This window comes from Bufo gargarizans, chromosome 11, assembly GCF_014858855.1.
Source record: "Bufo gargarizans isolate SCDJY-AF-19 chromosome 11, ASM1485885v1, whole genome shotgun sequence".
Lineage (NCBI taxonomy): Eukaryota > Metazoa > Chordata > Amphibia > Anura > Bufonidae > Bufo > Bufo gargarizans.
In genome coordinates this window covers 87,555,821-87,627,909 of record NC_058090.1, presented here as the reverse complement: position 1 = coordinate 87,627,909, position 72,089 = coordinate 87,555,821, and the positions used below count along the sequence as shown (strand labels likewise).

Here is a 72,089-nt window from a genome sequence, read left to right as displayed (position 1 = left end):
GATGGCTGAATGTGACTCCTGATTGAAGGAAGGCTTGAGCATGTGAATTGCAATGCGTTCCATACTTGGTTGTCACAGGAGATTGGCATAAACATGCCAAATAAACATATATGGTCTCTTAAATCAAGGATGCATGTTTATGTGTTTTTTTTTAAAGACTTTTGTCCATGAAATTACAAGTATTAGCATAGCCACAGATCTATCCAATAAAATGTGTCTGGATAGCACCACCTGCTCTTTGATTTTTTCCTTATTTCTCTGTCCATCTCACTGTTGTGGGACACAAATACTTAGTTTCATTCTTTAACGGCCTCCATCTGTATCTACTATTAGAAACTGACTGTTCGAGGGAGAGAACTGCAGAAGAAGGGATTCGCCTCCTGAGCTGTAATAGGGAGAAAGCTGCAACAGAAAGAACACGCCCCTGAGGTGCCAGCCTTAAGAGAATCTAGCAGAGCAATTTTTGGGAAGATCTCTGGATCCATGTGAGGTACTGGGCTGGTTCTAGATTTGTTAGAAAGTGATGCACTATAGGATGTCTGACATTTGCAGCGAGCCCAGGAGGAACTGAAGCAATGGATGGGAGTGGCAGTGGCTCTGGCTGTTGCAGTGGCTTCCGTCACACTGTTTTTGCTCCCTAGGGCCATGCAGTGAAAGGTGGGGGAACCCTTTCTTCCCTTGGGGCACACCCTGATTCTGGGGCTCCTGCCTGATGGTAGTTTGGGTGCCCATGATGTTAGGTGCATGTATGGGTGGAAGGCAGGACGTGTAGAGTACAATGGCCAGAGTTTTGTGCAGGAGTCAGTAACCAGGCCAGATGTAGCAGAATATATGTCTCGCTTTATTCAACTGCAAAATGGAAGTTGTAGTACATCCAATTAAAGCAGACATAGTTCCAAATGTACACCGTGCAATTCTTTCCCAGACAGCAATCTATGGATTTAGGCAAGGATGGGAGTTATGGCCCTCCGCCCTCTCTATCTTGCTAAAGTGTCTCTCAGTAGAATCTATGGCTCGCAACAGTACCTTGGCAATAATGGATGTAATGTCCACTTCAGGATATGGGTTTTGTGACCAGGTGTGAAAGGTGCCTTAACAGTGTACCTCACAGAAGTGAAGTCTTTGTAGCAGGTTACCTCACTGAATCCAGTGCTCAGCCATGCAAATTCTAGTTCTCTAATTGTCTCCTTTGTCTTTCTAGTTCTCTCTTTCTGTAGATCAGGCAGAGATCGGTGAGTCTCTGTAGTTTTTTGGGCCTATGGAGAGGGAGCATGAGACAATGGCTTCCTTTCTCTCCGAACTCTCCCTAAGACGACCTCAAGTTAGGGGTGGACCCAAACACCACCTAGCCTCCTACAAAGGCTGATCCAAAATGGTTAATCATGGTTGTGCCATCCATACATGGTTATACTGGGTGCAATACATAACAAACCATTTGCAGATACCACCTGTCCTGGGATACTGTACATTAATAATGGGAAAACCCTTTAATTGTATGATTAAAATCGGTTATGCAGATGTTTCCAGAGACAGGCGCTCCTTGGTCCCCATTCAAAATCTGTTGAAGATGTGTCCCCACCTATCATGTACTATTCACAATACTGATATGTTCTTATGTATTGGAGGATGCTTTGGGACCCCTTAGGCACCAGGGCCCTGCGCATTTGCCACATCTGCACCCCTATAGCTTTGTGCTTGGATGTTACTCATGAGAGGAGCAAGAATCCTCTCAGCTGGTTGTGTAAGAAGAATACAGGAAAAAAATCATAGGCATTATGAATTTTTGAATTTGTTAATTTTTGAAGTCCTTTTTGTTGGAACTTGTGCTAAATTTATCAGAGCTTACACACTGATAAATTTGGTAAATCTTTTAAAAATGTTTTTTCACCTCTACCTTCTTCTAAAAAGTCACTTACCTGCCTAGCTAACCCGTGGCGAGAAATCAGATTCACAAATTGTTGCTTGGAAATTGAGTGCACCAAAATTTAAAAAAAAAAAAAATTTACAGCAGAAAACTGGCATAAAAGGCTTTATAAATACCCTCTTATCTATCACTCAGCCAGGTAATAGTCACAAAATACCAATGACCAGGTTTGATACTGGTCCATTGACACCCTAGGCATTTATACTGCGAAACATTCTCTGTAATTGAGATGAAAGGTTCCGAAAGAAGATATCACAGCAGCTGAATTGTAGGACTGTTGGATAAGCCGGCTGTTGTCTATAGGCACACATTACATCCATCTCTAGGGTGTACGTAATCGGTCTATTATTATGTGAGAACAATAGCAAGCGAGACACTGCTGGAAGCCTAGATTAAGATCCTTCATATGTGATTGGAACAAGCTATTACATTACCGGGTGGCATTCTTCTCCATTTCTGGCTCCTGTTAACTCATGCAACCCATATTGAATTGCCAGACACGCGATGGGAATAGTGCGACTTGCAGAAATGTTGCTTTTTATGGTGTTGCTGTAGGTGTATTACGCTTATCCTATGTACATAATTGCTGGTTATTACTATTATGACTGACTAACCTTACATTCACACAACTAGTAAGGGCTCGTAATCAGCCCTGCAAACAGTCCATGTGTCAATCACATCTCTAGGCCGACCACAGCTTCCCCGACCAGAACTGAGAGCAGCATACTAATTTATGATACAGCCTGTCTCTATTTGATTACGCGGCTATTGCACTGTACATGATGATGTCAGTAGCCCCACGATCAGATATTAACTGACTGTATCATCAATTACTATGATGCAATCAGTTCGAGTCAGGGAAGCCGCAGTTAGCTTGGGAGATGCCACCGACACGTGGACTGTGTTTCCTAGGATGATCACAGTTGTGTGCGCTAGCCCTTAGTGCTATTAAAAGGATTTGACAAGTGATGGGCTATCCTCAAAATATCTGATCGGTGGGGATCAGACACTCCGCTCCCCCACCAATCGACTGATTCAGAGTAACTCTGGCGCCAGAACCACACAGCTCCATCCACTGTAGTACGGCTGCGATCCCAGTCACTGCAATGGGAGCAGCGCTGCAGTAACCAGTTCAGTCTACTATATGGTGGACAAAGCTCAGTCAATACCATGATTGATATTGAGTATAGATATTGATACTTGAATGAAGCGTCAGACTGAAGTCCTGAGGGCCCACCCTCTCTCTATACAGGACATGTACAAGTCTACTTTAAAATTATTTTTATCATTGCACATGCAGTATCTGGAGCCCGCCAAAGTATCCACTGGTGGGCCAGTACAACACTGCTTGCATGTCTATCTCTGACACATTATAGAAATATTGTGTACTGTAACCAGAGGTGTACAAAGACACTGACCCCATAGCAAACATATGAGAGGATTCCACTACTATGGGTTTTTCTACTCAGGACATAAGTCCTGGTGGTTGTTTCTATCTCAGCACCCTTGGACCAAGTCACAACAGTCTTGCTTTCTAAGAATGGAGTTTGTGGGGAACAATCTAGTAATAAATGCAATCTGATCAGCTGGTTCCCATCTCTCCAATGGTCACCACCTAGACTGCCTCCATGTAATGTAGACTCTTGAATGTGACAGAACTTAATTTCAAGAGAATAACCTCAAAGTAATTGCTTGGTGGCAAGACGCCCTCCTCTTTACAGTTACTGTGTTGTGTCGTCCACCATGCAGTGCTGTATCCAGTAGAGCGGGGATCCATTTAAAAGAGGTTGCCATAATGTGGCAAGTGGGCTTATATGCAGTTTGATCAAATCGTATGCTAAGAACCTAATGTTCATTTATATAAATGTGGCTTAGCGGTAATAGACTAATATATAACATGTGGAAATACCATCCATGTCTTTATCTACACTTGTGGTGGAGTCTCCATCATGGTACCTCCATCACCACAGAAATCCTATCTACAGTAAGTCTTGTTAGAATCCAAATTGCCTAAAAAGCCATTAAAATCATTTATTTGTACATGTTCACGTGGAATTTCACTCATCTAAGGGCTATTTCACATGATGGATCTAACCTTTTGTCAAAATTTCCCAGCAGAATCCAATTAAATGGGGCTTTTTTTGCGAGTGGACATTCGCCACAGTTCCACTAAATGCACAAAGAAAGAATATGTCCTTTCTTGGCCGGGTTGCAACCTTGTGAAGAGCAGCAGGTCCTCCCATTCAAAACAATGCAAGGTGTTTCCAACGCAGGCTCCCCACAGTTTTTGGCACATAATTCCTACCAAATTCTGTGGATGAGGTCTTAAACATTATTGTGCCAGGGTGCTTTGCTCCGTGAACAGGGAGGTTGTGAGGAGGTACGGAAAGGTCAAGCAGGATAGTTTTTAATCTGATCTGTAAAAATCATATAAAAGTCACATAAAAGTAATTTCATAGATATAAAGTAGTGACTGGTGCCAGATTGTGAATGTGCTGCACACACTGGATTTTTAGAAGGGCTCTACGCTCCATCCTCTGACATGCTGTATATTCTGGATGTTATATATATATATTGGCTGGTGGCCAAGTTCCTCAACATTGGTGGAATTGTGTATATATAAGGAAATTTTCTGCTTGATGCTTTAGTAAATTATGTTTCTATAATTACAGATTAGGCCAGGTCAAGACATTCTTCTGTCTGGAGCTATTCCACAAAGCTGGTGCTCAGTTACACTCAAGCTAGACCGTAGCGGCTGAGGTGGTGGTAAAATAGTATCCTCTCAGGACCTCCAGTTCCTTAGTCTTCTAGTCATGGGCTTAGCTGTAGGGCCTTGGGTTCAGCTTTAGGAGCTGCAAAGGTAGCAGCACATCTGTGTCATTGTGTCTGAGAGAGACCAAAGGGCAGGGGCTCTTTGAGAACTTAAAGTGGCCCCATGCTGTAGATAGATCCAAATTGGAAGAAGGTAGAGTGAGACAACTGGTAAGCATGGTCACATTGGTGTTAGGTGGAGCCAATGAAAGCATGAAATGGAAGGCAGAGCCTTTTCAGGAGGCGATTGTAATGCTTTAGGTTTCACCATGCCACCACTGAGCCGACGTTATGAATAAAGCGGGCTCACAATCTAAGCCCACTCCATATGTGGAGGGAGCTGCATGTGTAATACAACTGACACCATTTGTCAATGACTGGCAAAGACCAGAGAGAATGCTGATCCCCGTCATCAGATGCCACAGTTAATTGTGACCGCAACATCTGAGGGGTTTGCCAGAGGTGAAATCGCAGGGCTCCAGTTGGTTATTATGGTAGCTTGGGTCTCTCAGGCCTGGCATTGTAAGATGCCTGTTAACCTGTGCTTGTGGCGCAGCTTAACAGGAAGCCTGTCAAAACCCCAGTAGCATTGCGGTATGTTTTTCCCCCCCAGTGTCACTCCACAAAGCATTTTTTCCTGTTTTTTCAATACAAGCCATGGTAAATTACCATGTTATTTGGACTATAAGACACGCTTTTTAGCAAAAAATAAATACATTTGCTAAAAAGTGCCTGCATCTTATAGATGATCAACTATAGTTGATTGAGAGCGGCTTTTTTCTATTCAATCCATAGTTTCCAGGACATGTGTCTTACCAGAAATTCCTTTCAACAAAGTCCTAGCTCTTCTGCTAATGTCATTTGCTAGGTAAAAAATGCATCTCCAATCTTTTAATGTCCCATGGGCAGCTGAATATCTAGGACACCCAGGAGACTGCAGTTGCTGGACATATAATTAGGTATCAGGTCGTTCTCCTTTGTCCCAGAGCTGCTTCTGTAATTTGCCTGTTGACTCCTCTCAGGTTCTCGCATATGTAATACAAGATTGGTTTAGGCGATGAGGTTTTAGCATCTCGTGCATTTCTGCAGGCTCTAATTTACTCAACTTGTGGATCTTCTCATCCCTCCTGAAGACATACATCAAGTCTATTGGCTTTAATATGCATGGAACTTGTGAATATTTCTCAAATCTTAAAGGGTAACTGTCATGTTTTCATAATATTTTTTTTTTTTTTTAGCATATGTTACTGCTGTAGCAGCATTATGCATAAAGCAATCTTTAGTTTTTTTTTACATACCACAGTTTTCCTTGAGTTTTTCTCTTAAACATTTACTATATGAGGACCTTCTCAAGATGGCTCCTCTACCAGTTCTCTGAGGCCAACACTGCTTACCCTCACTTCCCATACACACTTGCTGTAGCCAGCAGCTCCCTGCCAGCCAATCAGATTGGATTACTGAGAGACACGCCTCCTCACTCTGAAGCCTAATGCAGCCATGCAGTGTGAAGGACCGCCCCTCCGTCTTCCTGTCTTCTTAGCCAGAGACAGACAAGCCATAGCAACTGTCTTTTAAGGGAGCAGTGGAAAGAGACAGGGGACATTAATGAAAGCCGTTATTATAAGGTCATTACAGATCTTTTGACAATCATTGACAGACTAACTCAGGTATACATGCCTAGCTCTAATAAACTAGCAAATAAAATAAAAAATGACAGTTACCCTTTAAAGCCAGAGAATTAATCTGTATGAACACAAGAAGAAGGATGCTTCTCCGAGGTGCACGCTGGATCAAATAAATCAAATGCAGGACATTTGCAGTTATATCATCCTTGTATGTTTCAATTACCAGTTTCAAAATCAAAAGTCAGGGAATGGTAAAAATGTTGTCTATATTCAGAGGCTACAAAATCAGTCTTCACACAGTCCTGCTAGCATTGGAGAAAGGTAGGAGCTATCAGTCCGAGGTCAATGATGAGAAAGATATTTGTGCTGCTAATGAACAAAGTGTTGCCATCCATTGTAAAAAACTGCAATTGTGTAAGCAGGACCAGTCTACTGTATATAGACAGACTAAATGTAGTAAGAATGTCTCCATTCCTTAAAGGTGTTGGCTCATCTCCGACACTGATGGCATATGATGGCAACCACCTCTGGGACGAGCTCCTATCTCCAAAACAGTACCCCTAAAGCGAAGGACAGACGCGGCATGCTCTCCATTCATCATGGAGATGAGTCAACCCCTTCACTGCAAGGAGTGAAGAACTGAAATTATCTAGGCTGGTGTTTCTAATGCCAGTCTTGATCTGGTTAGTGGTGGTGAGAGCTGCATCAAGTTTGAGAGATGTACACCTCTGAATAATTTTGGCACATTTTTGCAGGTCCGTAGTCCAGAACTAGCACCCTCTGCCAACTGGGAGCTAATGTAAGTTTCACATGTGACTTTCAGCAGAAAACTGCCAGAACTTTCAATCTGTCGAGACTCACAAATCTCATCCTTTTCCTGCTCACGCCCAGGGGTGGACTGGCCATAGAACCTACACAGAAAGTTTCTGGTGGGATAATGCCGAGGGGGCAACCCTACAACATGAGGCCACTTGTTTTTCATTGGATAATCACTAAAATTATTTTTATAAATTTAACACTGATCGCAAAAGGTATATGTCAGCAGTTTTCACCATGCGAAACTGCTGACAGCACTAGGTAGGGGCAGGGAAGAACGGAACAATCGGGGAGCTTTTATTAACAAGGGTAATATGAATTTTAACTAGCGCCTACAGTGATTCAGAATAATCAATACTTCCTATTAATGCTTAACTTCGGCCATTGACGCTTATGGTCATGTTCCAAGGAAAAGTCCAGGGTGGGGCAGTGCTGGTGGCGTCATCCCTTGTCATCACCAACATTCCTACAGACTGAGGTGTGACAATCATGAAGTGACTGTATCCTGCTACATCTGTTACTAGGTGATGGCAGCATCTTGTGTCATCATGTATCATATTGACAGAAGTAATTTTTCCTCTTGGTGCCATCAAACTGTTTCCAAACTGTGAATATCCCTTTTTTTACATAGATCTTTAAAAAGGTTTATTCATCGCTACTCATTACCATTTACCTCCAATCCTTGAATATAGGGGGCAGTTGGGCTTGGACCCTAGAAGCCCCACTGCTGTCGAAGATACACCTGTGTTAGAATGGGCACATGATGGGTAAGAGGCTTAAAACCGATTTTGAAGGAGCTTCAAGTTGTGCTTCTGATTATCATAGTCAAATAATGGTCTAAGAAAGCAGCACATTATATAAATGAGCTTCTACTTGCCTAATGAAATGTGTAGACATAGCGCATCTGTTTTGTATCCTGAAAGACATACTCATTAAGTATTTGCTTACACAGCTATTCAAGAGCTGCCAACAGGAATTCCTTCCACATTGCAGATCAGAAGATATTGGTATACAACTGTTTTGATTTAACCAAATGATTTATATAATGCATTCATGAGAAGCCATTCCATAAAGTTGTGGTCTCCTCCAACTAAAGGCTCTCCAGTTATTACCTTACTACAACTTCTAGCATGCCCTGCCACAAGTTGGAAACCACTGTCATGAAGGTTTTAGAGTTGAAACAGAAGGGTAAAACTTCATAGACAAGATGTACCTTAAACTGTCCATATGTGTTGGCTGAACCGGCCAATTGGGCAGGTTTGTGGTCCTCCCAACATTGATGTCTAGGGAGATAAGAATCCCTTTGCTCTTGTAGAGATCAGGCTTTCTTCCATTCATAGCACATGCACACTCAAACTGAGCCTAAAATGTGGCTCAATCTTTTGGAACTCTAAGCATGAGTGCCTCATATTGTCCATCAGTCTCCACTGTGACTACATATGGCCAGCTCCCAGCATCCGCCCCCACACAACTTTTAGTCTGATGCAGTCTCCATCACATTCTTGTCTTAATGTAGTAGAAGAGCCGCTGTTCGATATCCATCTCGCACAGTATTGTCAGGCTAAAAACCTTACCAGGACATGACAAGCAGATTAAATAATAAGAATCTCTAGACATATATTGATGGAGGCTAGACAGATAATTTCTACATGTTTCCTTCCATAGCTGAACATGTAGACTGAATTATATCTATGTATGGTAGGAATGTTTTTAATGGACTCCTTGGTTAATGCTTATAGGATCAGCCTGTTGCCGCCTATGTTGTTGTTGTCTCGTGTTGCCTCCACTGAAGGATTTATATGTTATATAAGGCCTTATATATACTAAGGCCTCAGGCTTCTTTCACTTGATGTTCATCAAGGCTACGGGTCAAATTGTCATTACTGTCTTTCATGACTCCCTCCTGACTTCTTCATACACATACATGTTTGGATTGATCAAAGGTGTATGTATAGTCAAGAGAGACAAGAGAAAGCCACTACCAGATACTTATGGCCATGGCTTATCTCCTCGGAGAACTAAAGAATTGGGCAAAAGTATTAAATTAGTCCGATCCTTCTCTCCTCCGACAGATTTAGTCAAATTAGATTGTTGGTCAAACCAGTAATTGGGAACGTTTGCCCCTGATAGTGTTATGTGGTGTCTAGAAACATCTAGTGTGTGCCCGGATTTCTAAATTGTTTGTTTCCAAGAATAATCTGTGATGATTTACATACACATGGTATGCTTAAACCATTCACTGAATAACTGTGGTAAAGTGCAGTGCCAAAAACAGAGCTCCCAGAAGTTTGGCCAGGAACATGAGCTACATTTCCATCTGTAGGTGGTTGCCTCAGACTCCTTTCCTCTGTTTGCATTGTTGCTATAGAACATCCTCATCACTTTGGATAATTTTGGCTGACCAGTTACACTTTCTTGATGTAACACTCTTTTTTTCAGAGAAGAACCCAACCTAATGGTGCAATTCCTAATCAGGGCCAGTGCTAAGATAAGGCAGACCAAGCGGCTGCCTTAGGGAGCATCCTGGGGGAGGGCGGAAAAATGTGACATGGAGGGGGAGAAATGTGACACGGAGGGCTGATGTGACATAGGGGGAGAAATGTGACATGGGGGCATGATGGCTTACATGGGGGCATGATGGATAGGGGATAATGGCTGACATGGGGGGGCTAGAGGCTGACATGGCTTCATGATGGCTGACATGGGGGGCTGATGGCTGACATGGGGGGCTAGAGGCTTACATGGCAGCATGATGGCTGACATGGCGGGCTGATGGCTGACATGGGGGGCTAGAGGCTGACATGGCGGCATGATGGCTGACATGGGGGGCTGATGGATGGGGGCTGATGTCTGACATGGGGGTCTGATCTGAGGTCTGATTAACACTGGGGGCACTCATTTTGAGCAAAAAATAATCTGTTTTAAATTGGTCTTTATTAAAATTATGCAGCCTTTTTTTGTTCAGCCTTGTATTCCTCCAGTAGCAGGATCTGATTTTTCTCTCTGCTCTGTCAGCAGGGAGCTGACTGTCTCCTTATCTCTGCTCTTTGACCTTATAAACACTCATTAGAGCTCAGTTCTTATCTTACTGATTAGAATGTGGCTTAAATAAGTGTTTATGACCTCTTAGTAAATTAGAGATGAGGTTTATTAGATGACCGGCACAAAGTACCAGTCACACAGCTAGAAAAACAGGTAACCATTTCTGACAGAACGGCTCAATATTTGTAATAAAGATGAATTGAAAAAAAAAGTTTTTTGGTCCAAAACGAGTAACATGCAATCATAAAAAATTGCCTCCGAAACATAGCCTTTAATGACTTGGACTCACCCTGGGTTTCTATCTGGTGCTGGTATTGATATCACACTGCTCCCCTCTTACAATCCAATCCTCTGTTATGGGGCTGGTATGGAAGTTGTGGTCTGGCCCTGTAATGTGACTAGAGATGAGTGAAGTTCTCAAAACTTTGATTCCGTTGCTTCCCTAAATTATACAAAGCGCGTCACTAAGCGCGTTTCTTTGTGAGTAGGTGGTGCAATGACAGGGGACAGTGATTGTGCCATCCCCCATCATTGAACCCCTTAGATGCCGCTTTCATCTCTGAACGTGGCATCTGAGACCATTGAGAGCTGTCAGGGGTTAATCTGTAAAAAAAAAAAAAAATACTCACCTTATCCATTTGATTGCGAAGAGCCCGCTGCGGCCATCTTGCTTGAACATCAAGCGCGAAATCTTGTGCAGCGCGTGATGATGAAATCATATGTCACCGCGCAGGAAATTTTATGGGATCTTTAATCAAGATGGCCACGGAGGGCTTATTGCTAGGGATGAGCGAATCGACTTCGGATGAAACATCCAAAGTCGATTCGCATAATACTTTGTTTCAATACTGTACGGAGCGAGCGCTCCGTACAGTATTAGAATGTATTGGCTCTTATGAGCCGAAGTTATTACTTTGCGAAGTCTCGCGAGACTTTGCATCATAACTTTATAAATCCATTTTTAATGTAAAAAACACAATTTCCCGAACTCGCTCCGTACAGTATTCAAATGAAGTATTATGCAAATCAACTTCAGATGTTTCATCCGAAGTCGATTCGCTCATCCCTACTTATTGCGTATAAATAGATGAGGCGAGTATGAATTTTTTGTTTTATCGCCATTTTAGGAAAAATTTATTAGTGACAGCGAAGCACAAGGACATTCGGGTGAACTTCGACTCGCTAACCAGTAAAGCATACCTCCCAACCATCCCGAATCCAGCGAGACAGTCCTGATTTTCAGTGGCTGTCCCGCGGTCCCGGTACGAGGGAGGAATTTCCCGCTTTCTGGCCTGTAATGATGAAGCAAGAGCTGTCCGTCTGCTCTCTGCTTTATCATTCCTCCGTCCTCCACACTGCAGGTCTGGATAGAGGGTGGTGCTGGGGGCATGGCAGGGGCAGAGCCGGCCCAAGCTCCGAGTGTCCTGCTTTGGGACCCACACCTATCAGACATTGGTGGTGTATCCTAGCAATATGCCCCCAACGTATGAGATAGCCAACCCCATTAATGTTCAGTATAGCAAATTGATGTGAGAATTTAGGGAATAACAGAGTAGATTAGTTGGTAAAACAAGGAACAATTAGGCAGTGCCAGACAGATTAGCAACTATAAGGTGAATGCTACACTAGAGGGCGAGGCAGGAGAATGGTCAACAAAAATCCTTGTCAGATGCCAATTGGTCAAAGCCTATTGAGGAGGTTTAGACATTGACTACTATAAGGCTGGAATCAAACATACAATTTTTGTTGTAATTTTTTATACCACTTTTTGGGCCAATTACAAAGTCTTTCCTTTATACATTTCAGTGTTTTTCATTCCAATTTTGAGTTTGGCTAAAAAAAAAAAAACACCCAAATCTGCAGGTGTGATTGCACTCTAACTGGCACCAGAAGCAGATTGTCCAACTTTATGTAATATCTGTATACGTAAAAAGTTCTACACCGATTTTAGATTTTTACATTTTTAATTACATTTGCACAAAAAGGAAAAAAGTAACACATACTGTATAATAGCAACTGTTACCTATGTTTTGGGCATTACAATAAAGAGGAAGTGAATGTTGTAACAGGAACAAAGCTTCAGCAAAACAAAAGCATCAAGAATAGCATAAAAAACAACTCTAGATCATGACATGAGTCAAGAAATGCTAACCATTTGAGGCAAACAAGAAGGTTGAACATAAAAAGTAGGGGAACTCGGTAAAGTGATTAAACATACAAAGGAACTACAGAACTACAGGGAGTTAGGGGGAGGGGGAAGAAGGGGGTGTAGGCAGGGGAGGACTGGGAATCGGAAGTGGCCCTGGAAAAAAGGGTTTAAGTGGCCCCATGTTGCTGGTGGGTCCAAACTTATCGAACATGGGGCAACATATGTAGGCAGGGACAACAGAAGTAGGAAGGGCCAGCAATACCATAGTGAAGGGCAATATACCACCCAAGGTGAACCAAATGCCGCAGTGCAGCACTATATACTGCCATCTGCTTCACAGTATTCAACTGTATCCCTGTCCTGAGGATGCCGATACAGTTGAATTCAGGAAGTCCCCAATGCACGGAATGGCAGAGCAACAGCTGTGTCAATGAGGCCTAAGTAAATGGGATCTGTCATGCACATTGGGTTGTGCCTAAAGAATAGTGCAGGAACATGGACAGGTAAGGCTTCTTTCACATTAGTGTTAGGCTTGCCGCCATTTTTGTCCAGCCGCCTCTCGGCATGTTTGTCGTGCTGCAGCCGTATCGCCCGCTCCTCCCCATTATAGTGGAAGCGTTAGTACGGATCCAGCAGGCTGCTTCCCTGCCGGACAAGCCTAACGCTAGTGTGAAAGTAGCCTAAGTTCCTTTGGGTCTAAGTTACACGACCCAGTGCTCATGGGCAATGAACAGGAATGAACTGTTAATTCCCAATTACTGCCAGCTCGTTAAAAGGGCATTCCCATCTGAGACAATGGGGGCATATCGCTAGGATATGCCCCCATTGTCTGATAGGTGCGGGTCCTACCTCTAGGACCTGTACCTACATCAAGAACAGAGCTGGGAAGGTGGTGGCCGGAGTACCCCGGGTTTCGCCAGGTCCAGCTACCACCAAGGGTTCTCCCCATAGTAGTGAATGGGAAAGCACTGCGCATGTGCCGACACCGCTCCTATTCATTTCTATTCACAAATGATGATTACATGACAATCTCTTTTTAACAAACCTAGACCCAGCCCTGTACCTCACATGGCCCCAGAGATCTCCACATTCATTTTCTCCCTATCACAGCTGAGGGGGCATGTCCTTTCTGCTGAATGTCTCTCCCTATCACAGCTCAGGGGGTGTTTCCTTTTGCTGCAGTTCTCTCCCTATCATAGTTCAGAGGGGTGTCCTTCCTGCTACAGCTCTCCATCACATTTCAGAGAGGCGTTTCCTTTCTGCCGCAGCTTTCTCCCTATCACAGCTCATGGGGTGTTTCCTTTCTGCAGCAGCTCTCTCCCTATCATAGGTCAGGGGGGTGTCCTTCCTGCTGTGGCTCTCTATCACATCTCAGGAGGCATTTCCTTTCTGCCGCAGCTCTCTCCCTATCACATCTCAAGAGGCATTTCCTTTCTGCTGCAGCTCTCTCCCTATCACAGCTTAGGGAGTATGTCCTTCCTGCTGGAGCAATCTCTCTATGGCAGTTCAGGGGCCATGTCCTTTGTGCTGCAGCTCTCTTCCTATCACCGCTCGGGGGGAGGTGACCTTTTTGCGGCAGTGTCTCTTTCACAGCTTCTAACAGTAGATACAGCCAGTTTCAGTTGAAGGATCGAAATTAACAGGTACGACCACCTCAGCGATGTTACTGAGGTGGACAGAGAAATAATTTAAAGAACCAGCAGCAGGTGGCGCTATACAGATACATTTTATTGAATACCTCAGTGGCTATACAACATTTTTAATTACAGTTGCAAGAAAAAGTATGTGACCCCTTTGGAATGATATGGATTTCTGCACAAATTGGTCATAAAATGTGATCTGATCTTCATCTAAGTCACAACAATAGACAATCACAGTCTGCTTAAACTAATAACACACAAAGAACTAAATGTTACCATGTTTTTATTGAACACACCATGTAAATATTCACAGTGCAGGTGGAAAAAGTATGTGACCCCCTAGACTAATGACATCTCCAAGAGCTAATTGGAGTGAGGTGTCAGCCAACTGGAGTCCGATCAATGAGATGAGATTGGAGGTGTTGGCTACAGCTGCCCTATAAAAAACACACACTAGTTCTGGGTTTGCTTTTCACAAGAAGCATTGCCTGATGTGAATGATGCCTCGCACAAAAGAGCTCTCAGAAGACCTACGATTAAGAATTGTTGACTTGCATAAAGCTGAAAAGGGTTATAAAAGTATCTCCAAAAGCCTTGCTGTTCATCCGTCCACGGTAAAACAAATGGTCAATAAATGGAGAAAGTTCAGCACTGCTGCTACTCTCCCTAGGAGTGGCCGTCCTGTAAAGATGACTGCAAGAGCACAGCGCAGACTGCTCAATGAGGTGAAGAAGAATCCTATAGTGTCAGCTAAAGACTTACAAAAGTCTCTGACATAGACTAATATCCCTGTTAGCGAATCTACGATACGTAAAACACTAAACAAGAATGGATTTCATGGGAGGATACCACAGAGGAAGACACTGCTGTCCAAAAAACACATTGCTGCACGTTTACAGTTTGCACAAGAGCACCTGGATGTTCCACAGCAGTACTGGCAAAATATTCTGTGGACAGATGAAACCAAAGTTGAGTTGTTTGAAAGAAACACACAACACTGTGTGTGGAGAAAAAGAGGCACAGCACACCAACATCAAAACCTCATCCCAACTGTGAAGTATGGTGGTGGGGGCATCATGGTTTGGGGCTGCTTTGCTGCGTCAGGGCCTGGACGGATTGCTATTGAAGGAAAAATGAATTCCCAAGTTTATAAAGACATTTTGCAGGAGAACTTAAGGCCATCTGTCCACCAGCTGAAGCTCAACAGAAGATGGGTGTTGCAACAGGACAACGACCCAAAACATAGAAGTAAATCAACAACAGAATGGCTTAACCCCTTAAGGACCGGGCTCATTTTCACCTTCAGGACCAGGCCATTTTTTGCAAATCTGACCAGTGTCACTTTATGCGGTGATAACTTTTTAAAACGCTTTGACTTATCCAGGCCATTCTGAGATTGTTTTTTCGTCACATATTGTACTTCATGACACTGGTAAAATGGAGAATTTTTTTTGCACATTTCAAGTTTCAATTTCTCTACTTCTATAATACATATTAATACCTACAAAAATAGTTACTTTACATTTCCATATGTCTACTTCATGTTAGGATCATTTTGGGAATGACATTTTATTTTTGGGGGATGTTACAAGGCTTAGAAGTTTAGAAGTAAATCTTGAAATTTCTCAGAAATTTTCAAAAACCAACTTTTCAAGGACCAGTTCAGGTCTGAAGTCACTTTGTGAAGCTTACATAATAAACCACCCAAAAATGACTCCATTCTAGAAACTACACCCCTCAAGGTATTCAAAACTGATTTTACAAACGTCGTTAACCCTTTAGGTGTTCCACAAGAATTAATGAAAATAGAGATACAATTTCAAAATTTCACTTTTTGGGCAGATTTTCCATTTTAATATTGTTTTTCCAGTTACAAAGCAAGGGTTAACAGCCAAACAAAACTCAATATTTATGGCCCTGATTCTGTAGTTTACAGAAACACCCCATATATGGTCGTAAACTGCTGTACGGGCACACGGCAGGACACAGAAGGAAAGGAATGCCATACAGTTTTTGGAAGGCAGATTTTGCTAGACTGTTTGAAGCCCCCCTGATGCACCCCTAGAGTAGAAACTGCATAAAAGTGACCCGATCTAAGAAACTACACCCCTCAAGGTATTCAAAACTGATTTTACAAACGTCATTAAGCCTTTAGGTGTTCCACAAGAGTTATTGGCAAATGGAGATGAAATTTCAGAATTTCTTTTTTTTGGCAAATTTTCCATTTTAATCCATTTTTCCCAGTAACAAAGCAAGGGTTAACAGCCAAACAAAACTCGATATTTATGGCCCTGATTCTGTAGTTTACAGAAACACCCCATATGTGGTCGTAAACTGCTGTACGGGCACACGGCAGGGCGCAGAAGGAAAGGAATGCCATACGGTTTTTGGAAGGCAGATTTTGCTGTACTGGGTTTTTTGACACCATGTCCCATTTGAAGCCCCCCTGATGCACCCCTAGAGTAGAAACTCCAAAAAAGTGACCCAATTTTAGAAACTACGGGATAGGGTGGAAGTTTTATTGGTACTAGTTTAGGGTACGTATGATTTTTGGTTGCTCTATATTACACTTTTTGTGAGGCAAGGTAACAAGAAATAGCTGTTTTGGCACCGTTTTTTTTATTTTTATTTACAACATTCATCTGACAGGTTAGATCATGTGGTATTTTTATAGACCAGGTTGTCACGGATGCGGCGATACCTAATATGTATACTTTTTTTTATTTATGATTTCATTTTTGAAACCAAAAAAATCATGTTTTAGTGTCTGCATAGTCTGAGAGCCATAGTTTCTGCAGTTTTTGGGCGATTGTCTTAGGTAGGGTCTCATTTTTTGCAGGATGAGATGACGGTTTGATTGGCACTATTTTGGGGTGCATATAACTTTTTGATCGCTTGCTATTACACTTTTTGTGATGTAAAGTGACAAAAAATGATTTATTTAGCACAGTTTTTTTTTTACTGTGTTTACCTAAGGGGTTAGGTCATGTGATATTTTTATAGAGCCGGTCGATACGGCCGCGGCGATCCCTAATATGTATACTTGTTTTTTTACTTATGTAAGTTTTACACAATAACAGCTTTTAAAAAAATAAATATGATGTTTTAGTGTCTCCATATTCTGAGCCATAGTTTTTTTTTATTTTTTGGGCGATTGTCTCAGGTAGGGGCTCATATTTTTTGCAGGATGAGGTTACGGTTAGATTGGTACTATTTTGGTGGGCGTGCGCCTTTTTGATCGCTTGCTGTTTTACTTTTTGTGACTTTTTTGTATATGCAATTGTGAAAATATTCAGATCTAGGTGCTGGTTTTAAAAAATATACAATATTTTTCATGTACAACCGATTTAAGAACCATACCCAGATCACACCTAAACATCAAGATATATCTGTCTTCTTGCATTACACCTAAGATGCTGTGAGTTTGGGTCTGTAAACCAGCAGTCAGGCCTGGACACGTCTGTAATATGGATGCATAAATGCGGATGTGTGAATAGCGCCATAGGGTCATTGTGCTGCCGCCAACTATGGATGTGGTGGTGCCTATTAAATAACCACAGGGCGCTGTAAATATATACCTTGACATTTGAACAAGTAAATTTTTAAGTTTTAGGATATTTAAGTGCATTTTAGAGTGCAGTTGGAGTGGGTCAGAAGAGATTTTGCTTTCTGTATGTGATTTTAAGGCAGCTGTTTTGCTATTAACAGCATTTAGCGATATGTTTTACAGCACCCACATGAGCCGTAGGTACAACAGACCCGACTCATTGAGAGAGTTTCTATTGGAGAGTTTTCTAGACATGCCCTATGCAGAAGTCACTGTACAGGGAGGGGGAGTAGATAAGCTACTACTGGTGACATCACTGTGAATGCTGGATCCTGAGGAAGGCCTCATACACACAACGGTATGTATTTTGCAGTCCGCCAATTGCAGTCTGTGTTGCATCTGCATATTTCACAGAGTTTAGGACATGTTCTATGCCTTTGCGAAACAGGCATCCGCATCTATATGTCTGTTCCACAAAAAGATAGAATATGTCCGCAAAGTGGGGACCACGGACCTATTGAAGTCGGCAGACCGCAAAACAGATACGGTCATGTGCATGAGGCCTTATACGTATAGATGTTATCTTTCATTGTAATCCTTCCTGTGACGCTAATGAGATGACTGCTGAGGAGTGATCTCCATGGAACAGAATGTGCTATCCTATTATATGGCTCAGTGGCCAATGTGAAATCCACAGGTTTTCAGGATTTTATTTTAAATAATAGTAACATGGAACATTTTTTATAAAATAATCAGCAAAAAAAGGGTTCAACATAAAAGCTTGATTTAAACAATAGGGTGTTTAGTGATGTGGTGTGAAGGTGCCACTTCATTAGCCTAGACGTCAGCTACTTGTTTCTTCACATATCCTACAAGTCCTGAAGTGTTAAGGGTTTGAAATACACGTCTTGTAATGTATATGCAGGGACTTGTAAGCAGAGCTGTGGAGGACAATGCTTCCTTGTTCTTCGTATGCATCTCCCAAGACGGGTGATGGTGACTGTAGTAATGCTTTGACTGACATTTCCCTGTCCTATTCTCTCTAAGATATCAGTCACTAGAGCAGATATACATATTCGGAGTGATACAGAGACCCTCTAGGGGACTGGGCCCACTTCTATCTTACAATGAACATGACAATCCTGGACCTGGGTCCAGAAGACTCCAGTATTATAAATGGCACAAGCAGGAGCCTACCCTGATCTCATAGGGCCCCATAGCAAAACAGCATGGGAAACCCTGCTGTATTTACACCAGACAACTGGCAAAATACACTGATGAGTCTTCTGCTTTCCTTTTATCACAAAGCTAGCTGATTGCAGCCACAACTAGGGGGAGCTCCGTGCATAGGAATTTATTCAGTTACCATTTACTGGAATGGAAACTGAAATAATATCTTTGCATTGAGTTCCCCCAAGTGGTGGCTGCATGAAAATGCAGTGTTTTCTTGTCGGAAAAAGGAGTTGAGCACCAGTCCACGTAGTAGTTGTGTGGTCTGCCTCCATTGAAGGTAAGCCATTGGGCACATGGTAGTTGGGATGCCCTGTTCGCAATTTTGCATTCGGGCCCAGGACCTCTGGTCCCAAGGCTCAAAATTACTGGTAGATTGGTGGACCATTGCGGGATTTCCTAAAGGCTAATAGGAAGGACCTACAGTCGTGGCCAAAAATTTTGAGAATCATATAAATATTGGAAATTGGAAAAGTTGCTGCTTAAGTTTTTATAATAGCAATTTGCATTTACTCCAGAATGTTATGAAGAGTGATCAGATGAATTGCATAGTCCTTCTTTGCCATGAAAATTAACTTAATCCCCAAAAAAACTTTCCACTGCATTTCATTGCTGTCATTAAAGGACCTGCTGAGATCATTTCAGTAATCGTCTTGTTAACTCAGGTGAGAATGTTGACGAGCACAAGGCTGGAGATCATTATGTCAGGCTGATTGGGTTAAAATGGCAGACTTGACCTGTTAAAAGTAGGGTGATGCTTGAAATCATTGTTCTTCCATTGTTAATCATGGTGACCTGCAAAGAAATGCGTGCAGCCATCATTGCGTTGCATAAAAATGGCTTCACAGGCAAGGATATTGTGGCTACTAAGATTGCACCTCAATCAACAATTTATAGGATCATCAAGAACTTCAAGGAAAGAGGTTCAATTCTTGTTAAGAAGGCTTCAGGGTGTCCAAGAAAGTCCAGCAAGCGCCAGGATCGTCTCCTAAAGAGGATTCAGCTGTGGGATCGGAGTGTCACCAGTGCAGAGCTTGCTCAGGAATGGCAGCAAGGAGGTGTGAGCGCATCTGCACGCACAGTGAGGCGAAGACTTTTGGAAGATGGCCTGGTGTCAAGAAGGGCAGCAAAGAAGCCACTTCTCTCCAAAAAAAACACCAGGGACAGATTGATCTTCTGCAGAAAATATGGTGAATGGATGGCTGAGGACTGGGGCAAAGTCATATTCTCCGATGAAGCCTCTTTCCGATTGTTTGGGGCATCAGGAAAAAGGCTTGTCCGGAGAAGAAAAGGTGAGCGCTACCATCAGTCCTGTGTCATGCCAACAGTAAAGCATCCTGAGACCATTCATGTGTGGGGTTGCTTCTCATCCAAGGGAGTGGGCTCACTCACAATTTTGCCCAAAAACACAACCATGAATAAAGAATGGTACCAAAACACCCTCCAACAGCAACTTCTTCCAACAATCCAACAACAGTTTGGTGAAGAACAATGCATTTTCCAGCACGATGGAGCACCGTGCCATAAGGCAAAAGTGATAACTAAGTGGCTCGGGGACCAAAACGTTGACATTTTGGGTCCATGGCCTGGAAACTCCCCAGATCTGAATCCCATTGAGAACTTGTGGTCAATCCTCAAGAGGTGGGTGGACAAACAAAAACCCACTAATTCTGACAAACTCCAAGAAGTGATTATGAAAGAATGGGTTGCTATCAGTCAGGAATTGGCCCAGAGGTTGATTGAGAGCATGCCTAGTCGAATTGCAGAGGTCCTGAAAAAGAAGGGCTAACACTGCAAATACTGACTCTGCATAAATGTCATGTAATTGTCGATAAAAGCCTTTGAAACATATAAAGTGCGTGTAATTATATTTCACTACATCACAGAAACAACTGAAACAAAGATCTAAAAGCAGTTTAGCAGCAAACTTTGTGAAAACTAATATTTGTGTCATTCTCAAAACTTTTGGCCACGACTGTATATGCTATTCCTTGGGCCCTCTACTGGCTGTGCCAGCCTCAGATTTTTATGGATCATACCAGTTTTACAGATGGCATTTTAGGATGGTTGCCTTCACATGCGGCAGATATTGTTGCAGACATTTTTTTGTGACAATTTCTATTCTTCTAAATGGGCCTTGGAAAAATGTATGTGTTTCCCACCAAAACAACCCCAGTCAAAGCAATAAAACTGTTTTTGGGTCATAGAAAATATTCTGCAGCAAAATAAGCCACGTGTGAAGTCGACCTTATGTTTTCTCATCATACAGTTGCCAAAAAAGAAAAAAAATAATATTACTAGTTACACCCATTTGACGTATTAAGGAGGTGAACGCATCGGATTTCACTGGGCTCCACCAGAACTACATAATGGTAGCTTATTTCTTCCCGTCTCTAGGAATTTGAACAACTTCTCCTCGTCTAATTAATCCAAGATGAAGATTTAGTCCTTGTAGATGTAAAATGTGAATTGTCCCACAGTCAGTGTCGGACTGGGATGTTTAGGGCCCACTGTAAAGCTGCATGTAAATGTTATCTGCTCACACGTGGTTTATTATGGTGGCCCTGCAGCGACTTCGAGAAGGCAGGTCCATGATGAAACATGATACTGGCCGACCTACCTCTGTACCTACAAGTCATCCCAGCCGCCTGATATGTCTACCATAATAAACTGGATTGATTGTTTAATAATCCACCCAGTTTTTATATGAACACTGCCTATCTATATCTTCTGCAGGGAGTGGGGGACCAGAGGCCCACTGGTGGATTCACTTGTTTCCCTGTGGGCCAGTCTGGATCTAGCCATAGTGATAGCATACCGTAGCAAGGAAATGTACATGAAATCAAAGTGTGTGATATACATCTTCTTTCTGGAGCATCTTTTCTTAGGACTCTGGCTTGTGAAGTTCCTCTGTTATTCCTCCTGGAAATCTACAAATAGCAGAAACTGACAACTGGATGCTACTTTCCACTTACTAATAGGGCATGTCTTTACCCACTATCCAATCAGTGCTGACATTTACATTTTTGATATGTCCTCATCTGCGCCTCAGCCTTTGTCAAAGATTCTTCATATTTGACTACAAAAAACAAACTGGAATAATTGTTGTTTCCTTAATTTATTACTTTAAAATACAAACTACAAATTTGCGTGGTATTAAAAAACAGGAAGTCCTCAACCCCATATGCAGTGGTGCATCTATACCGGGGCGGGCAGATCCTGCACTTGTGGTCCGCTGCTAATGGCAATCTCCAGCAAAAATGCATACAATGGAGGACCACAAGTACCACAATGGACATCCTACACAGGATAGCAAATATGTGGATGTGATAAACAGTATATATAATATAACAAAAACAAAGACAGGTGCACTCTGCGATCTTACTAAGCCCTCAAACTGGTGTTAAAATTGAAAGATTAGCTAACATGTCCTACGTGAGGACATGTCTGAGCCCGTGCACCGCGCCAAGGTTTCTCAAGTAGAGAAACTGGGAGATTGCTTTGAGTCAGACCTTGCGCTCCTGTAATTCGCCCACTGGCTCCTGGTATTGCCCACACGGCCCAGGTAGGTTTAGCGTTAGGTCCCGAGCTACTTGAGAAACCTTGGCGCGGTGCTCGGGCTCAGACATGTCCTCATGTAGGACATGTTGGCTAATCTCTCATTTTTAACACCAGTTTGAGGGCTTAGTAAGACCGCAGAGTGCACCTTGTTTTTGTTATATTATTATTACTGAGCTTTAAACAAACTTTGCATTAATCAATAGTACATGCAGAAAGAAGAGGAGAATCTCCAACCAAATGGTTTCACAGTCACTCAGAAGCAGTCCCAGGATAATGGAGGGTGGCGATTACAGAGAAGTACTGACAGACTATGTAGGGAAACACTTATTGACAAGAACTGTAACACCCAGTTTTTTTGTTATTTGTACATTTTAGGGAGAAAAAATAGAGGGACAACACAGAGATCTTAGGAAAGATGCTCCAGAATTGTTATTTTGTGATTAATACAAGCATTTAACAATAATGTCCGGTGAGACAGAAAGTTCTCTTGTCTGAGACACCCCTTTTAGAATGCTGCCCCTGTGGTCACCCTACAGCGCTTCCAGCAAACATCTGATTTGGGGCAGTTGCTGCAGGGATGGGTAGTATGACATCACAGCCATTCAAATGAATGTCCATCCTTAGCCAAAGATGGCTTGAGTATGCAAGAAGGGTCAGAGTGGCTCTCCATTCTGAATCATAGAGGGTCCTGAGCAGGAGACTCCCTCTGTGATGTCCTTACCCCATAATAGGCTATATGGAATGGGGATGTGGGGAATATTTTCATTACAATATATAGTTACAGAAGTTTACTTTCATATACTTTACTATTTCACTTCCTTGTTGTTTTTAACAAGTTAAACATTTTCACTGGAGCTCCCCGTTTCTACAGTTCCACCGGGGAGAGATCATCTGTTCCCTTTATAGCATATGGACAGAATGCCAAGTTTACAAAGCGCGTGTAAAAAAATTGTACTGGACTGAAAAAAACCTAAAGAAATTTAACGTGTGGCTCGATATTATGTGATGAATATGAGTGAGAAGCCGATAAAAGTAGTCATTTCCTGAAGGGTTCTGCAAGTCGACGACTCCTTCTGGCTGAAACAAAAGCTCTTTCTACGTTCATATACAAGATCTACTGTGAAAATAAAGCTCAAGGCCAAATCTTCAGGACTGACATCTAACGTCTGCTGCCAAAACATGAGTTAGATTAGTACAGTCAGTGGGCACTTTTGTTCGAAACAGACATGTCATTACTCTGGTGACATTCCTGCTCGTGTAAACATGAAGTCATCGGGAGCATTGAACAATGTGAGGAACTCCAGACCAACACCCACAGGGTGAGGTCCATTGGACTTCAAAGTAAACGTTATGTCTTTGCATTGAAAAAAGCTGAATGTCTGACGTTCTCGGTAAATGGCTGCCATGGTAGCCAGGATCAACACTGCATGGTCGTCAAAGAAATGTCTCAAAGAACGGATAATCTCTCATTTGAACCCTTAACCTTTTTTTTTGTTTTCAAGGTCATCGTCTACTCTTATTTTTCTTCGTCTTAATGGGCTCTTGTTTTTGTGAGAACAATAGGTCAAAGAGAGAATAATGAAAAAAGCTAAGAAGTTAAGGATGTTCTATTTAAAGTCTTGTGGCAAATAAAAGTCCAGATGTTCTCGTGACTTCCTTCCTTATTGGAGAACCTTCCAAGTAGTCTACAGTAATTGATAAACCAAGTGTTCCTTAGAAGAAGTAGAAACAAAAAATAACAGAATCCTTGTCTATGGAGACGGGTGAAGGAAACCTGGCAAACAGGAAGAGAGTTCACCCCCTCCTTGGAATTTAGAGTTGAAATTGGCAGGAATTTCTTCTATGAGGGTTTCTTAGATATATTTTTGGAGCTGAATTGTCTCGGGTTCTATTCTGTCCACTCTGCTAACAGTAACATAGTTTGTGGGGGCTCAAAAAATATCCACTCATCCAATTCTGGTCTGACTCAGGAACTAGGCAGCAAGTGTTGAGGTTCATGAAACAATATGGCTACCCTTGTCTGCTCATTCCTGAAATCTCATCAGGTCACCTCAACTGACCAAGCATCTAAGGAGAATCCAGATGAGGTTTATTCCAGCCTGAATCCTTGTAATTATGTACAAAACAGTAGGTGAAAATTGATAGATTTTTGCCAGGTTAATACAAAACATGTGGACTGTACAAAGCATATGTGGAAAAATGGCCGCCATAAGGAGAAGGGAAGAGCTGATTACATCAGAGCCTGGCTACAGGGAGATTTTAGGGACAAACCTACAGGGGTACTCCTATCTCAGACAATGGGGGCATATCTCTAGGATGTTTTAGAGAGAGGTCCTGGTCCCAGAGGTGTGACCCGCATTGTCTGATGGGTGCTGGTCCCACCTCTGGGAACAGCACCTATCGCTAAAGCGAATGTATGAATGGAGTTCAACAATGAGTGGACATCTGCTGAGGCTTCAAGTTGTGTCCATTCAGGTATTGCTCCAAGAAAGGACATGTCTTTTTTAGACATGGTAAAATGGAAGACTATTGCCACACAGTTTTTGGCACGGAATATGCACCAGATCCCGCTGGCAAAAAACTTGTGAACTAGCCTTTACAGTCAACGTTACAGTCCAGTATAGAGAGATCTCTGTATTGACCTTTTATACATTTATTTTTTTACTATACGATGTCATTTTTAGATAGAACAAATCCACAGTCAGGATGCTCCAGCTGTGCCAGACCCCCATGATTGCTTCCTAGACGATCTGCCAGAGCGCTCATACAACTGTCTGCCCAATCTGAACACTTCTTTCTCTCCTTGCCCAACACTGATCTGTATGATCGGTGCAGACAGTAAAGGAAGGTGAGCAATCATGGAGAAGACTGTGAAAAATGCCCCTCTCTCCATGCTGAAGGTCTCCAAGCTGCAGGGAAGGAGATGAAAGCTCTAATTTATTGCAGCTTGAGGACATTTGGAGATGGCCTGCCTGGGAGGACTCAGGCCAGGAAGAAGAAAGCACTGTGGAGGGGGTCCTGTACTGAGCACTGTAAGTTGTGAAGTAGTTTAAAGATAATACTGTGTAATGTGCCTGCAGGGTAATGTGTGCTGTGCCTGAACAAGCAGGATTTTAGTGCCTGGACAAGCAGGGTTTTGGAACCAGTATAATTGTTGCCTGTATTTATATGCTGCCGGTAAAAGCTAGACAGAACTCCGATTTTGTACATTTGACTAGTGCTTTGCAAATCCATGTTCTTGTCATATGCATCTATGCTTCATCTGATGATTATGCTTCATCCCTTGATTTGTCTTGGCAGCAGCTGCCTGACATTGGTTGCTACAGACAAGTGTCTTGTTGACTGATATTTATAGGTTTCCATGCCAGTTTCACCCAGTGTTTACCCAGTAATGATGGTATTTTCAATTCCCAAGTGCATAAGATTGCATAATGTGGAAATCTTTATAGACCTTCTAGGTGTCTCCCTGATTTACACATTGAGTAATTGCATCACAGCTCTTAGATTCAAGACTACCTCTCACTAGGCCATTAGGCCTGCCATACAGACGAAGCAATGATCAGCCGCATTGCAGCCGAAAAATTTGTCATTGGAATTATTAATACGAGATTGTGTCACTGTCACTAGTGGGGTACCACAGGGGTCAGTATTGGGGGGGTCACTGTCACTAGTGGGGTACCACAGGGGTCAGAATTGGGGGGTCACTGTCACTAGTGGAGTACCACAGGGGTCAGTATTGGGGGGGTCACTGTCACTAGTGGGGTACCACAGGGGTCAGTATCGGGGGGGGGGTCACTAGTGGGGTACCACAGGGGTCAGTATTGGGGGGTCACTGTCACTAGTGGAGTACCACAGGGGTCAGTATCGGGGGGGTCACTGTCACTAGTGGGGTACCACAGGGGTCAGTATTGGCGGGGTCATTGTCACTAGTGGAGTACCACAGGGGTCAGTATTGGGGGGGTCACTGTCACTAGTGGAGTACCACAGGGGTCAGTATTGGGGGGGGGGTCAATGTCACTAGTGGGGTACCACAGGGGTCAGTATTGGGGGGTCACTGTTACTAGTGGGGTACCACAGGGGTCAGTATTGGAGGGGGTCACTGTTACTAGTGGGGTACCACAGGGGTCAGTATTGGGGGGGTCAATGTCACTAGTGGAGTACCACAGGGGTCAGTATTGGGGGGGTCAATGTCACTAGTGGGGTACCACAGGGGTCAGTATCGGGGGGGTCACTGTCACTAGTGGGGTACCACAGGGGTTAGAATTGGGGGGTCACTGTCACTAGTGGAGTACCACAGGGGTCAGTATTGGGGGGGTCACTGTCACTAGTGGGGTACCACCGGGGTCAGTATCGGGGGGGGTCACTAGTGGGGTACCACAGGGGTCAGTATTGGGGGGTCACTGTCACTAGTGGAGTACCACAGGGGTCAGTATCGGGGGGGTCACTGTCACTAGTGGGGTACCACAGGGGTCAGTATTGGCGGGGTCATTGTCACTAGTGGAGTACCACAGGGGTCAGTATTGGGGGGGTCACTGTCACTAGTGGAGTACCACAGGGGTCAGTATTGGGGGGGGTCAATGTCACTAGTGGGGTACCACAGGGGTCAGTATTGGGGGGTCACTGTCACTAGTGGGGTACCACAGGGGTCAGTATTGGAGGGGGTCACTGTCACTAGTGGGGTACCACAGGGGTCAGTATTGGGGCGTATTCTTTTGAATATATTTATTAATGATCTTGTAGAAGGCTTGCATAGTAAAATATACATTTTTGCAGATGACACTAAACTGTGTAAAGTAATTAACACGGAAGAAGAGAGTATACTGCTACAGATGGATCTAGATAGATTTGAGGCTTGAGCACTCACAAATGTAATGTTATGCACCTGGGCTGGAATAATGCAAGTCACCCGTACATACTAAATGGTAAAACACTGGGTAACACTGACATGGAAAAGGACCTCGGAATTTTAGTGAACAGCAAACTAAGCTGTCGAAATCAGTGTCAGACAGCTACTGGCAAGGCCGATAAGATAATGGGTTGCATGATGAAAACATAGTCCTGCCACTTTACAAATCATTAGTCAGACCACACATGGAGTCCTGTGTACAGTTCTGGGCTCCTGTGAACAAGGCAGACATAGCAGAGCTGGAGAGGGTTCAAAATTAGGGTTATTCACTTTAGAAAAAAATACTACTAAGGGGGAGATCTAATAACTATGTATAAATATCTCAGGGGTCAGTACAGAGATCTCAGGACTGTGACGAGGGGACATCCTCTGCGTCTGGAGGAAAGAAGGTTTGTACACAAACATAGAAGAGGATTCTTTACGGTAAGAGCAGTGAGACTATGGAACTCTCTGCCTGAGGAGGTGGTGATGGTGAGTTTACTAAAAGAGTTCAGCAGGGGCCTGGATGTATTTCTGGAGGGTAGTGTAAATATAAACTCCAGCAATATTGATGCAAGCGTGATTCTTTATTTCGGAAATGCGGCTGTGTGGAACAGGTGTGACGTTTTGGCCACGCAGGGCCTTTATCAAACTGGTGCCACGATGGGCCGAGCCTCACTATTGTGTGCGCTATTGAAACATTTCAACCAACTTTAATCTTATGTTTATAGCCAACTTTAGATATGATAGAGGACTTGTATGAGGTGCTTCCCCAATCCTAGTAGAATTTTTTTGAAAGCAGGGTATTGCATGTGGCCTTTTAGAGGCACGTTTACCCAAAGGTCTATCTCAAGAGTCTGGTCATTGGCATCACCATGATCCTAGCTCTTAGTAGATTCAGCTCAGCACAACCTAGCTACCAAAAAGGCATCCTGCAAGCAATTGTATGATAGCTTCATTCAAAGGAACAGGTCCAAATTCCAGTTTCTGTACTAAGTTGTGAGAGGCGTTGTTTCGAAAAAAAATAAAAAATGGGTTGATTGATCTTTGCTAGCTTTATGACCCTCGCTTAGTTCTAGTCTCATTCAGAAGGTGATGGCACAACATACTATTTTATCACATTTAATAATTATGTAATTTCAGTCTCACTTCTTTTGTTTTCAAGCAAGTGGACACTTCTTTCTGTGCCCACAAATTTTTTTAAGTGTTTTTTTTCCTGAAATTTGAAAAAAACTAAATTTTCAAATAAAATCATGGCTCACTTTAAAAAGGCAGCATGAAACTGCTGACAGGTTTACATTCAATGTACCCCAAAAAGTGATCTACTTATGGACCTCTAGTTAATCCAATCAGGTTGACAAGTACCAACTTGGGTTGTGGAATCTAAGGGAAGCCTTGTTTTCAAAATTGACCTTTCAGAGATGTACTGTATGGATTTTATCCAAGGCCAAGTCTCCAATCAGTAATGGTGAGAGGCAAGGTTAGTAGCAGCCAGAGGTCCGAACCAGTGGTACCAGGTAGCAAATAGAAGACGAGGTCAGAAATGCAGACAAAAAATTAGGAGTTGACATATTAAATAACAAACTAGAAGCTTAGGGAGAAAATCAAAAACATGGAAAGATTGAAAGTACAAGTGAAACAACAAATAATCACGTTTCGAATTAGTCACAAAAACACAGTGGTCAGAAGGAAACCAGTGCACGCAGCCGGGAGAGGTGAGTAAATTCTTCACTTCTGAGAACCTTTACTAGCTCCTGGGTTTCAGTACTTAAGGTTGGTGGTAAACTTGTCAAGATGCTGCTCATCTTAGATGACATATTCGACTATTGTCCTTGTAGAAGGCCAGCGACCCATTGTTGTATAATGCCAGTACCCTTAGGCTAGCAGAGTATTTAGCCTGGTTACCCAGTTCCCCCCTGTTACTTATTGTGCTATGTTTTTGGTGATAATGTTCTTTAACTTTTTGAAATTCTTAGGCTACTTTCAGGGGAACAGCCTGCCGGATCCATACTAACTCTAGTCTAGCCCATGTGTGTCCGGCCGCCTCTCAGCATGTTTGCCATGCTGCTGCCGGACCTCCGGCCTGTCCCCATTATAGTAAATGGGGCCTGCGCGGACTTCCAGCGGCACACATGGGCTAGCGTTAGTACAGATCCGGCAGGCTGTTCCCCTGCCGGAAAAGCCTGCCACACCCTGCTAGCGCAATTATGAAAGTAGCCTTAGCTGGTGTAACCCTTCAAATTTGGATCAATTCCCTGAGGAGCCAAAGTGGTAGTGGCTCTGGCTGTAGAATGTCTATCAAAGTGGATTTCCTCCAACTTTTGTTCCCTGGGGCCAATGCAGTAAAAGGAGGGCACACCCTTTCTTTCCTCAGGGCTCTCCCCAGTGTTAGGGCTCCTGCCTTATGGCAGTTTGGTTTGCCGTTGGTGTTTATATTTGCATGGGTGCAAGACAAGGCATGTAGAGTATGCAAAGGCCCACCTTGCTCAGGGTCCCACTGGTGGATTTGCCTGTTCCCCTGGGTGTAGGAGTCAGTAACCAGGCCAGAATAAACACTTCTCTTTTTACTAGTGCAAACTGAGGGTTGTTGTACTTGCAACAGTTTCAGAACACGGTTCCAACAATGTGCAGTGTTGATCTTGTACAGTGCAGATGGCATGTATGGGTATAGGCCAGGTTTAGATTCCATGTACTCCTTCACTTTTCTTTAGAATTTCAGGCTGGCAATAATACATTTAGTTAGTAATATGTTTCTGCAGCCTAACGATTCAGGGGACCGACTGACCAGATCGTGTCTGTATGGATGGTGTCTTAGCAGTATTCCCCTCACAGCAGTAATTTCTATAGCTTTTGATAGCAGTGTACCTTACTAACCTCGTTTTCTCAACCATTACAGATTCTGGAATCTCTCTCTCTCCAGGAGTATTTCAGTGTAAAGATGGTTCTCTATTAGTAGATCATGCAGAGATGATTTGTGTAGCTTGAGGCCTAGTACTGTGTGTCACGATGCAGAGTTCCGGGAAGTGGGGATGGCCGGGGCACACTCGCGTCATTAGCGTCACCCGTTCCCATGGCAACCACAATAGTGCTGAGCGCCGAGCTGATCACTCTGCGCTCAGCTGCATCACAGCTCAGGAGTCATGTGACGCTGGCCACGTCACATGACTCCACCAGCGTCCTATTTAAACAGGCAATCTTTTGGCCACAGATTGCCTGTTATTGAGGTCCTTCCTGCGATATACTTACCTGGTTTGTTGTTCCTGCTTGGCTTCCAATTTCCCGTCCGTCTCATCCTTTGGTCTTGGCGTCCCCTCCTGGTTTTGACTTCGGCTTCTCCTGACGATCCTCTGTTTGCTCCTCCGGTACCTTTCTGCTCTCCTGGTTATTGACACAGCTTGTTTGACTTCCCTGTTGCATGTGTTGTTTGTCTTCCCTTCACTTTCCTAGCTAAGGGGTTGTCGACCAGTTGTCCCTTGTCGCTAGGACTTGCGAGGCAAGTAGGCAGGGATAGGGGTGCGGGTGGAGTTCGTGGTCACTTCTCCACCCTCTGTGTGTAAAGACAGAATAACAGGCCCAAATTACCACTGTTACCATGAATCCTTTGGTTACCCTGATGGAGCATGTTTCTAATTTGACTCACCTGGTTCAGGAATTGGGGGAGAAACTCCATTTTCATGAGTCAGGACAGAGTGTTTCTACCACACATTTCTCTAGCCATCTTATGGAGCCTCAGATTAAACTTCCTGAACCATTTTCTGATGACCGTAAATAGTTTTTCTCTTTCAAAGAGAATTATAAGCTTTATTTCGGATTACGCCCCTTGTCATCCGGTTCTGAGAATCGTGAATTGCTGGCCATTAAATGAGCGTTTGAGGAGTGTAGACATTTTCTTGAGGGGGCTAAACATTGTGTTACCGTTGTTACTGATCACGAAAATCTGATGTTTCTTGAGTCTAAGAGGTTGAATCCCCGTCAAGCCAGATGGGCATTGTTTTTTACACGTTTTAATTTCTCCATCACTTTCAGGCCAGGAAGTAAGAACGTGAAGGCAGATGCTCTATCTCAGAGTTTCTGTGCGTTTCAGCCGACGGACGCACCGCCTGAAACTATATTGCTAGCTAGTGTCTTTTTTTAGCAGCCGTGTCCCAAGATCTTATGGCTCTTATTAAGGCAGAACAACATCTGGCCCCGCCACCCACACCAACAGATAAGTTGTTTGTTCCTGAACAATTCCGTCTCTGGCTGTTGGGTGAGTGTCATGACTTTGTATTGTGTGGACATCCTGGTATCAAGTGTACTAAAGAGCTGGTATCTAGGTCTTACTGGTGGCCCACTCTATTCAAGGATGTCAAGTCCTATGTGTTGGCCTGCAATGTACGTGCCAAGTCTAAAACCCCTAGAACTCGCCCTGCTGGTGAGCTGCGACTGCTACCCATTCCCAGTAGACCCTGGTCTCATATTTCTATGGATTTCATCACGGATCTGCCACCTGCTGAGGGTAAAACTGTGGTTTGGGTAGTGGTCGGTAAGATGGTACATTTTGTTCCCCTTGCTAAGCTTCCTAATGCTAAGACTCTGGCCTCTGTATTAGTTGAACAAATTGTACGTTTGCACGGTGTCCCCGAGAACATTGTGTCTGATAGGGGTGTCAAGTTTGTGTCTAGATTTTGGAGAGCATTCTGTCAGCGGTGCCAAATCTCATTGTCTTTCTCGGCTGCCTATCATCCTGAAAGTAACGGGCAGACGGAACGACTTAATCAGTCTGTAGAACAGTTTCTCAGGTCATATGTCTCTGATGATCAACAGTTAGGCCGAATGCACACGGCCGTGAGCGGGCCATGGTAACACGGGTTGGATTCCTGCTGAGAGCAGGAGCGCACGGCGTCATTGGTTGCTATGACGCCGTGCGCTTCCTGCTGCCGCCGCAGTACAGTAATACACTGGTATGATCTATACCAGTGTATTATTGTACTTCGGCGGCAGCAGGAAGCGCACGGCGTCATAGCAACCAATGACGCCATGCGCTCCTGCTCTCAGCAGGAATCCAGCCCGTGTTACCACGGACGGCTCACGGCCGTGTGCATTCGGCCTTATGGGTTAAGTACCTTCCTTTGGCAGAATTTGCGATAAACAATCATGTTAATTCCTCCGCTGATGTCTCCACGTTCTTTTGTAAATACGGTTTCCATCCTTGTTTTCATTCGTGGTCATCCGTCTCCTCGTCTAACCCTGAGGCGGATAAGGTCTCATCAGAACTGTGCACAGTTTGGGCTTGGGTTCAGTCGAACCTAGAAAAGGCTCAAAACAATCAAAAAATCTAAGCGAATAAGAGACCTTCTAAGGGGATGGATTTTCAGGTTGGGGATAAGGTGTGGCTATCTGCTAAAAATGTGCCTCTTAGGGTGGCCTCCAAAAAGTTTGCTTCTCGCTTTATAGGTCCGTACGAGATTACGGAGGTAATTAATCCAGTGTCTTTTAGATTGAAGTTGCCTGAATCTTTCCACATACATGACGTCTTCCACAAATCTCTGCTGAAAAAAAATATTACTCCTGTTGTTCCTTCACAGTCCACTCCGCCAATTCTGATGAGTTTGTGGTTTCCAAAATCTTGGATGTTAGGAGAGTCCATAACACCTTGCAGTACCTGGTGCACTGGAAAGGATCTGGACCAGAGGAAAGGTCCTGGGTACCAGCTAAGGATGTTTATGCCTCTAGACTTGTTAAGAAATTTCATATGTAACATCCAGAGAAGCTGTCGCCTGGGGCCTTGGGTCCGGTGGCCCTGCGTAAAAGGGGGGGGGGGGGGGGGGTACTGTCATGATGCGGAGTTCCGGGAAGCGGGGACGGCCCGGGTGCGCTCGCGTCATTAGCGCGCCCGGCGTCGCCCGTTCCTGTGGCAACCGCAATAATGCTGATCACTCGGCGCTCAGCTGCATCAGAGCTCAGGAATCATGTGACGCTGGCCATGTCACATGACTCCACCAGCGTCCTATTTAAACAGGCAATCTTCTGGCCACAGATTGCCTGTTATTGAGGTCCTTCCTGCGATATACTTACCTGGTTTGTTGTTCCTGCTTGGCTTCCGATTACCCGTCAGTCTCATCCTTTGGTCTTGGCGTTCCCTCCTGGTTTTGACTTCGGCTTCTCTTGGCGATCCTCTGCTTGCTCCTCCGGTACCTTTTTGCTCTCCTGGTTATTGACCCGGCTTGTTTGACTTCCCTGTTGCATGTGTGGTTTGTCTTCCCTGCACTTTCCTAGCTAAGGGGTTGTCGACCAGTTGTCCCTTGTCGCTAGGACTTGCGAGGCAAGTAGGCAGGGACAGGGGTGCGGGTGGAGTTCGTGCTCACTTCCCCACCCTCTGTGTGTGTGACACTATGGAGTGGAGCACATGGACTTTGCCTCCTCTCTCCTTCCCTGCTAACTTTAGACTCCTCTACTAGGAGTTCAGGTGGAGCTAACAGTGTACACCTTAGCTTCCCTAAGGGGCCATGCCACAGTTGGTTAACTCAATCACTCCTATACATTACCTTACTGGAGATACAAAGCATAAAATTACATAACATAAATGAAGAGAACAATTTGCAAGTACCCCCCTAGAGCTGCACATTTACCTGTGTTCCAGGAATTACTAATATGCTGTCTACTGTATGGGCACATATTGATTTTGTATACAAGTCCATGGTAATAAATTGTATGATTCACTATGGACTCTTAAAAAATGACATTATGAATTTTAAGAAACAAATGTACTAGCAGTATGTATGAATATAACTGGTTCCCAACAAGTTGATCAGTGTTATATTGTTTCATTCCACTTGAACAAGGTGTTTACTATATGGAGACTGAAGGTGAACTTTATGAGGATCTACCAGGGAGGAGAAGGAGCTGAAGGCTACGGAGCATAAAAATGTGATATCAGCTATAGAGCTATAATAGAAAAAAATCATTGCCAATTGCAGTTCAAAGATTAAAGTACATAGAGGATGTAATATAAATCCCAAAATGTTCCGTCAGAGCCTCCTTATTAGTGTCATTGAACCATGAGCTATGCTGTTTGTTTAAGCTAAAAAAGTATTCCAAACATCTCAGTGCTTCGTGTTCTTCTCTAACCTAGTCCTTTAAAAATGGCTAGATGGGGCCTCCCTGAGACCCAGCGCATGTCGCCAGCCCTGCCCTAGCTACGTCATGTTCCTTTAATTAGGATGAAAATGCTTTTATGTCTCCTTACCAAAAGAGACCAACATTTGGGGTCAACTATGAAATACATACCCCATAAAATCTCAAGTGAGAACATGGACTAAATAGTTTGATAAGGAGAAGACAATGAGTTAGAGTTAGTGTAACTTTAGAGATGAGGGTATTTCCCTAAATTCATTTAGGTTCCGATTCAGTCGAAGTGGCCGTCAGATCTGATTCAGTCCGAACCTAAAGTGCCTCAACTGAACTGAAGCCATGTATGAAGCTCAGAGGTCTCCTGGACTGTATACAACCCAAGACAGCATTAGTAATGACTGTATCATATATGCCTATGGGTAAATAGATGTGGTGGGTGGTAACAATCGACCTTTTTTAAAAACACACTGCACTGTAGGATTTTTGTTCTAAAAAGGTTCAAAAATGATCCCTTTTTGGTGGCAGATGTCTTCTTCTCTGTATTCTGATCTATAAAATGGTGGCTTCCATTTTGAACAAATCATGAGGGACAAATCCCAGAAGTTTAAGATTTCCAGAAATTTTAATCTTTTGGGAAATTTGTAACAAATTTGATTAGTTTAGAATTAATTCATGCATCTCTAAGTGTAATTTGTGCAACGTTCACTGAACGGTATGTCGGGACTAGTATTCTTGATAAAGGCTAGGTTTATGACAGCTGCTTCCCTGTGTTACTGAATAGCTGAGAGGTTTTCCTACCCTGGAGGCATCAGCAATATTATAAGTCTGGAACCGGTGTCTGAGCTTAACACACGTCATAGAGAGTAAACCAACAAACAATCAAAGGCGTGTAGACACGGAGGAGGCAACTATACGAGCAAAACATAGTAAATCTGTGAATAGGAGTGAGGCGAACCATAAAATATGGTAATAACTGCTCCGCTGCAGATATGTTTTGGGATTTCATTTCAGATAGCTTCCTCTCTGGCTGACGTGTAACCCAAAAATGAATTCCGTTGTATATTGAAAAATGAAATTATGAAATACAGGAAATATTTTTTAGGCTGCCTGCAGACAGTATGAGGATTCAGTTTTATTGCCCTGCAGGACTGTAGATAAGCTGCCCATGTGACATTCTTCCGGTGTCTGTTCAGTGTTCATGCTTCCCCACACTGTAAAGTTTTTAAAGCCTATAAAATACATTGCAAGAAATAAAAAAATAAATAAATAAAACGCCATGAGAATATCACCATCTGGTCCTATACCCTAGAGCTCGAGCTGCATGCCCCAAACATTTAGAGGTGCGTTTCGGTCTTTCAGTTCCCAACATGAATATTGCTAGGAAAGTTCATGGTGCAAAAGTTAAAAAAATGAATCCAGGCCCCACATCAGACGAAAAAACGTAATCCTGACTCCACACCAGGGAATAATGATTAATTCGGACCCTGATCACACCCCAATGTTAATCCAGACCACAAAATTAACTTAAACCTTAATTTAGACTCCAAATTAGACCCCAAAAAAGTGTGACACCCCCAGGCCAGAAAACTAATTCAGACCTCCAAACCAGATGCAAAAATGAGTTCAAACACCCAAATGACTTCAGATCCCATTTCATTCCCCCCAAATTAATCCAGACCCCAATATAATCCTGACTCCAGCCCATACCCTAACATTCATTTAGATCCAAGACAAGATCATACCCAAAAAATTGAGACCATAAAATAGATCCCAAAGTGAACGCAGACCCCAGGCAAGACTTTAAGACTTGTTCAGACCACAAATAAGACCCCAAAATTAATCCAGACCCTAGACCAAATTTATAAATTAAATCAAACCCCTCCTCAAATTTCCTACATTCCTCAAAACTCCTACATTTACTTACCTCATTAGCTCTGGTTATGTCCTATTGTCCCATTAAGACAACTTATCTCCTATCCACAGGATAAGGCAAAAGTGTCTGATAGGTGGAGGTCCAACCGTTGGGGCCACTGCTGATCACGAGAATGGGGTCAGTGCTCCTTGTTTGAATGGAGCAGAAGACATGCATGTGTGTCCACCACTCCATTCAAACAAGAGGACGGGCCCCCATTCTCATGATCGTGGGGGAGCCCTAGTGATCGTACCCCTGCCAATAAGATCCAAGGATCCTATAAGTAGGGCACAACTTATCTTGGGGCTCATGTACAGGGCTGTTGGATGATTCACAGATATCGGCCATGTGCGCGGCCCCTCATAGAACAGTCCTATCCTTGTCCATAATGCAGACAATTGTAGGACATGTTCTATTTTTTGCAGAATGGCCATTACGGACACTGAATGCCGTCAGTTTCAATTGTTCGGCATATGGGCCGCAAAAAAATTAATAAAAAAAAGGTTTGTGTGCATGAGCCCTTAGGCCTCGTTCGCGTCTCTGTTTTGAGATCCAGCAGGCTGTTTTGGCACAGAGCGGCATGCAACAGTTTTTATCCATCCGAAACCCATAATTTATACCGGAAATCGGCCGGTGTTTTGGATACTTTTAATCACTTTTTACTCCTTGTTCGACAAGCAGAGCAGCTTATTGAGAAAGGACAAAACTGGAAGGGAAAAGGGATGTGGTTTACAGGAAATATTGTGCAATATCGCTCTATAGATCTGTCTATTAGACAGTAAATCTGCCCCAAAAGTCAGTCTTGAAGGTGGAATATATTGGGGGAGATTTAGCAAAACTGGTTCAAAGGAAACCCATAGCAACCAATCAGATTCCACCTTTCGTTTTTTAGAGCTGCTTTAGAAAATGAAAGGATGAATCTGATTGGTTGCCATTGGCAACCTTTGTACCAGTTTTGATAAATCTCTTCCACGGAGTATTATCATTAGGGGTCATTAACAAAGACCAGTGTTTTACGGAGAAAGCACCTCATTTATGACCAGGCCTGGAGTAAAAAGGACTCCAGACTATGAAAGGAGTCTTTTTAAGGCATAAGAGATGGTAAATGTGTGGGCCTGATGCCACAACCAGACCCCCACCATGCGCCCATCATTCCCATACGGTCTTGTGTCAGAGCCACCAACGCTGGATGATTATAGCGTAACAAACGGTGGCCCAGATTTATTAATGTGTCTGCGCCTAGAATCTGTCTAAAATGGGACGCAAATTAGTGCAATTTGGTGCAGCTTGAGTCTCTACAATTTTTTCTGACTTGTTCCAAAAGTAGGTGGGGCTTAACGGGAGGGGTGTGGTTTACGGGAAAGATTGTGGCACTGTTTTGGCCAAAATGGCGCCTCATTTCTGGTGTAAGAAAACCAATAGTTGGTATAGAGCTGGACAAAGGTGTCTACCCCTGCACCAGATTCTTATGGGCCGCCATTCGTTCACAGTGCATTTTGTGACACAAATTAAATTCTGTAATTCTATGTCACAAAATGAATTTTGAGCCACAAAATACAATTCTGTTAATTTTAGGATGGAATGTAATTTTGTCTCACAAAATGTCATTTTGACATAGAATTCTTAAAAATGTATTGTATCTATACAAAATGCACTGTGAACAAATGGCGCCCCATGCAGAAAGCCACCAGTCTTATCGGGGTGGAGTCAGAAGGCATGGAGGGGGTTTGTTTCAGTTTTTGCAAATGAACCCCTCTATGCACGTAGTGAAACATATTTTGGGGGATGCTCCCATAAACTAGATACATAGGGGGTCCTTTATCAAACTGGTGTAAAGTAGAACTGGCTCAGTTGTCCCTAGCAACCAATCAGATTCCACCTTTCATTTCTCACAGCTCCTTTGGAAAATGAAAGGTGGAATCTGATTGGTTGCTATGGGCAACACAGCCAGTTCTACTTTACACCAGCTTGATAAATGACCCCAGTGATATGAAGGAGATCACACGAGACACGGTTGTAGTTTTTTAAAGTATTTCTATTTATTCATGAATAATCACATCCACTTGCCAGATATTTTACTTCTGTATCAAAATGTATGATTACAAGGGTCATTATCTATACTTCTAGTGGTATCGGAGAGCGGACTTTCCATTGCTAGCGCTTGATACGGGTCGTTCAGATGGTGGACAGGGCACTAGGATATTTATATATGAGAACTGGCATATCAATAGACGGCAGGGACAAACAATTCATTGCAGGTAGGGCGGAGAAGTTCTCCGGATACTGTGCGTGCTCAGACCTGAGGAAGAAAGGAGACGTCACATTGTGCAGCCAAGTGTCGTACAAGTCATGCTTCAGGTTCTTTACATGTTTGCTTGCTGTCAATGAATGGGGGAATTTATGGCTTGCATTCGTAGGCTACGGAAATGTCATCAGGCCTGTACGGTTTGTATCACTGATGGCGAACATTTACACGGATGCGTTGTGCAAGCCCTGAGGGCAGGAAACAGATTTGCTGCTGATATCAAGTTCCATGTAAATCTTTCAGTAGGGGTGCGGTATTATTCACAGGCTACCGGCTGCCAGCAAACACTGGCAAGGCAGACCGTAGTAATATTATTACTCAAATGATAAAGGGAGCATGCTTGGTGAAAGTTTTCTAGGGCAGAATTACTATTGGAGATTTTCTTATAGTAATGTACTTACTGCTTCATTTGAAGGTGTGACTTTCTGTACCTCCGCGCCCAAATCCTGGACAACACATATATGTTTAGAACCACATATAAAGCTACAGGTAATTAATCACCACTATACTATACCGTACTGTGCTATACCATACCGAACTACACTGTACCATACTATATACCATATATACCGTACTATACTATATATACCATACTACACCATACTGTACTATACCAAACTACACTATACTGTACTATATTATACCATACTATATACTATAAATACCATATTATACCATACAACACTATACCATACTATACTATATACTATATATACCGTACTATACCATACTATACATACCATACTACACCATACTGTACTATACCAAACTACACTTTACTGTACTATATTATACCATACTATATATACCATATTATAGCATACTATACCATACACTATAGATCATACTATGCTATACCGTACTATACCATACTTTTCTATATATCATACTATACTGCACTATACCATAACGAACTACACTGTACCATACTATACTATATATCATATATACCGTACTATACTATACATACCATACTACACCATACTGTACTATACCAAACTATACTGTACTATATTATACCATTCTATATACTATAAATACCATACAACACTATACCTTACTATATACTATAGATCATGCTATACTATACCGTACTATACCATACTTTACTATATATCATACTATACTGCACTATACCATACCGAACTACACTGTACCATACTATACCATACTATACTATATACCATATATACCGTACTATACCATACTATACTATATACCATATATACCGTACTATACCATACTATACTATATATACCATACTACACCATACTGTACTATACCATACTGAACTACACTGTACTATACTATATACCGTACTATACCATACTATACTATATATACCATACTACACCATACTGTACTATACAAAACTACACTATACTGTACTATATTATACCATACTATATACTATAAATACCATATTATACCATACTATACTATATACTATAGATCATACTATGCTATACCGTACTATACCATACTTTACTATATATCATACTATACTGCACTATACCATACCGAACTACACTGTACCATACTATACTATATACCATATATACCGTACTATACCATACTATACTATATATACCATTCTACACCATACTGTACTATACCATTTGAAACTACACTATACTGTACTATATTATACCATACTATAAATACCATACTATACCATACTATATACTAAAGATCATACTATACCATACTTTACAATATATGATACTATACTGTACTATTCCATACTCTACTATACCATACTATAAGAGATGAGCGAATTTCCGCTTATGAAATTCGTTTGCGATTCGTTTACTGGTAAAAGCAGAATTGCGTTATAGATTCCGTTACCACGGACCATAAAGCAATTCTATGACGGAATGCCTTTTAGAGGCATTCCGTTATTCATTCCGTCATAGTAGAAGTCTATGGGCTGCAAAATGGATCCGTTCTGTTTCCGTTATGCAAAATATAAAAAATTCGCTCATCTCTACAGACTATATTATACCGTACTATACCATATTATACTATACACTGAATTCTCACCTTTTGGTCCAAACAAGGCACTATAACAAGGCGCGTTGCAATAGGGTTTTCCCTCATGCTGAAAGAGAAAGTGTGCAAATTAGTACTGCTAACAATATATACTATAATAATATACCCAACACATTATAGTACTTTATTGGTTAGAGTAGTTTATATCTTTTTATGCATATTAGATTTTATAAATAACCCATCCTAGTAGAGATGGGTATTACAATTTAAAGGGGTTGCATAAAGTTGTACAATCATGGCTGCTTCCTTCCTTGTGCCGACTGACCATCTTGTGTGCCTTCCAACTCTCCCCACCAGATCGGAAATGACTTGGCCCTATGGCCACTGCAGGCAATCACTGGCCTCAGTGGTCACGCGTGCTAGAACGGACCAGTGATTGACCACCGCGGTCACAGGCCCAATCCACTTCCAGTCCGTCAGAGAACCAGAAATGGGGCAGGGGTGAGCAACACGATCAGGTGAGCATCCTTCTAGGGACTGAAGATACTTGGGCACAGGTTAGGACCATTGGGGTTGTCAGCTCTTCGGCCGAATAACCCCTTTAAGTTTATAATGTATCGTACCTCAGCGTGACTCCCCGGAGTCAGAGTCTTGCTGCACTTCTCACATCGTAGGCATGGTCTGTGCCAGTCCTTATTAAGTGAGGTCACCCTTTCAGCTGCAACAAAGCAAACACGCAAGTTAGGAATCTGCTGCTTTCATCAGTTTTGTACATTGCATGCCTGCAGAGGACATCCCGCATGTATATAGCTATGGAGACGGCTGACATCCTCCTGTTATAACATGCACAAAACAATGGAAAATACACTATGTCTGGGTCTGTATACTTTAGGTAGGAATGTAGAGCTGACGTAAACCTTCATTCCAGGCAAGGCAAAGTAATATCACTAAGCCCCATCGCTGCTACTGCTAGAAATTTGAAGACCGAAACGCCCCAAATTTTTGAATGTAGACACTTTAGTGTAACAGAGAAGTTCATTGAAGACGTTGTGTGGTTTTGTAGCTTCCTGTTCCAGAAAACAAGCCACCATTGTCCATTACTGGTATCTACATGTAACAGCAGAGATACCATAGGCCAGAGTCTACTCCTACTGAATCATGCATTATTTACAGCAGATCAGTCACCAGTTTGACTGGGTTGGACAGATCAGCTTTATTCCACCAGTGACAGAAAAATGGTGGCTGTGGTCCAAATGCTCCCACTCGTCCTCACTCCTGGTTTCCTTTATCTGTGTACTGCATGGAGCTGTGTACTATCTGTATTATAAAATATATCATCTTTCGCCCCCTCCCGAATCTAAAAGTCTTTATGACCAAGCTCTGGATTTGTCTTTGATAGCAGTTTGACCACTTTACATATGAAGGCTTGATCAGAAGGAGATCACCTACATGTCCACACCACAGTTTGTGGACACAAATGTGAGGTCACCCTCCATCTGGTGAGCTGGATATTTGGAGGCTATAATGTAAAATTCCAGTTTATACATAGCCACCTCAACACTGAAAATGGGGAACATTGGACACCAAGTGATGTCCGGCCTTCACACCGAGTCCAACCCTCACACCATCAAAGTTCAGTTTTGTTATACTTCCCAAGTGTTTCCTTTTAGAGGGGACATTCCCTATGTTTGACCCTTGCCCCTCTTTTCTTCATAAATGCCCTTCTTATTGACCTGAAAATCAGATGTGCATTAATAATAAATTAACTATATTGCTCCAGAAAATATATAGTTGGTGCAAGGTGGAGCTTAAAGGGGTTGCTTACGTTTTTGAAACTAGCACCTAGCTCCAAATCCTTCTGGAGTTCGATGTTATTAAAAATGTAGTATAGCCACTGAGTTATTTAATACGCTTTATCTGTATAGCGCCACCTGCGTTTCTTTTCCTTATCTTTCTGTCCACTTCACTGAGGTGGTCTCACGTCCTCAGTTGCATCCTTCAACTGCTACCATCCATATCTACCGTCAGAAGCTGTGACCGTTACAGAGAGAGAGAGCTGCAGCAGAAAGAACATGCCCTCTGAGCTGTGATAGGGCCGCAGCAGAAATGACACACCCTCTGAGAAAGGATCGTCCCCTTAGCTGCCACCTTAAAATAATCCAGCAGAACAACTGAAGCAATGAATGGGGAGATCTCTGGTTCCATGCGAGGTTCAGGGCTGGTTCTAGCTTTTGTCAGGGAGGGATTGTCATTTTTTACATTAATCATGGGATAACCCCGATAGGATGTCTATATTCAGATGACTTTTGTGCTAATACAGATTTTTTTTTTCAAGCATATACAATCCATATTCTTATAGAGAGGTATGGGTTTAGTAGGACCATTTGGGGTCCAAATTTTGGCAACTACCACCCCGAGCAGAGCATAGGCTTTTGACTCCTTTATGGTGGAAGCACCCAAGCTGCCCACTAATAGAGCGTGCACTTTACACTTCAAGCCTCAGCTATGGCCAGCTCTCCTTATCCCTACTTCTAAAATGAAGTTAAGCTGAAGACTTTTGGATGGCTTTGATACTTTCTTGTGGTTTATCGTGTGCTAAACATCAGTCTGACAGCAGCATTATGTGAACATTTCAGTTTTGGAGTTATCTTGACATTCCTTCAACTTTGTACTGAGCAGCTGTATTACTGCTGGTAGCACACAATACAGACCTTATACTACTGCTAGACGATAACCAGGCCTGGGGGATATAGCCAAATGAAGGACATGGTTTAGGGCGATACAATCTACAGTACAATACAGTAGCAGTTTATATTAAGCATATGCTCATGTATGAAGAGCCAACAACTAGTCATTGTTCTTATTCTTTAGAGGTTCTTACTCTTCTTAACCTGAGCTGTACAACTGAGTCATGTCTGACATGCTTTTTTGCTAAGGATGCATTGCCTAACAACCAAAGGGTTCATAATACGGTTGAAGGACATCAACTCCTTTGTAACATGTCTTTCAGATTAGTCGACACTCAGCAGCACAACTATTACATAAAAGGGAATTCTGGTATCAGAAAAATAAGCTTTAGAACACACAGCCATGTCTGTATATCTGTCTGCAGATAACAGATCTGTGAAATACAGGTGCATTCTGTATTTGCTTACTTTGATCAATAGAAAAGAGGTTGTCATTGGGAGACAACCCCCTTAAAGGGGTTTTCTGGGATTTTTGAACTGATAGCCTATCCTCTGGTTGGGTCATCAGTATCTGAACGGTGGGGGTTTGACAACCGGGACCCCCGCTGATCAGCTGTTTGAGAAGGCTCACAGTAGAACCACGACCTTCTCCCAGCTTTGCCTAGGCCAGTGATGGTGAACTTTTTTGAGACTGAGTCTCCAAACTGCAACCTAAAACCTACTTAATTATCGCAAAGTGACAACACTGCAATTTAACCTGAATACTGAGGTTTTAGTTCAGGAAAAACAACTCATACTTTAACATGGGCCGGACTGGGACTTAAACGTAGCCCTGGCACACCAACCTTGCTAGCCCACATACAAAATGGCTACACAGCGATTTGGGCCACGACAATGACCCCATATATAGGGCAGTATAATACATAGGTGATAGTCTCCTTATATACATCCTCCATATACAGGGCATTATACTAGATGGCTCATCAGCTCCTTACATACATCATCCAATGGAGAACCTCCATAATATGGAGTCCCTATACAGGCCTGAGGGCTGAGGCCTACCTACGTTGACTCAGGAGTCCCAAACGATGAGGCTGCAGGGGGAGGGCAGGATTCCGAAGGGCAGCAGAGTGTCTGACGTGCTGATGTCAGCACTCCTTCCTGCGCACGGCAATGAGCTAGTGGAGAGCAGGAGCTCCACCAGCCAGGACACGTTACATTTAAAGGGAACCTGTCACCGTGATTTTGTGTATAGAGCGGAGGACATAGGTTTCTAGATCACCGCTAGCACATCCGCAATACCCAGTCCCCATAGCTCTGTGTGCTTTTATTGTGTAAAAAAACCCGATTTGATACATATGCAAATTAACCTGAGATGAGTCCTGTACATGACTCATCTCAGGGACAGGACTCATCTCAGATTAATTTGCATATGTATCAAATCGTTTTTTTTTTACACAATAAAAGCACACAGAGCTATGGGGACTGGATATTGCGGATGTGCTAGCAGCCATCTAGCAACCCATGTCCTCAGCTCTATACACAAAATCCCAGTGACAGGTTCCCTTTAAGGAGTGGACTGGCGACCCCCATATTGCCAGTCCAGGCCTGCCTGCCTATAATCTGTTCTTGTGTGCATGCCCACAGAGAGGGCTCTGAGTGCCCCCTCTGGCACGCATGCCATTGGTTTGCCACCACTGGCATAGGCCATGTGACATCACATTCATCAGGCACATGGTTTAGGCGCAGCTTTACTGTGCTATGATACTAACATATGTACAACGCTGTGCCTGGTGAGCAGAAAAAAGGTTGTGATGCTATTGTTTGCGCCGGTGCCTTCCCAAACAGCTGATTAATGAGAGGATAGGTTATCAGTTCAAAAATCCCAGAAAATTCCTTTAAGGGCATTGTCTCCCAATGACAACCTCTTTACATCTTCCCTATTAGGGCCTATACATGTCCCAGAGGGGGTCCGTCACTCTTCAGTTAGACTTGCTCCCTCTGTGTACTTTATTACATGGTTGTCCACTTATCTGAATGCAAGCAGGTGATTTCCCTTGAAGGACCTGTTACATCCTGTTGTTCGCCAGGGGTTTCAGAGGCAACAGCTTATTTAGAAGGACAGTACCATAAAAAAAAAAAATATTCTACTCTGCACCTGGTAGCCTGTGTCACACTAGCCTGTTATAGGTGGGGCGAGCAGCCTCCTCCCTCCTTCCATTTTATTTGGGATCTTACCTTGGAGGTTTGTGGTAGCTTGGCTGTGAGTCAGACCTTAGCACCTATCAGACACACACTAGAGGTAGGTTTAGCAGTAGGTCCCGCGCAGACTGAGATACCTTGACGGGGTGCGCGGGCTCCGATATGTTCTTGACCAGAATATATTGGCTAAAGTCTCTAGCATGAGTGTTTAGCCTTGTATTTTCCGTTGCATATATTGTAGTGCACCTTTGCAGTGATTTATTTATACTCTGTACTTTGCCCTTCACAATAGACAGGTGGCTAATTTTCTGGGTATAGTTTTTTTAAGTCACTCCATGTATTCTACTTCACTTGACTTTCTCGGTCAGACCATTCACTGGGGCCATAGAGAGAAGGGGATGAGTGACTCAATTAGAGCATCACAAAATACACTGAGAAATGCAATGCTCTTCTGTGGACATTTTTATCTAGGCGAACAGAGTTGTCATACTGTCATCCCATTTCTACACCTACTATTATAGTAGCAGATAACACCTTCCCCTCACAGCAGTAAACTGACAATAGAATCCCTGTCTGTGTAGGAGTTTTTTTTTCTCTGTGCTGACTGCTAAAGAAGAAAAATATTTTGTTTATTTTTTAGTTGCATAGTACTGCTGAGAAAAATGGCCCAAAATTTTACACAACATTGTCTTCTATGAATTTTGGGTTCATAAAATACCCCTTTCTGATAAAACAATGGCTCCTCAGAGGGATCCCATTTGTCTCCTGATGTTTCTAGCAGGCAGACCTGCACCCTAAGAAGAGATTGTGCAAGTGAGACAACTGCCTTGACGAGGAATGATCATAAGACGTAGTGAGTGACGGTCAAGTGGCCCAGAATTCCACTGTAAACACTTCAGTCGTCTTAGGATGAGGCTGGGCATTCTATAAGGTGCACATTGAACCATTGTGTTATTTGTCTTATTAGCTTTGGCCATTAAAACTACTTGTACCAAGGTGTTAACGATCCTCCTTTGGCCAACAAAGCGATATAATACAAATACTAACAAAGCAACACAAATACAAGACGTTTCAGTGCAAATAAATGATAACAAAAGAGCTCGGAACAGAACAAGGGGTTATGAACTTCATGGGTGAAAATCGGCAGACATTCCTCTGATGTGAAATATCCTGAAATATTGTTTTGGAAGGCATTGATATCTTTAAAAAAACAGTTTGGTGGTGACAGCTATTGTTGGGCAGCTGAGGTTTACAGCTTGTTTGGCAGCTCTACAGGCCTTGGCTTAAAGACTATACTGTCCTGTGTTACTGTGCTAAAAATATCCAAACAATATCAACTGTACCCTCCCATGAAATGGAAAGAAGGGTGAAGCTGTGTAGCGCCTGAAAGGGAGCCTGTCACCTGGTTTGGGGTCACCAAACCACCAGCATGGCATCATGCAGCTGGGGTTTCAGGTCCAAAATCTGCCCGTAGCAAGCTTATCCATCCTCACAAATGAAAGCAAATGCAAACTTACTGGGAGAAGAGTCCAGGAATCTTCTCTAGTGGCATCAGGCGTGTGCGTATTGGACGATGAAGTCGAGGATGGACACTTAGTTTGACTGCCCGTGTGCTCGATGTGCAGTGTATGTGCAGTAAAGCGTGGTGGACCTCCTCAACTTCCTTGACGCAGTGCATATGCACCTGATACCAGTGGAGAAAAGTCCTGGACTCTTCTGCTAGTACATTTGAATTTTATTCACTTTCTTTAGTGGGGATAAGTGGCTTTACTACAGGGACCCTAAACACCAACTTAAGTAGCCGCAAACCAGGTGACAGGTTTCATTTAATGTCTGCCTGAGGCCTTCTTACAATGGGTTGTAGGAAGTCTTGAAGGTATGCATCCATGTAAAACCCTCTCTGCAGAAGTGATATATCACAGACATTGTGACCTACTTTAGAAATGACATACCGGTATATACCTGTCCATCTTTTGACATGGATGTTAACCTCTTGTGAGGCCCAGGCACCATGGTTTGGCTGGTGAGGCCTAAGAAGGAAAGGGTTGAGAAGTCTAGCTATAGAATGTGTCTGGTCACAAAGACATAATATGTTCCAGCCTTTAAAAAGGATAACCAAGACAGGAGAAGATGAGACTAGTTTTGAACGTTGGTCATAGGGCTTCAAACCTAAGTCAGTGTTTGTTGTATTCGGCTTGCACCTGCAATTATATTGTTTGTATTGGGTTTGATAGGTGTGTTCATAGGGCTTTGAGTCATACCATTATTTTATTAAAAATTCATTTTTAATACACATGATAACGTATCTGTGTGTATCCTGCCCGGATTGCTATGCCAACGGTGTGGTGGGGAAATTTCCAGTTGCAGAATACCGTGCAAAATCTTAAGCAGATATCTTATCAGAGCATATTAAGGTGGGAGTGTTCCACTCATGGCCATATTCTATGAGCCAGAGAGGAGAGGCACTATCCAACAGCGACTCCCACTCAGGTACAATCTAGTTGTCCATGTATTTTCCTAATGGCCATTTAAAGCCAAAAATCAGGTAGGACAAATTTAAACAAAATTTTTTAATGTTATTCATCCAGATAAACATTCTAATACATGCAATGAGAATTAATAGTCCACACAGAACAAAAGATAGAACAAGGGGCAAAGTAGTATATGAGTCCTCCTTGTTCTGTCTGGATTTTTAACTCTTGGTGTATGTCTAAAAATGTTTATCTGGATTAATAACTTTTATTATTTTATATGAATCATTAAAATTTTTCATTTAATTTTGTTCTACTTGATTCTTGACTTTGGTGGTTCATTTCATTGAGTGGTCACCATTTAATATTACATTTCTTTTTGGCCAGCACCAGAAAGCATTATCTCGATTTTGTAAGGGGTTCCAGGTGGCAGGTCGTCTGTAACATAGTAACATAGTACATAAGGCCGAAAAAAGACATTTGTCCATCTAGTTCGGCCTGTTATCCTGCAAGTTGATCCAGAGGAAGGCAATGAGACTTTAACAAGGTGACTAAAAGCTTTTTATAAGAAACCTAACATTACCGGTCATCGTCTCCTCAAAGCTGGCCAATCTAGTAATTAAAGAATTATGAAGTCAACAAAACAAGGACTTAATGTTCTCGACTGGTCCTAGAAAATCGCTAAAATTTCCAAATTGCATAATATAGACTAACATTGTTGCTATTGTGTGCCTGTTTCCTGACCTTTCACTGCTACTTCCAGTTTCAAAACTTACAAAAAGAGGAACTAATATTAAAAAATTCATCTTTATTAAATTTGACTGCTGATTCCAAAAAAGCATAACCCACATTTAATATATATATATATATATATATATATATACTTGCCACCTACTGTATCATCTCCATCTGTATCTATACACCTTCAATATCTGTTTGACCTCAGTTATCTTCCTTAAAAGACAAAGGAAAAAATGCCCAGTCCTTTTTGTTCCCCTTAAATCAAATGGTTCAGTCAACTATTCTCTTGAGAGTTTCTCCATGAGAAAACCATCTTATTATATCTATGAGGTGCTAACACCTAACACTAGACAAAGGAATTTAATATAATAAAAATACGGTATATGATATGGAATTGGGGGAGCTATCACTTGATAACTTGGCAGAATTGCTGTCCAGAGGTCTAAGATACCTAGGTGACAACCCTGTGGTTGCTGTTAGGGCAGACATATTGGTTGGCACTCCAGAAACAGACACAGCGTCGGGCTGATGAGCCCAAGCTCTGACATGTAAAGGGTCCTAAAGGTCAAGCAAAAGTCCCATTTGGAGCCATACATTTACCACTGAGGTCTAGCTCTTATGAGTTGACTCCTAGATAACGAATTAGACCTTACTAGTGACATGTCCTGAGTGTTCAATGGTAAAAACTAAGTTTATACTACAATTTAGTGTGAATATGCACATGTTCTTTATAGATAAAGATAGGGCCCTCGGGATCATCTCTTCAGGAGATCCAACACTTATCAGATTCAATATGTGGCTAAACATCTTTCCAAATACCTACACACCCAACTTGACTGAACACTTCTGGAAGCGCATTGGAGATGTTGAAATCCAACATGCTTGATCCTGCTTTGCCACCTAAATCTGCTTTCACAGGAGAGTTGGGAAACCTCCGCGCATATCGAATAGTTGGCTCGTCCCACCTAAATCAGTTGTTTCATCTGAGAGTCATCTGATCTGTATGGCCACCATAAGTGCCTATGACTTTAAGAATCACCAAAAACTACCCTGGAGTCTATGTGAAACAATTACAGTCTTGACTTATCTGCATCGAGATTTAAAGATTTTTTTTTTTAGGATTTAGGAACACTTTAGGATCTGCCATTCTTCTGGACATTGGTGAATGGTCAGGAGACACTTCCTCAAGCATTAGCTTAGACCTTGCTGTATGGGGTTATAAGAATAAAAAGAAGCGTAACTAATGACAAATCCTATTTAAATACTTTCTAAATCTTAACTCTAATATTGAAAATCAGCTCTAGAGATAATCTAGAGGCATCAAGAACATGTTGACAGTAGTAGGCTCTAAGTAGTACACCGTGGTGCAGTCAGGGCGGGCTTTAGGGTGTCTGCCTTGTGTGCTCCTGCTGAAGGGGATGCCACAGATGACATAGTGCCTAAGGTTGGTGACCAGCATGAATCCTAATATTTATACTAGTATTATTTAGACAATGTTAGATTATGTAGGAGTTATTTGGTCTCCTTATGTTGATATCATTTGAGCACTGTATGCTGATAGTTACTTAGACAGACATTACTATTAGACCAACATATGGAACAGAAATGTAAGCACAATACATTTATTTATACATGATATGACCGTACACACACTAATGGAGATGAAGTGACTGCACAGGGCACCTCCCAACAGAAGCTTGGTTATAGTTCAGAAGAACAAGTCAAGGATAATCAGTGAGTAGACAGCACTTGCAAAAAAATGTGTTGAATCTGTTCTTCGCATGAGAATCTATAACAATACCAGCTGTCATACAGATGGTTCTGTACAGCGACAAACCATTCAACTCTTGAAAACACAGTGTTGTGAAGATTAAAGGAGCCCAGTGACGCATTACCCAAGGGTATAGGAGCACTGTATAATTTAATGTATGACTTGTAATTTGGCCTATACATAGCATTGTGTCAATCCAACTAAGATGTTTGCTGAGCATGGTTGGGACTGAAAAACAAACAGTGTGAGGGTTTCTGATTGCTGGATATTACGTCTTATCATAGTGTCAGCATGATCTAAAGCAATTACTGCTGGTAAATAATTCATGGTAATGATTTTGCAGAAGTTAGATTTGCCTGAACGAGATGGCCCATGAACTACAGTTGTACCATATATATATTATGCCTCCAAGTAATAATTAGGGAAAAGGACTGAGGACAATTTTGATTAAATTTTTTAACCAAAACCAGGCTATCCATATGATGATTGACTGTCTGTGTATTAGATTCTCAACCAAATATTGCCCGTCTTTTTTTTCCACACACACATTACGTGGTCGACGATCCTACTGAGATTGGCAGGTTCGGTTAACATTCATCTAACTATTGTGCCTACCTTAAGTCTCCCAGAGCGAATGGTGGTGCCACTCTGGATCATAGAGGTGAACCCTAATAAGGCATATAGACAGGGGGTTTACTTGTAGAAATATAATTTGGCCTAAACAATGGTTAATATGTGACTTTTCATGGTTCTATTTTAAATGTTCCGTCTACAGGGCCAACAGTCATTGGCTCTTGGTCGGAATGGGAACAGTGGGGGAAGCAGAAGACCACTTGGGACTTCTCGACTATAATTATCTCTGATATGTAACTGGAAATGTGTGGTCAAGATGCAATGCTCTTATGGCGGTACTAAGTTTTGACAGAAGAATGACAAGGATGAGGTTTGCACTAAATTATAGGGTTGTCAAACATCTGAAACCAATTATGTCTCGAAAGACAAGGAGAAATGTCCACTCAGTCTGCAGGCCATCAGACCATCAAATGTACAGAGCAGGAGCAGATTTTAGCAACAAGATGTATACCGACATCAGGTAAACAAGTCCTTAGACACATCTGATGTGGTTCTTATAAGCCAATTGTGTTTGTCTCCAAAATGATCTGGCAGGCTCCTAAACGTAATTGCCTGGATTTAAAAGGATTTTTGGGATTCTGCTGAAGGCCCATCTAATATCTTCCACATGTTCTATTTTTAGCCTTGGAGGATGCTCTAACAAAAAGTACCAAAGAGGATATAGTCAAAAAGGATCAACTGTAGAAGAGCCACAGTATGTGACTGGGCCAACAACGAGTCAAGGATTTCAAAACCAAATACATTTATGAACAGAGACCTTGAGGGCCAAGCAATTTTTGTACTTTTTAGAGGAACGCTATTGTTTTAATAGGGTTTTATTGAGCTAGGTTCTGTAGAAACACAGGATCTGCATAATACAGATTCGAAAATATATTGCAGTAGGATAAAAGTACTTGTTGGTTAATTTTTCATGAGTTCTTTGTCCTGTATAGAAATGGTCTTTCTAATGCACCTTTTGTGGAAAACAGCTGTGATCAGGGGCGATCACTATAGGGTGTGGTTGGGTGATGGGTGTGGTGTTCATCGAGCAAACCTCAGCTTATCTTGCATCACTGATATAGCCTCAATGGAGATTATAAAGCCTAGGCTTCTTACGTCAAACATCAAGGCCATCAAAGGATCATGTTGGTTCATTTAGTTAATGGGGGAGATTTGTCAAAACTGATGTAAATTATAAAACTGGCTTAGTTGCTCATAGGGACCAATCAGATTCCACCTTTCATTTTTCAAGGAGCTCTGAAAAAAGAAAGGTGGAATCTTATTGGTGGCTATGGGCAACTAAGCCAGTTTTCCGTTACACCAGTTTTGATAAAACTTCCCCAATGACTACTAGACATTGGCAGAGATAGTTTCCAGATTATATGATCCAGAAGGGGCAACAATTGGACCAAATGCAGATATTGTCTCTTATTATACAGTAGGTGCACTGTAAAAAAATTATCCTTTGGTTGCCTATTTGAACTACTTTTCCTCCTTGACATGAGTTTCACTACAATTTTACAAGCATTGCACTGTTTCTACTATGTTGACAACCTCAAAACTCTATATATTTCTTAACTTATGAACCTGCTTAGCACATATTCTCAAACCAGCATGAAAAATGACAAAAAAAAATTGGCTATAGTACCCTCATGGACCTTTTTTGCCCCCCCCCCCCCTCAGCTTACGACTTCATTGGTATTGTAATTTCTGTGATAGACTTTGCCGCCTTCCTAGCCAGTTTATGTCCTCCTTCCTCTGCTCAATTTTATTGTATCACACAAGTATGCAAACTGCTCTGACAGGGTGCGGTTTCGAAACGTCCTTTGAACTTGCGAAACCCTTCTTTGAAATAATTAGTTAACCAGCAACTTTCCCTGCCTGAATAAAATACCCAGGAGGCACAACAACCAGAGGAGATGATCGCCTCGTCAAATATAATCCCATGGTTTTCTGTTTAAATTGTAAGGAACTAGGTTTGGTTATAGTGTTCTACAGAGTATTGGACTTTTATGGTACATTTTGTTGAATCACAGTCAAATATGACATTAGTTCTGCTACATCTCTGTGGTTTTAAGCTGTGGTTGATACATCAGCATCACACCTTGCACTGCATTTATTCCCCCCTTCCCCTGTGTATAGAAGAAACAGAGACATATATGGAGTTTGGACGCCTTGCAGTAAGATCTGCTTCTGGTGTCAATATTACTGCTTGCCTGCAAACACTTTGGTAATCTCTGTACTGTCCTACAAGAGCAAAGGGCAGAAGTGCATGACTGATATCAGTAGTTCACATATCAAGCTCTGCAGAAACCTTCTAGAAGCTCCACACTTGCTTAAAATTGTGTCTTCTACATTCCTCAAAACTTCGCACACCATTTACTGTACATCATATGATCTCTCATGTGCGCAGAGACTAAGATCTGCCAGATCGATTTCAAAATTTTTGAAACAGTGCCCCTTCGGTCCATTGGCTGTGTCTGGTACTGCAGCTCAGCTTCATTCCCTTCATTGAAGTTCAGCAGCAATAGCAGACATGCCCTATGGATTATCTATTTCTAGATAAAAAGAGATGTTACTCTAGAAAAAAAAAAACATTTCAAATTTCAATAAGACTTTGTAGCATAGTTACAGTAAGTTATTCATTTTGTTTTGTTAGTTTTTTTTAGATTATCATCTATGGGGGGGTCACAATGATGCAAAAAACAATTGGTGCAGTACTATTCAGCTCTATAAATGAATTATGCCCATACTGAAAGACGCATACAGTACACTGCAATCTATGACATTTTCAATAACCACCTCGGTGTGACATCTGATCTACACTCATGCCTCACCTAGTCATGCAAGGTGTCATTATAAGCATGTAGGTCAATATAACCAAACGTGAGATAACCAGCCCAGAAGTACGTCAATATACCATAAAATGACAGCATTTCATAGATTTCAGCACTAGACAGTCTATTTTTTTGTATTGTGCACAAATTGCAGGTTCCTACAAGAGTTTACTTTTTCGCCTCTAGCTTAGGGAAGCTGAAGGCTTAGGTCAGGGTTCTGGATGCAGTTTTGGAAGGCAAAACCAGGAATTCTTACAAAATCAGAGGATAAAACAGAGAAGTTGTACCCGTCCTTTTAAACTCTCTCTTCTTTTAGGATCCACGCCTGAGTTTGGCTTCCAAACCTGACCATGTGTCCGCACCCTGAGGTGGTGGTTGTGGTGATACTTACCAAAGTAGACTTCCTTCTGACACTTAGGGCACTTCGGCATGTTGATGCTGATGCTGTGGCCAAACTCGGAGTGACTGCACAGCAGCTCAGCTCATGTTTTAATTCTACATTGGGAGGGACCGAGATGGGAGTGTAAGCTTCTTTGCACACGGCTTTTAGCAGTGAGGTTAACTCTTAAAGGTTGCATGATAAGATCAGATGCCTCCTGGATGTTGTTCTTGACCTGCTGTATAATACTGAAGTCAATGCACACCATCTTTCATCTGAATAAAGAATTGGATGATACCTGCTCTATGAAAGTGATAAGTGTTTGGTAATTAAATCCTTTTCATCTAACATCTGATTATCTGGAAAGTCTGGTAACCTGGCACAGATTTTCGGTACAGAGCTGCAGCTTAGGGCTGGGGCTAAATGGTGACATGTGTCGCGCAACTTGTCTTATTTTAGAGCTGTAGAAACAGGAACAAATTGCAGAAAAGTCACAGTTGCCCGTGACTTGCCTTGTGGTCTGTGACTTCACTGTCTTGCACCCTGCAACCAACAATTCAACAGTGTTCAATTTTCTGTGATTGTCATGTCTCAATTGAGGAAGGGAGCGCGTTGACAGTCAGATGCAATGTCACGCATTTTTCATAGTGCACCTTCAGGGGTTCTTTCACCCGAGACGTTGGGGGGATATCATTCGGATATGTCAACAAAGTCAGATAGGTGCAGGTCCCACCTCTGAGACCCACAACTATTTCTAAAACGGGACGCTGAAAGTGAAATGAAAGCACACCATGCATGCACAGCGTGCTCTCCATTCACTTCTATGGGACTTCCGAAAATAGCCAAGCAAGCGTGCTAGGCTACTTTTGGGAGTCCCATAGAAAAAAATGGAGAGCCACCATGCATGCGTGGCCACCGCTCCATTAAAAGGGGTTGTCTAAGTTATATTTATTGATGACCTATCCTCAGGATAGGTCATCAATATCAGATCAGCGTGGGTCCGCGCCGATCAGCTGTTTGAAGAGAAGGCGCGCGCCATGCCAACGCTGCCTCCCCTTCACTGTTTACCTTCAAGCCGTTGCATCTGCAATGGTGAGCAGGTGGAATTACACCCAAGCAGTCCCATTCATTTCAATAGTACGGATAGCTATAGAAACGATCCGTACCATAGAAATAAATGGGGCGGCTTGGGTGCAATTACAGCCGCTCACCGCTGCAGATGCAACAGGTAGCAGGTAAACAATGGAGGAGGCAGCGCTGGCACGGCGTGCGCCTTCTCTTCAAACAGTTGATCGGCGGGAGTGCCAAGTGTCGGACCCCCGCCGATCTGATATTGATGACCTATCCCGAGGATAGGTCATCAATAAATATAACTTGGACAACCCCTTTAACTCTATGGAACTTCTGGGGATAGCCAAGCCAGCACTTGGCTATTTTCGTCAGTTCTGTAGAAATGAATGGAGGGCTGCGCATGTCGGGATTCCGTTCTGGACATAGGTGCAGGTTCTAGAGGTGGGACCTGCTTCTATCTGATATTGGTGGCATATCCTAGTGATATGATACCAATGTCTTAGATGAGACAAACACCCTAAAGAGGTTATCCAGGAAAATATATTTCTGACTTATCTTTAGGATAGGTCATCGGTATCAGATCTGCGGGGTGCGACACCCGTGACCCCTGCCAATCATCTGTTAGAATAGCCCTTGAGCGCTGCAGCCTCTTCCTAGGCCAGTGACATCACTATAAATCGGTCACATGGTCTAGTTGCAGCTCAACCCCATTGAAGTCAATGGGGCTGAGACGCAATATCAAGCACTGCCACTATACGATGTATGGTGTTGTCTTTAAATAGCTGCTGGGAGCCCTAATCCCTCACCAGAGCTCTGGTAAGCACAGTGGCTCCCTGAAACAACTGATCGGCAGGGATGCCGGACTTGGACCTATGCTGATGTGATAATGATGACCTATCCTGAAGATAAGTCAGAATTATCAGTTCCTGTATAACCCCTTTAAGGCCTCTTTCACATCACACGTCCCTGTGCGTGATGGCATCCATGACAAGATGGCATGATGTATCTGTGTTTGGTCCATGTGTCTGTTTTTTGCCCTCCATGTTTCATCTGTATTCCAAGGACACTACTGGGGTGAAAATTAGCTTACAGAGCATCTACCAGTGGTCCATGACCACTATGGACCAAACACGTTTAGCACCTATGTTGTGTCCGTGGTTTCCACAGACCAATAGATTAAAATGTTTGTGAGGGACCCATAATCATGGACAAGTGTAGAGAATGCTTCAGTGGTCCATATAAAACCACTGATGTGTGGGTAACACATTAAAGTCAATGGGTTTGTGTGCTGTCCCATTTATGCTAGTGTATATACTCTCATCGCATGTGCATAAAGTTGTGTAGGTCCTCTTCATGTTGCTAAAACAGCTCTGACCCATCAAGACTTCACAAGACCTCTGAAGGTGTCTTGACTGACACTAAAATGTGTAAGTTTCGAGGCGGAGTCTTCATGGGTTGAACTAGTTTTTCCAGCACAGATACTTGGCCAAATTGAAATCTGAAGAATTTGGAAGCCAAGTCATCATCTTGAACGTTTTGTCATGCTCCTCAAACCATTCCTGAACAATGTTTACATTTTTATCATAGGCTGCATTAACATTTTCAGCAATTTGCTCTACAGTACAGCTTTTCTGCAGAATTAGACCAGGCGGGCTAGCCTTCGCTCTCCATGTGCATCATAGTAACATAGTAACATAGCTTTGAGTGCCCATGTCACCAGTTCACTGGTTGTCCCTCTTTGGACCACTTGGTAGGTACTAACCAGTGCACACTGGGAACTCCGCACAAGACCGGCCATTTTGGCTCTTGTTAAAGTCATTCAGATCCTTATGTTTGCCCATTTTTCCTGGTTCCAACACATCAACTTCATGAGAACTGTTTACTTCCTACCTATAAATATTATATTATATATAATATATTATAATAATCATTCACTTAATCGATAAGGTTTTAATGTTATGGCTAACCAATGTATATATGACCAAGCTGTCTGACCATTCAATCGTTTGGAAGTCATACAACTACTGTAAAAACACAAGATCTAAAACCAGTTTAAAGGATGTGTAAACATTTAAAACTGATTCATTGCTAAAATTCAGTAAAAAAAAACAAAAAAACCTTCATTAACCACTTCAACCCCGCTAGCTGAAACCCCCTTCATGACCAGAGCACTTTTTACACTTCGGCACTACACTACTTTCACCGTTTATTGCTCGGTCATGCAACTTACCACCCAAATGAATTTTACCTCCTTTTCTTCTCACTAATAGAGCTTTCATTTGGTGGTATTTTATTGCTGCTGACATTTTTACTTTTTTTGTTATTAATCAAAATGTAACGATTTTTTTGCAAAAAAATGACATTTTTCACTTTCAGCTGTAAAATTTTGCAAAAAAAACGACATCCATATATAAATTTTTCGCCAAATTTATTGTTCTACATGTCTTTGATTAAAAAAAAAATGTTTGGGCAAAAAAATAATGGTTTGGGTAAAAGTTATAGCATTTACAAACTATGGTACAAAAATGTGAATTTCCGCTTTTTGAAGCAGCTCTGACTTTCTGAGCACCTGTCATGATTCCTGAGGTTCTACAATTGCCCAAACAGTAGAAAACCCCCACAAATGACCCCATTTCGGAAAGTAGACACCCTAAGGTATTCGCTGATGGGCATAGTGAGTTCATAGAACTTTTTATTTTTTGTCACAAGTTAGCGGAAAATGATGATTTTTTTTTTTTCTTACAAAGTGTCATATTCCACTAACTTGAGACAAAAAATAAAAAATTCTAGGAACTCGCCGTGCCCCTCACGGAATACCTTGGGGTGTCTTCTTTCCAAAATGGGGTCACTTGTGGCGTAGTTATACTGCCCTGGCAATTTAGGGGCCCAAATGTGTGAGAAGTACTTTGCAATCAAAATGTGTAAAAAATGACCGGTGAAATCCGAAAGGTGCACTTTGGAATGTGTGCCCCTTTGCCCACCTTGGCTGCAAATAAGTGTCACACATCTGGTATCGCCGTACTCAGGAGAAGTTGGGGAATGTGTTTTGGGGTGTCATTTTACATATACCCATGCTGGGTGAGAGAAATATCTTGGCAAAAGACAACTTTTCCCATTTTTTTTTTATACAAAGTTGGCATTTGACCAAGATATTTCTATCACCCAGCATGGGTATATGTAAAATGACACCCCAAAACACATTCCCCAACTTCTCCTGAGTACGGCGATACCAGATGTGACACTTTTTTGCAGCCTAGATGCGCAAAGGTGCCCAAATTCCTTTTAGGAGGGCATTTTTAGACATTTGGATCCCAGACTTCTTCTCACACTTTCGGGCCCCTAAAAAGCCAGGGCAGTATAAATACCCCACATGTGACCCCACTTTGGAAAGAAGACACCCCAAGGTATTCAATGAGGGGCATGGCGAGTTCATAGAATTTTTTATTTTTTTGCATAATTTAGCGGAAATTGTTTTTTTTTTTTTTGTTTTTTTCTGACAAAGTCTCACTTTCCGCTAACTTAGGACAAAAATTTCAATCTTTCATGGATTCAATATGCCCCTCACGGAATACCTTGGGGTGTATTCTTTCCAAAATGGGGTCACATGTGGGGTATTTATACTGCCCTGGCTTTTTAGGGGCCCTAAAGCGTGAGAAGAAGTCTGGAATATAAATGTCTAAAAATGTTTACGCATTTGGATTCCATGAGGGGTATGGTGCATCCATGTGAGATTTTATTTTTTGACACAAGTTAGTGGAATATGAGACTTTGTAAGAAAAAACTAACAAAAAAAAAAATATATATTTCCGCTAACTTGGGCCAAAAAAATGTCTGAATGGAGCCTGACAGGGGGGGTGATCAATGACAGGGGGGGTGATCAATGACAGGGGGGGTGATCACCCATATAGACTCCCTGATCACCCCCCCCCTGTCATTGCTCACCCCCCCTGTCATTGATCACCCCCCCTGTAAGGCTCCATTCAGACGTCCGAATGATTTTTACGGATCCATGGATACATGGATCGGATCCGCAAAACACATGCGGACGTCTGAATGGAGCCTGACAGGGGGGTGATCAATGACAGGGGGGTGATCAATGACAGGGGGGTGATCAATGGTTCATAAGGGGTTAATAAGTGACGGGGGGGTGTAGTGTAGTGTTTGGTGCTATTTTACACATCTACCTGTGTCCTCTGGTGGTCGATCCAAACAAAAGCGACCACCAGAGGACCAGGTATCAGGTATATTAGACGCTGTTATCAAAACAGCGTCTAATATACCTGTTAGGGGTTAAAAAAATCAAATATACAGCCTGCCAGCGAGCGATCGCCGCTGGCAGGCTGGAGATCCACTCTCTTACCTTCCGTTCCTGTGAGCGCGCGCGCCTGTGTGCGCGCGTTCACAGGAAATCTCGGGTATCGCGGGAGGACGCGTATATGCGTCCACCCAGAAGAGCAGGGCCGCCGGCAGGACGCAATCCTGCGTACGGCGGTCCTGGAGTGGTTAATTCCTTCTTGCACCGGAGAGTAACTGTACAACCGAGGTGCACAAGGAGAGCATGGACTTAGCTACACTGGCTGTGCCCTCTCCATTCATGCAGGTGTCTGGGGATAACTCTGATTCTGACTGTCAATAGCAACCACAGCACCCGAGATGTTAGCAGAGGGAGGGGGCTCAGTCTCTCCTCTGATCAGCAACCTTGCCATGTAATGTCGCGGTGCCGATCAGTTGTTATGACAATCGGGAACCTTCTGACCATCCCCAGACTTACCATGTTTCTGATCCTATTACACCCTGCCACTGGTCGCTGTGCTCTGGTAAGTGTGTGGCCTCTTCCTAGGCCAGTGACATCACGTTCAAGTCAATGGTGCTGACCTGCAATACCAAACACAGCCAGTATACAATAGGCAGCGCTGTGCTTGCTAAGCTACAGGCCACTGCACTCCCTGGAACACCTCAGCCTACTCAAACAGCTGATTGGCAGAGGTCCCGGGTGTTAGGCCCACACCAATCTGATGATAATGACCTATCCTGAGGATAGGTCATTAATATCAAAATCTCTGAGGATCCCTTTAACAGATGATCAGGAATGACAGGAAAGTTACACTAGCTGTAAATCCCAATGAATCACATATTATTGTTGAAGCACTCTAGATAATTATTAACAGCTAAGATATAGATAGGCACTTGAGAAAGCAAGGATGAAAGCTCTTGAAATGCGTCTATAATACAAAGATCAGACTTGGTCAGGTGTTAGTATTTTATGTAGTTGTTTTTACATGTAAAATCTGAATTGTAAGAGAATTACTTAGGTAAAACGCCCAAGATCATAGAGCCAGGGGTGGGCTGGGAACGTAAAGTGGCCCTGGAAAAACCTAACAGTGGCCCTAATGTTTTAGGTGGGTCCAAATTGACAGAAGGTGGGGCAACACAAGTAGATAGGGCCAATACAAGTTGGCAGGGTGAGCAATACCATAGTGCAGCATAGAATACCTCCCCAGAAGCTTGTCCCCTAGCCATCAATAGCTGCCACATTCTGTCCTCCTCTAATTGTCTCTAATTAAGATATGGGGCAGGGGGCTTAGGAGGTGAGATGTGGACCACAACACCAAACCAACCCTACCTTTAGCTGGCTGCCTGGGCTTCTTCTAATAATGACCCCTATAGTGCCCTCAGTAGTATGTACATGGCCAGTGGCAGTGAGGAGGGCTCTGGTGGCTCTATGGCCATCGGCCCACTGGGAAAATTCTCTGTAATGTCTATGGCCAGTCTGCCCCTGAGTGCAGCTATTGGTCACCACATGTGAACTGGGTTTTTCCTGTCTATTATTGGTCCTCAAAAATAGCAGTATCTTTGTACATTAGTTCTCTGTTCATAATGATCAATCTTGCATTGCTTGTTAAGCGACCAGACCCCAGGGGCGTGCGTATAAGTAAAGGTGACCAGATGGGTATAGTAGTAGTACTCAGTTCTGAAGCTCCCTGGACTGACAGACCGTGATGGGGAGGGCGCACCTTTTCTTCCCGTCGAGAACACTCTGGTTCGGAGGTACTCCTGCCTGATGACGGTCGAGGTGGCCTTGAAGATAAAGTTTTTACGGTGCAAAAACAGGACCCTGGTTGTCGTGATGCCAGCATTTTTCAGTGCACAAGTAGTGTGGAGAGAAAAGATGAGGCTAGGTTAGTTGCAGCAACTTCCTTGTACTTAAAGTTCATAAATAGCTCATCGGGGCATTGTGTACTTTGGATGCCGTCTTTACAGCGAACATAGGCAATTCCTAAGGTGCTATGGGAGGCTAGTTTCTCTCTTCAAATCGGGCTGTACAAGCTTTCTTTTCTGGGCCTAAAAGGATGTACTGCCTCTGTCTATATATATATATATATTCATATCCACAGTATACTCAGTGGAATACAGTCTCTGAACAAAGGTGCCTTTCTGTCCTTTCCACCACATGCAGAGGAGGCTATAGCCAGGGTGTAGGCAGTTACCTTATCTGACAAAGTGGTCTGCAATCCTTTTTGTAAGTTTTCTCCCTTCCGAGGGCTACCATTTTGCTGTTCTTGAAGTCTGCAGGGGAGTTGGATCTCCCTCAGTGGTGTAGCTAGAAATGACTGGGCCCCACAGCAAATTTTTCAATGGGGCCCCCCTCCCCCAGTAATTTTTTCGCAACCCCTTCCTTTAATGCCACCCCCATTCCTGTAGCTAGTAAAGATCGCTCTCTCAGACCAGCTGTTCCATCCGTTTCCTACACTGTCTATACTGTCACTGTATATCATTTCATTGTGTAATACTGTTGAGGGGGCCCCTGACAAAATCTTTTAGTCCTCCACCTCCTGGATGGGCCCCTTTTGGGTCAGGGCCCCAAAGCAGCCGCTTCCCCTGCTTCCCCTATAGCTACGCCCCTGATCTCCCTATTGGATCAGCTCCTTGCTGCTCTAAGTGTTCACTTCACTGGAGAGGAAGGGTGGAGCCAGCCCTGCCTAGTCACTAGCTATACAACCTTATGGAACTACAGTAGTAGTACATGCATATAATACATGAAATACAGCACATTAATACTTTCAGTGTTTTGCAGTGAGCTCCAGGACACTGCACATGTACAATACATCACCTTTTAAAACACCTAAGACTAGACACACATGAGCGAGTTCAATGCGAGAAACTTGCAGCGTGTGTCAGTGTGAGGTCCTACTCTGACCTCCGCTCCTCTGACAGGCTCTTACAGCATTATACTGATTTATAATGCTGTGTGACCTAAAAGTCCTGGAATCTACTGAATTACACTGACGTAATGCTGTCAGTGTACTACAATAGATTACCGATCCCACGGCCTTAAAAATCATTATAAGGCTACATGCACACGACTGTATGTGTTTTGCGGTCCATTGTAATAATGCCTATCCTTGTCCGCGAACTAGAAATAAAATAGGACATGCACTATTTTTTTTCCGGAGCAACAGAACGGACATACTGATGAGGACAGCACACGGTGTGCTGTACGCGTTTTTTGCGGACCCATTGAAATGAATGGGTCCGCATCCTATCCGCAAAAAAAACAGAACGGACACGGAAACAAAAAAATACGGTTGTGTGCATGAGGCCTAATGCTGAGTGATCCTGTCAGAGGAGAGGAGGTCAGAGCGGGACCTCACACTGACACACCCTGCAAGTTTCTCGCATTGAACTAGCTCGTGTTTGTCTAGCCTAATTTTGCCAAACTATTCTGAATCTAACAAAAGCAAGAAGCAAAAGCATTTTGACTATTCCTGACAGCAGTCTGGGTCCTATGAAGTGCCTTCAGAGGAGGTGAAGGCCTATTGTGGCACCTTGGCACCCTCAGCACCAAATCTCTCAAACGAGAACAATCATTCCACAGCACAACTTTGTTGTTGGATCAGTATTTCTCTCAGATGTCCTCCTAAAACCTTGGCCCCTAATGTCAGGTCATTTTCCAGACATACCACAAATAGGCTTAACCCGGTACAGAGTGGTGAAATTTGCTATGTCCTTGTTCTCTAATGAGGCACACAATGATCTCCACACAATGACTCGATGCCAAAAGCCTGAGTGCCAGTGCCACTATTCAATTCCCACTGCCCACCTGCCTGTTGAGTCCCTTTCTGCCCCTGTTGCAGCACTGGTATCTCAGGAACCTAATGCACCTGCTTTTCGGACAACTTTCATGCACAATGACCCTTACAGTAAGCCTACATCTTCTAAAGGTGACCAACCCATTGCCACTCTTAGGCCAACATGAGAAGAGAATGTGATAAAGTGGAGAACCGCACTCTATTCGACAGGGCCCTGGTGCCAATCAAGGGCTGAGAACAGCCAGTCTACATATAGTGAGATTGAGGCACACAGATTTCGAGTGTTGCAATTCAAAATGCTCATTATACAGTAGTTTCATCCAATTGCCCAATATTTGTTTCCAAGGTATAAAGAGAATTTCTAAACCTGATGTTTCGGTCACATTAGACCTTCATTAGCGGTCACATTTTATCTGTTCTGGTAGGAATAATGGGTCTCAGGGCGTTGGATATGCCGAACGTCCGGTTTAGAAATTCTGTTTATACCTTGGAAACAAATATTGGGCAATTGGATGAAACTACTGTATAACGAAATAAACATTTTGAATTGCAACACTCGAAATCTGTGTGCCTCAACATGAGAAGAGATTCATGAGAAATATACTACCATTATTTCCATCTGATTCAGATATTATTTGACTAAACTCTCCGGTAGAGGTCAAGATTGGCCCTAAACATATAGAACTTTATGTCTACTCCTGGTTTCTTTAACCAGCACTGGCCAACTCAATGTTTTAGTCAAAGCACAGTTTGGTTGGTTGGTAGGTAATAATGTGAGAATGTTTAAAGGTGTTGAATAGTTCAGACAACCTATGTTAACTTGAACAGTCCTCCACCAATATATGGATCATGTTGGGGCAATGGTATCACCAGGGAATCAGTTTGTGACTGTGCATTTCTTCAGGAGAAATTAAAGCATGGCTCTCAGATGATTTCTGCTGCCCCATCTGAGAACAGTATATGATAAAGGGATAAATGCTGAGCTCTGTGATATGTACAGTCAGGTCCATAAATATTGGGACATCAACACAATTCTAACATTGGCTCTATACACCACCACAATGGATGTGAAATGAAACAAACAAGATGTGCTTTACCTGCAGACTGTCAGCTTTAATTTGAGGGTCTTTACATCCAAATCAGGTGAACGGTGCAGGAATTACAGCAGTTTGCATATGTGCCTCCCACTTGTTAAGGGACCAAAAGTAATGGGACAGAATAATAATCATAAATCAAACTTTCACTTTTTAATACTTGGTTGCAAATCCTTTGCAGTCTATTACAGCCTGAAGTCTGGAACGCATAGACATCACCAGACGCTGGATCTCATCCCTGGTGATGCTCTGCCAGGCCACTACTGCAACTGTCTTCAGTTCCTGCTTGTTCTTGGGGCATTTTCCCTTCAGTTTTGTCTTCAGCAAGTGAAATGCAGCTCAATCGGATTCAGGTCCGGTGATTGACTTGGCCATTGCATAACATTCCACTTCTTTCCCTTATAAAACTCTCTGGTTGCTTTTGCAGTATGCTTTGAGTTATTGTCCATCTGCACTGTGAAGCGCCGTCCAATGAGTTCCGAAGCATTTGGCTGAATATAAGCAGATAATATTGCCCGAAACACTTCAGAATTCATCCTGCTGCTTTTATCACCAATCACAGCATCAATAAATACAAGAGAAACAGTTCCTTTGGCAGCGATACATGCCCACGCCATGACACTACCACCACCATGCTTCACTGATGAGGTGGTATGCTTAGGATCCTGAGCAGTTCCTTTCCTTCTCCATACTCTTCTCTTCCCATCACTCTGGTACACGTTGATCTTAGTCTCATCTGTCCATAGGATGTTGTTCAAGAACTGTAAAGGCTTTTTTAGATGTCGTTTGGCAAACTCTAATCTGGCCTTCTTGTTTTTGAGGCTCACCAATGGTTTACATCTTGTGGTGAACCCTCTGTATTCACTCTGGTGAAGTCTTCTCTTGATTGTTGACTTTGACACACATACACCTACCTCCGGGAGAGTGTTCTTGATCTGGCCAACTGTTGTGAAGGGGGTTTTCTTCACCAGGGAAAGAATTCTTCGGTCATCCACCACAGTTGTTTTCCGTGGACTTCCGGGTCTTTTGGTGTTGCTGAGCTCACCGATGCGTTCCTTCTTTTTTAAAATGTTCCAAACAGTTGTTTTGGCCAGGCCTAATGTTTTTGCTATCTCTCTGATGGGTTTATTTAGTTTTTTTTCAGCCTAATGATGGCTTGCTTCACTGATGGTGACAGCTCTTTGGATCTCATCTTGACAGTTGACAGCAACAGATACCAAATGCAAATACAAATGCAAATAGCACACTTGAAATTAACTCTGGACCTTTTATCTGCTCATTGTAATTGGGATAATGAGGGAATTACACACACCTGGCCATGGAACAGCTGAGAAGCCAATTGTCCCATTACTTTTGGTCCCTTAACAAGTGGGAAGCACATATGCAAACTGTTGTAATTCCTACACCGTTCACCTGATTTGGATGTAAATAACCTGAAATTAAAGCTGACAGTCTGCAGGTAAAGCACATCTTGTTCGTTTCATTTCAAATCCATTGTGGTGGTGTATAGAGCCAAAAATGTTAGAATTGTGTCGATGTCCCATTATTTATGGACCTGACTGTAGGTTTACATGATTTGGAGTAGGATTTCTGAGTAAAAAGAGTAAATCCTAATAGGATCCTTCTAGATAGACAGGGTAATTTTCACAGCTAAAGCCAATGACTGGTCTTAGTGGTGGAATGTCTCCAAGCAGCATATAACCCAACAATCACGGTCCACTAGGACCAGTCATTGGATGCAGTGGCACACCTGACCCCGTCTGGAAGTTGACAGACCGGAAATGAAGGGAAGAGAGCTAGGAAGCCAGAATGGATTGGTGGGAATTAGGGAAGTATGGATTTTTCCACAGGTACAGCAGGCTGGGGTGAATATTTTTTTTTTATTTAAAGCTGGACAATCCCTTTAAGCAAACCTGTCAGGTGATTGCTGCTACCCTATCTAAGGGCAGGGTATGATGGAGGGAGAGAAGTTATATAGTTTTTTATGATTTGGAGCAGGATTTCTGAGTAAAAAGCAAAGTAAGTCCTGACAGGACTCCTAGGAGAGAAAGCAAAGTGCTGATTATTCCTGATTGGGTGGAAAAAGATAGGGTAGCAGAAATCAACTAACAGGTTTGCTTATAGGGATTGTCCAGCTTTTTATTATTTAAATATTTTACCCCAGCCTCCTGTACGGCGGGAAAGAAGCGGTGCGTAGCAGGTGAGCATGGATTTTTCCATAGATATTGTAAGGTGGGGTGGAAATATAAAAAAAAAGCTAGACAACTCCTTTAAGCATGACATAATGTCTTATAGGTCTATTTAACCAAGGGAAGAGACAAGTTCTCTGGCCAATAGAGGAGTGTACCAAGCCAGGAACCACCTATTAAGGGCATATCAACATCTGGTTTCCAAGGAAGACAACCTTGGAGAATCTGGGGCCCCTCAGCACTTTTTACCACCCTCTAATGTGTCTTCAGGAGTTCTTGCGTGCCGTTATGGAAACCTAACTGTGCTACCTACAGTATAGTACACCATAACCAATGACAGATTCATTAGACCTTTACTGAAAAGATCATTGTAACTAGAGATGAGCGAATTTCAGGTTAATAGAAGTCTATGGGCTGCATTCCGTTTCCGTTATGCAGGGGAGTCCTCTCCTGCATAATGTAAACCGGACTGATCCGTTATGCAGGCCATAGACTTCTATTATGACCGAATGAATAACGGAATTCCTCTAAAGGCATTCCGTAATAGAATTGCGTTATGGTCCGTGGTAACGAAATCCATAACGCAATTTACCTTTTACCAGTAAATGAAGCGTGAACGAATTTCAAACTATGAAATTCGCTCTTCTCTAATTGTAACGCATTCGAAAAATATTTCCAAAAAATGTGCATGCTATAAACTCTAATGTATATGCTAATCATTGTTTGCTGTTGAAAAGAATCTTCAATAGGTCTCCAGACAGATACACCAGAAATCTATATGCTGGAAGCCAACATTTCATTAGAACAGATGTGCAGATATGAAGACCTTTTAACAGTAATATCCCTGATTTATCTACGTCTGGAAACACAACCATTGATGTACTTAGAGACAGTTGGACTACCCTCAAATGTAAATTAACACAAAATTGTCATCCAAACATGTAATAAACCCGTCCACATGTAAAAACCTGTTACTGGAGCCAAGTTTTCAGATCTTTACATCAAACCCAAATGTGGACAAAAAAGGCAAAAAGATTGTTCCAATTTTCATAGCAGATGTCCAAGACATTTTCAGCCAAGACTATAAACTATTCGGGGGAGATGCACATGTGCAGCACTGTCTGACAAGTATTGTCAGGTTTACTACATCAGTGCTGTATATGTGGTTGTTACAGTTCTTCAGGATTAGACACATTTTCTTGTGTTGTAACTCATGTTCAATCTCCCTAATGGGTCTAATCTCGTAGGTGGTGATCAGCAATTTACAAGTGAATGACTTAATGACTAGTGATCAATGAACATCTGCCGGGACGATTCGCAAACGCGATCGAATGTTTGCAAACCGCAAGTTCGCGGCTGGCCCCATTCACTTTAATGTCAGGCGAACCTGAAAACCTTCAGGTCATATTTGCAGCCACTAAATACTTACTAAAAGTGCACAAATAGTCCCACAACATGGACAGTGACATACCAAAAGAGGATCAATGACAAAAATTACCACAAAAAATATGTATTTTAATCATGGGCCATTTTTATGCGTCTTAAAGGAAAATTCTCAAAAAATGTGCCCTAGAAAGATATTACTTTAGGCCATGGGAGTACGGGCCCTAAAAATTAGGCATTCACCTGACATAAAATAAATTGTGATTATGTGGCTCGAGGTACATTATGCGGTCACTGAATAACAATTTTACTGCAAGCCACTGGAGTACAGGCCCCAAACATTAGGCATTCACTGGACAGAAAACATCAAGTGATTATGTGGCTGGAGGTATATTAGGCGGTCATTGGATAACAATTTTACTGCAGGCCAGTGGAGTACAGGCCCCAAACATTAGGCATTCACCGAACAGAAAAGATTAAGTGATTATGTTGCTGGAGGTATATTAGACAATCATTAGATAACAATTTTACTGTAGGCCAGTACAAATACATGGCAAATATATATGTTTACAAGAACAAAAAATATAAAATTGGATTAAAAACATGGCTAACGAAATCCCCCCTCTTGAATAAAGCCCAAATGATAATAAGTGAAATTCGATAAAACGTGGTCATCACAGGTGTTGAATTCCTCTGAGGCCCCAACAACTAGGCATTCACCGTACAGAAAAGATCAAGTGATTATGTGACTGGAGGTATATTAGATGGTCATTGGATATAAATTTTATGGCAAGCCAGTGGAGTATAGGCCCCAAACACTAGGCATTCACCGGACAGAAAAGGCCTTTTATGCCGCTGTATTTACGTAAGACAGGGACCATTCTTTGTTCTGGGTGGTGGCGGATATGTGTGGGCTGGCATGAGGAAGTTCAATTAAACGTGGTCGTCACAGGTGTTGAATACCTCCGAGATCCATGTCTCATTCATCTTTAGAAATGTGAGGTAGTCCATACTGTCGTGAGCTAGGCGAGTGCGCTTATCGGTCACGATCCCACGTGCTGCACTGAATGTCCTTTCGGACAGGACACTCCACGATGGCCAAGCCAAGAGTTCCATGGCAAATTGTGCCAGCTCTGACCACAGGTGAAGCCTGCACACCCAGTAGTAGGGTTCCTCGCTTCTCAGAGCATTCACATCGGCAGCTAACCGTCGGAGCATTCACAGTGGACACCTGTCAGTTTAGGCGTTCCCTGAGGCTGGATCCAGAGGGCGACTGTCGATGGGTTGGCTGCAAGACTGATCTCATATCCGAAGTGACCAACACATCTTCAAACCGCCCTCTTCTTGTATTCGCGGTAGGATTGGTACCCGCAACTGTTTCCCTGTGAGTGGAAATTCCTCTGCCAGCGCCCGAAACAGCAAAATGCAGCATCTCTTGCAGCAAGGCCTGGAAATGCTGCATTCTGACAAGCCCTTTGTGATGCTGGTAACATGTCCGCCATTTTGTGTTTGTACCAGGGTTCTAAGTAAGTTGCCATCCAGTACTGGTCCTTGCCCTTTATGCTTTTTATACAGGGGTCCCTCTTCAAACACTGGAGCATGAAGGCCCCCATTTGCACTAAATTGGAAGCGGTTGAGTGCCCTGGCTCCTGCTCATCGCCCAGGAGAATGTTGTCCTCGGTCTCCTCTCCCCATCCACGGACAACACCAGGGATCCCTGAAAGGATTAAAGCCTGCTCTTCTTGCTCCTCCTCCCCCCAGCCACCATCCTCCTCTGACTCCTCTTCAGACTCCTGCTGACTTGTCTCAGATGTAGTTCTCCCCCGGGAATTCATTCAGCATTGCGACTTCCTCATCTTTCAGCTCCTGCTTCTCGACGCCTTGATCAATGACACGAGGCAATGCATCCTCCAGAAAGAAGGCGTAAGGTACGATGTCACTGATGGTGCCATGGCTGCTGACACTGCCATCCATTAAGTAATTTTCCCCCCACACTGCCCCCACTGTATTAATTTTTCCACACTGCCCTCACAGTATTAATTCCCCCTATGGTAGTAATTTGCCCCCACAGTGTTAATTGTCCCCCACAGTTTTAATTTCCCCCACACTAGTAATTTGCCACCACGTAGTAGTTTGCCCCCCACTTTCTCTTCAGTAATGTCCCCCAAAGTTGGCAATTGTGTCCCAGTCGGTGCTCACGCATAGATGGTGCAGGTGCGCTGTTACGTCATCACGCCCGCCTGCGCCGGGATTTTACTACCGCATAGGCTTCAGGCCTACTAGGCCTGAAGCCTATGGCGGTGATCGGTGGATGGCGGCGGGGCAGGGAACTATGTGCTCCCGTGCCCCGCTGTAGTTTGTAGGCGTTTGAGTCAGCGTTGGGCCCGCCATCGATGCCGGGCCCCGGGCTACAGACCCAAACGCCCCAATTATAATCTTCCACTGTGCCCGACCCCTATCACCTTTCCGGAATGGCCGGCCTCTTCCTCTGCCTGTCATTTTCAAAATGACCCTGTGACAAAGTCCCTATAGAAGAGCAGTATTTGTGGAAACAGGTATATCGCAGGCCTCAATCTATATTTGGTGGAAGCCGGTATATCAATCCCCTCTATCAGTATTTTGTGGAAACAGGTATATAGAAACCCTTATTGAGTATTTGCTGGAAGCTGGTATATCAAACCCCTTAATCAATATTTTGTGGAAGCCGGTGTATCACACCCCCAGTCAGTTAGTTATTCCATTTGTCCCTCTATCTAGCTGCGGTATCTCAGCAGAGCCGCACACAACTGCTGCACAATACAAATGCACTATAATATACTTTCTATGTTAGAAAGTATATTATAAGTATATTACACCCCTCAGTAAGTCACACCTATGGATAGCACACCTATACCAGTCCTTAAAAGGACTTTTGTGGCCCTATTAGCTAGCGATTTGTGTCCCTAACAGCCTGTCCCTGCTCCACACAGCAGCCTCTCCCTACACTGGCATAACATTGAATGTAAAATGGCGGCCAGATCAGGTTTATTTATAAGGTAGGGGGTGCGTCCATGTGCTGAAACGGCTCAATTGGCTGTCCTGTACCACCTGATGGATGTGTCATGGGTCAAAGTTCGGCACAATGTAAAAGAATATGGCGCAAGCGGACATCCCCAAATGTTTGCTTGTTTGGCGAACCACGAACGAGCAAAGTTTGCCGCAAAACAACCGCCTGGCGAACCGCAAGGCCACATGTATGCAGTGACTCAGCGGATCACTGCCAAAGAGTTAAATGCTGTCAGTTACTATCTAAGCACACTAATGGTGAACTGTTCTATTTTTGCTTGGGTTGGTCGCTGTTAGGTTGGTCTCTATTACCTCAAAGAGCCCTAAAAGGGTATTGTCTGTTTGGTTAGGATGCCAAATTGTTCTCATCAATAACATAATTACATCTATGGTATTTTTCCCTGGGAGAAGGTGCACACTCCTTATTCTAGACTACTCCTGACAGTTATTTGGGAATCTTATGGTACCCCATACTGGGGACATCAATAGAAAGAGTTGAACAGGTCATCAGCCACCTTAAAGCTGTACCTGACTCGAAGGAGCATTTTATGGCATATCCATAAAATATCTATATACATTCTCCTCTGGGGCCCACAACTAATCTCTAGAATGGGGGACTCCTGACCTTTGTCCAGTCTAGTGAGGAAACTGCTGGTGACTATATCCAGGCCGACCTACGCCTATGGGAGTTACAAAAAAGGCTGAGCCAGCATATTAGGTTGTTTCCGTGACTCCCATGGATGTACATGTAGAGAGACATGGACATGCACGACCACCTCTCCATTCTTTCTTCATCTGGATGTGGAGGCCAGAAGCCACCTCACCAGAGAGGCTGGGGGTCAGAGGTTCCTTGTTCTGGTGATAGTTGCAGAGATGTCAAAATGATCATCATTTTAAAGTTCAAGCCATATCAACAGGTTTACCACCACTGTATGAAGGATAAGATATATTATCAGGCAACAACT

The 72,089-nt window shown here is 42.9% G+C and overlaps 1 protein-coding gene across 1 annotated transcript; it reads right to left on the bottom strand.

The window, feature by feature from the left end:
* Positions 1-38,282: 38,282 nt before the first annotated feature.
* Positions 38,283-54,419, bottom strand: CRIP1 (cysteine rich protein 1). Its single transcript, XM_044271586.1, has 5 exons — positions 54,265-54,419; positions 41,176-41,270; positions 40,604-40,661; positions 38,962-39,006; positions 38,283-38,554 (listed from the first exon to the last, which is right to left on the bottom strand). Exons 1-4 carry the CDS (start codon positions 54,302-54,304, stop codon positions 38,966-38,968), a joined length of 234 nt encoding a protein of 77 aa, XP_044127521.1. The 5' UTR covers positions 54,305-54,419; the 3' UTR covers positions 38,283-38,554; positions 38,962-38,965.
* Positions 54,420-72,089: the final 17,670 nt, after the last annotated feature.

Bases quoted from the DNA above. Each gene is read 5' to 3' on its own strand.
- CRIP1 (XM_044271586.1), bottom strand. From the start codon at position 54,304: ATGCCGAAGTGCCCTAAGTGTCAGAAGGAAGTCTACTTTG. The intron at 41,271-54,264 runs GTAAGTATCACC...GCTTTGTTGCAG, and splicing joins TCAGAAGGAAGTCTACTTTG to CTGAAAGGGTGACCTCACTT. The intron at 40,662-41,175 runs GTACGATACATT...TTTCTCTTTCAG, and splicing joins CTCCGGGGAGTCACGCTGAG to CATGAGGGAAAACCCTATTG.